Source organism: Phragmites australis, chromosome 3, assembly GCF_958298935.1.
Source record: "Phragmites australis chromosome 3, lpPhrAust1.1, whole genome shotgun sequence".
In the NCBI taxonomy this organism is placed as follows: domain Eukaryota; kingdom Viridiplantae; phylum Streptophyta; class Magnoliopsida; order Poales; family Poaceae; genus Phragmites; species Phragmites australis.
In genome coordinates, this window is record NC_084923.1 from 31,770,486 (window position 1) to 31,842,574 (window position 72,089).

Here is a 72,089-nt window from a genome sequence, read left to right on the forward strand (position 1 = left end):
CTGAAATTAGTTACAAATTATCTCGTATTGAACTTACATCGGGGGATTTGAGATCCTTCATGCAGAGTGTGAGGAGAATGTTCCACGCAACATAGAATCAGTAGGCGTTGCCCGGTGGTGGTTGATGGTACTACTGAACAGAAAATTTAGTGTTAGACCAAAAGGAAAAAACATCAACAGGGAGCATTTGCCAATCTATTAGGTAGCACTTACCGCAAACCCGGTCTTGTGTGTCAGTCTGCGGTTGTATTTCTCGTTGTATTCAGGTTGAGCTCGAAGGTACTTATTAAAAGCCTTGCATAAAGAGGGATCAATTAGGGAGCATTTGAATGTTAGAAAAGTTAAATATGTAAACTAGGCAAAACTTACGCATTGAGGAGTTCTTTTACATCACTATAATCACGCTCTCCAAGTTTGGCTTTTCATCCTACTAGTCTTGACAAGTGGAGGTACCACACCAAGTTCCACTTGAGGCAAATAACCAGTAAGATCCAATGGCCACCGGTGTTGTGGGCATCCAACAGGTAGTACATTTTGGAATATTGTTGTATTGCTCTGGCCACTTGGTCCACAGCGAAGTTGGGGTGAAGTTGGATGACCGATTGTAATGGCCTCAGTGTCAAGAAATGCGATGAGTCCTTGTCTTCTTTGTTTCTTTCATCAAGTGTCTACAGATAAGAACACAGTTATATTCAAGACTTAGTGGTATTAATTAATGAATATCTTGTTTCAAGGGACTTACAATGTGAAGACCCATAATAATGATATGTCCAGGCCATCAATGTTGAAGAGGTCATATAAGTCATTGAAACCCACAAGGAAGTAGCCGTCGTCTTTACTTAAGAAGTGTTGTCATTTATACTGTATGACTATGGATGTGGCATTGCTATCTCTACAAGTCTGCATATAGTAATTATGTAGGTTGATACATGCTTGTCCTGCCCTTGGTAGTCCATCTATCGTCATCATGGACTTACCATATTTGAATTTCATGTTGGCATTGGTCCACGCTGCTCCAATGTTCGTGGCCTTCTTCGCTGGTACAACGACCTTCGACATATCCTACACGTGCTTCTTAGAGCCCTTCTTCTCGACATTCTTTTTTTTCTTCTTTGGGCTCCCTAGGTGAGATGGAATTGGATCTGGAAGCGAGGTTGCTAGATGTGGAGGAGAACGCAGCGAAGCCGGCTTCTCTAGAGGAGGAGAAGGCAGTGAAGCTGCCTTCTCTGGAAGTGAGGGGAGTGATGGTGATACACTTGGAGCTCGTCCAGACTAGGATGCATTGGAGACCACAATGTCATCCCTCTTTCACTAGATCCTTTGACGAAGAGCTTCACCCAGAGTTGTGACTTAATCATTGGTGGGGAGCTCCAACACGTGATCGGTTGCATTGCTATGTACCATGTCCACCATAACCACGGCATGCCAGCACATATCAGGACCGTATGTAAGATACGGATGCCTAGAAGCACCTGGCCCCTTGCAACCTCGATGTGATACCCGCCAGGCCTAATTACAAGGCTGCAGGGCATGAGCCCTTCTAGCAAGTCAATCATATCTGGCTCAGTCATGGCAGTAGCTACTTGTTGCTCAACCTCCTTTGAGGTGTAGCTACTCTTCCCTGCAGCTCCGATGCTAGCTTCCTGTGGTATGGAAATCTGTATTCCCTGTGATGCAAGCTGCCCCATGCGTAAACTTTTTGGGTGATGTCTCGTGTAATTGTATCCACATCCACTGTAGACCTCTTCCTCTTCTTGTACATCCTGATGTCTTCGGAAAAGCCGTATTTCCAGCCTTGGGAACTTGATACATCTCACATTCGACCTGGGTGCTTTGGGTTTCCCAGCGCTGTTGTGAGAACATCATGTTCCCTGACCCCGGTGAAAGAACCTTGGCTAGCTGCTGCTGCCTTTTCATTGATTCTTTCTACGACTGCTTGGGTTTCGCTATTTCTGAATGTGATTTCACCGCTTTCGAACAGCTCACCCCTTGCACGCAAATATGACCGCGATCGTCCTGGAAATTGGAACCAAGGATTCGCGTGGCCTTCTCTGGCTAATTTTTTGTCCTCTGCCTGCCATTTCGCTCTTTTCCCAATGTACTCGGTTGCGTCGGCCTTATACTTATGCTTGTTCTTAGCCCAAAGCTGTTTCTTCTCCTCACTCTCCATTTTGAACTGCTCAGAGTTCTTCATCTACAAATAAGCATCCCAATATTCCTCTTTCAAGTGCTTGTAGCTCCCGAAGGGTGCCACCCCTTTAGCCAAGTACCGATTCACAAGCTTGCTCTTAAAGCTTCGGTGAAGTTTCGTGATCACTTTCATTGCTGCGTTGGTCGTGGCAATCGTTTGACGCTCGTTCATATTTCCAAGGTACTCTAGATACTCCTTCATGACATTATCGAACAAGTCCCTCTTTGCTTCATCACCGAGGTCATTGAACTTAGTCGTTATCACCACCCTCTCCCGAGCAATGAGCCATGCGACCCTCCGAAATCTATTCAGGGCCTTTTCATGCGTAGGCAGCCCGTCAGATCAATTCCCATGACAGTAACCTTGTCCATCGGCCACTGTTTTTATGTCCTTGGCTTTCGACCTCCTGCACCACTACCAACAGTCTGGATTGGAGACTATGCTTCCACCATCTAGAGGGAAAACAAGGGGAGTTGACATAAACAAAAAATATTCCTTCACTCAACAATTATAAACTACATTGACTCATATCAATACCTCTTTGACGGGATTGTATTCTTCGTCACATGTCCAATGTCAGCTCTCTCGCTCAATAGGGCTCGGGCTGTGATACGGGCTTTTGCTGCTGCTGGAGGAGGATGACAAGTGCGGGCTTGGGATCCTATTTGTCCCATCCTGTACCGGGGCGGCCTCTAATGCTAGCATCCTCTGTGCTTTTGGTTTCTCAGGGGTGACAGTCCTCTTCTGCCCCATGGAAATGAAGTGTAGTATATTCTTTTCTCAATAGAGGAAAGAAAATGAATCAAGGTTACTACAAACTACTCATATTACTATAAACTTGCACCTTAAGATGTCATCGCTCAAAAGAGGTGATGGAAAAACACAAACAGATAAGCCGCATCAAGAAGTTGTGGTCTTTAAAATCTTGCTATCCTAAGAATCATCGTGATTGGGCCATTCCATGGTAATTCAGAGATTAACTATTATAGGTAGCCGAATCAGAGTTCATATATATATATATATATATATATATATATATATAAGCATGAATATTAAAAATCCAAAAATAACAAAACAAGAGCAAAACTGAACATATATCATATACATGATCATGAAAATCTAAGCTATCCTCACAAAAATTAGATAGAGAAGCAATCATGTATAGATCATTGTAGAACTGAACAGTAGGATGTGAAGTTAACATTTTTTTGCTCTCAGAAAATCCTATCAGCTGGCTCCAAAACTATAAAAGTTTGCTCCCAAGCTGATATCTAATCAAATCACAAATTGAACAAGCAAATGAGGTCACACCTAGATAAAGATCCCGAGCACAAATTCTCTAAAAATGCTACTGCTTCCTAGACATGGCTACTAAGCAGGTGTGTGAGCATTAGAAAAAGAATCAAGCACCTGTATACCACAAGACTAGCATCACAACAGACTAGCAGGGCTAAAACCTCTATTACTGAATCAATAATATAAACTACTCTTCCATAACTCAATCAACTAGATCTAACTCGAGTTATGGATAACAATAGCACATATCCAAGAGATCAACATAGCCAGGCAGTAAACTAATTGACTATAAAGCCTCAAAAATTAGTATGTAAGAACTGACCAACAGGAATCAAAGTGCAAAAACAGCTATTGCCTAGATCATCCAATAATCAAAGAACTACTCAAGATCTCATCTATTGTACTCAACTTGCTAGTTAAACTTTCAATGTATTTGATCATCATTGAGCTAAAGAATGTACAACCATGCTGTTCAGATAACTGAGATGGGCAACATAACAGGGCAAAACAACAATGCAGCACATGGCCACAACATCAAATAACTGAGATGCTAACTATCATCCACCGCAAGAAAACAATGCAGGGACCAACCATCTAGCAGCAGTACACTCAAATTCATTAACAGCCAGCCAACAAACATCAAGATTTGCCATCAACCACACAATGGATCCAGTACGAGATGGGGGAGGAGATGGAGGGGGAGGAGCGAGGGCGACAAAGACGGTGGTGGGCAGACACCGGGTTCAACGGAGATGGGAGGTGGACACTGAGCTCGACGGAGATGGGTGGCGGGCCCGGGGCAATGGTGCTGCTCCGAGTGCAGTGGGGCTCCAACGAGGGCGGAGAGGGCTTGACGGCGGAGTGGGCTCGGGGGCAACGACGGTAACAGGCTCGACAAGGCTCTGACGGGGCGGAGAGGGCTCGAGGGGGATGGCAACCGGCTCGATGGAGGAAGATGAAGACAGCGAACCCTAGCCCGTAGGCAAAAAGACTTCGGCGAAATGAGAGTGCATGCGCGCGGGAACTAGCTAGGGTTATATACATACAAGTCATAGATGACAGGTGATAAATGTCACCCGTCACCTATGAGTATCACCCATCACTTATTGTAAGTAAAAGGTGATGGGTTAAAAATATCACCCGTCACCTTTTACTTCGACTCAACCTATACATATAAGTCATAGGTGACGGGTTATGTTATTTACCCATCACCCTATTAGTTATAAAAGTGACAGGTTAATAATATCACCCATCACATTTTAGAAATTCAAATAACTTGAAACCTAAAATTCAAATTTGACATTAATATTACAAATTCAAATAACTTGACATTAATATTTGACAATCAAATTCAAATTCACCATTTTTGTGCTTTTTGAAATGGATCCCTTCCTTATGGTCGAAGCGCAGGTACAGATCTTCCTCAGTTGACGAAAGGCGTGGCATGATTACAGTAGCAAAAGGGGGGATTTCATTGAATTGATTGAACTCCTACTCATCAACGATGTTTGCAACTCCGATGATGCATCTTTTCCCAGCGAGAACCACATGGTGTTTCTTCTTTGTTGTGTCAATCACCTAAAAAACTTGGTGAATGTCTTTAGCGAGTACGAAGGGTTCATACTTGTATCCAACATGTTTGAGATCAATGCTAGTGAATCCATACTTATAATTAGTAACGCCCTTTACCCTATTTATCCAACGGCACCGAAACAGGGCTACATTGAATCCCAAGTAGTTCAGCTCCCAAATCTCCTCTATTTGACCGTCGTATGTACCCCTCTACATGTTGTTGTCATAAGCATCTATACGGATACCACTATTCTGGTATATGCTCTTCTCATCTTGGGCAACCGTGTAAAATATAGATCTGTTTATATCGTACCCTTGATATATCATAATTGTGTATATAGGACCCAATGCCAGTTTTTTTTATTAGAGCACTTGTAGGAGTACTCGATTGTCTTATTCGATCTCGGAACCAAGTCGTAAACCTTCGCATATGTTGCCTCCCAACCCAAGCTTCGATCTGCCCCAGATTCTCTTCAAGTAGCATCTGCTTGTGCTCATTGAAATATGGGAACACTTCACTCAATTGTTGCAGCACGAGGAAATGAGCTTGGTCGTAAGCCTTCAGATTAGGAGTTATTGCCATCTTCATCAGAACTCCCACACCTGCGAACCTCCCCTCATGGAAAGACTTAGGCATGCTAATTGGGTTATTTGGGTCAATGTAATTAATGGACCACTCCAATCCCTCCTCTTTCGCGTAACCCTACACAATGCATCCCTCAGGAAAGGCTCGATTCCTTATGTACAATTTGAGAACTACCATATATCTCTCATATGGAAATATGTGATGCAGGAACACAGGCCAAGGTAGTGTATCTCCTTCACAAGGTGAGCAGTGAGATGTACCATGATATCAAAAAAGGATGGTGGTAAATACACCTCAAGAATACATAGAGTCTCAAAGTGTCTTCTTTCTAGCTCCTCCAATGAGTCTAGATCAAGTACCTTTTATTCAATTGCATTGAAGAAAAAGTACAGGCTCATGATAGCCTCGTGAACCTTTATTGGGAGGATGTTCCTAATAGCTATCGCAAGCAGTGACATCATCATCACATGGCAATCATGGGACTCCATCATGGCAAAATTCGTTTTTAGCTCTTTCACCGAAACAAGTCTTGTGATGTTGGACGAGTAACCGGAGGGAACTTTCACACTGTGAAAGAACTCGCAGAATTCTTTTTTCTCCTTCTTGGAGAGAGTGATAGCTGATGGGGTAGGTGCTTTCCTTTGTCTGTATCTTGTGCACAGAGCTCCAGCCTTAAGCCCATTTCTTCAAGGTCAGGTCATGCATTCTCATGATCCTTTCTTTTTTCCTTCATTTGGAGCAATGTACCGATCAGACTATCGCAGATATTCTTCTTTACATGCATGTTGCTGATAGAGTGGCAAACATCGAATTTTTCCCAATACTATAGCTCTAATAGTATTGATTTATTGTTCCACATTCCTAACTGTTCATCATCCTTAGAGGATTGTTTTCGCTTGCCATGGACAACATTGATATTCTTAACCTAATTGTGGACATCTTCCCAGTTGAAATATTTGTCCATGTTACGATACGGGTGCTTCCTGGGAAGCAAACGTCGATGTCGCATGTACACTATTTTCTCTGAGTTGTTCAACCTCAAAGTGGATGTGTCATTTAAGCAATGGGAGCAAGCTTCACTTTTTCTTTTGCTCTGACCTGACAAGTTACAAAGTGCTGATAGATCATTGATGGTGACAAACAACATGGCATACAAGGTAAAGTACTCTTGCTTGTATTGATCCCAAACCTTGACGCCTTCTGACCAGAATTTCTTAAGATCATTGACTAAAGGCTTGAGATACACATCGATATCGTTGCCAAGTTGTTTCGGTCATGATATCAAGATCGACAACATAATGTATTTCCTCTTGTTACAAAGCTAAGGTGGAAGGTTGTAGATCGACAATACAACAATCCAGGTGCTATGTGAGGTACTCATATTAGCAAATGGATTCATGCCATATGTGCTCATAGGAAACCAAATATCTCTCAATTCTTCGGTGAACCAACCAAATGTGGAATTAATGATTCACCACTGAGCAAAATCCATCGAGTGTCGTATCATTGCATTGTTCTTATGACCTTCCTTATGCTAATGCACAAATTGGGCCTCCTTTTTGTTGGCAAACAGATGCTTCAGATAGGGAATTATAGGAAAAAATCACACCACCTTTCATCACCACCATCATTTCTACACTTATATCGATGGGTTCCATACATAGGGCATGGATCCAGCTCTGCATACTCTCCATAAAACAAGATACAATCCTGCTTACATGCATGTATTTTTTCTATTTTCAGTCCTAAAGGACGAATTGTCTTCTTCGCATCGTAGACGCCCTCAGGCACCAAGTTCCTCTCTGGTAGCATGTTGCTTAGCAGATCCAGCAATGCATCAAAACTCTTATCAGTCCAACCATGGGTTGCCTTCACCTGTAGAAGATTTAGGTTCTCAAATATCTGCGTGTACCTCTCCTTACAATTGGGATAAAATGGTGTCTTGGAATCCCGCACAAATTTCTGGAATTTAGCAAACTCACCATTGTAATACTTGTCGTGCCACTCGACATCCCGCACCATCTGGTCCATATTTTCCACAAAATCTTCGAGATCACTATCATTCAAACCTAATATATCCTCATCCCTGAGATCATGATCCATTTCACCAGGTGTAAGTCCTTGATCCACACTGTCGGCATGGAGGGCCCGATCCATCTCTCTCTCGTTAAGGCCTTCCTTGCCATGTTTGTTCCAACATATATAGTTCTCTTTGAATCCACGTATGCACAAGTGTGCATGGATATTGTCTGGTTTTGGAAACTTCTTTTAATTCCTGCAGTTGTGACATGGACAATACATTATCGTTTTAGCATGATCATTCATATCCGCCAAGGTAGGACTCACGAAATGCTTTACCCCGCTCAAGTACTCCAGACAAGTTCGGGTCTCGGTGTACATCCAACTTATGTCCATCATCTACAATTAATATAAAAATATTAATTCTTCATTAACAACAGATATGTAGTATTATTCATTCTTCATTAATGTAAAAATCTTAATTTCGTGGTTAAGCATGCGCTCAAAAATTCCTTACAAATACACTAGATTTGTGGCATCTTGCGGCAGATTAGGCAAACCAGTATCAAATCTAACATAAATACAACACACTTGTACTAAGATTTTGGATAAAGATGCAAAATGGCCAATTACAACTCAAAGTACAATAAATTTACCAAATAGGGATTAAAGGAGAAGGAAAATAGGAGGAAAAGGGGAGATGCAAACCTTGAAAGACCTAGCAACAATTCAAATTTCAAATCAACAATATATTAGAAAATCTCTAGTGGATCCGATGAAAAACACCAGCACTGTTGAGTAATTGTTCGCCCACATAGTGGCTGACCAAATCTTAAAACAAATGTAAGTAATAAACGACGGGTGATAATAATACCTGTCACTTATGACTGACCTAGAGAGACCCATCACCTTTGCCAAGTCATAAGTGATGAGTCGTAACATGATCCGTCACTTATAACTGGGTGCAGGGAGACCTGTCACTTATGACATATCACTTATTACCTGTTATCTGTGATGAGTAAATACTCGATCTCGACCTGAGATGATATAAATGACAGGTCGTGTAATAACCCGTCACTTATGTGTTCTTTTGTTGGGTTTTTCACGTAGTGAACAAAACAATCTTTGGTTTTTTCATTGGGTTAATTGTTGGAGCTGTTGCCGCGCGTGCCTAGGCCTACAATTATGTCCATTTTGTTATTATAGTTGAGATGCATGCCAACGTGTAAAAGGCAAAATAACTTTTCATTTTCGGTATCTTCACTGTGTGATTACTTGATGAATCCCTTGAACTTTATTCATTTCAATGCAAGGTTAAAAATTTGAACTTCTCATCCATCGACAGCACCAACTGAACAGTAATATATGTTCTTCACCAACATATGTGGAACTGCAACGATTTTATACGAGACAGTATGACCAGCATGCGTGGCAAAATCAAACTCACGGTCGTATCCATATACGCGGTCTAGGATCACGTCCAGTTGAGCTGTTGAGGTTCAGGCCGCCTGATGCATTCCGTCGACGCGTGGAGGCGGCGCAAGACTACCTCCTGGCACGGTGGCGTACACGTCGAGCTCCAGTACCATGTGGTCTCTCGACTCGATCCTCGACGTCCGCCACAGCACGTGCCCCGTGGCCCTTCGGAACGCACCGGTGCCGCCGATCACCGACAGCTCCCTCACGCCCGCCGAGACGTCGTCCCGGCCCACCACGGCGATGGTGCTGCCGTTGTAGGCTCCGCCCGTGAGCGCCACGGTCATAGTGACCATCAGCACGGGTTCTTTGAGGGACGCTAGCATGTACGTCCCCTGTGCGCGCCCGATGAGCCTTGACGCCGCACTGGGCCCCTCCGTCAGGGCGTCGTCGATCACCGTCGTGTCGCCAAAGTGGGAGCCGGGCATGAGCGGATGTACCGCGCCGGGACCCTTCACGACCTGCACCGCCGTCTGGTCGGGCCCACCCGTGATGTCGTGCATGTAGAAGTGCAGGTGGATCAGGCGCCCCCCGCGCGCCGCCACCGGCCACGGCCCGGCTGCCATTGCGAGGGCCAGAGAGACGAGGAAGAGGACGCGGGGAATTGATGCGGTCATGGAGAACAAAGCCATTGTGGGAGATGATCGATGGACGAGTAGCTCATGGTGTACAAGTGTTATTTATAGATACCATCAGGTCCATGGACAATTCAATTAGCTATTCCTTTGTGCAGAGAACGAAAAGGTTTCATCTAGAACAGCAGCGATGTCGAGCACTAGAGGAAGCTAGCGGACGACTGTCTCCTGTGCTTTTGCTTGCCTGCCACTCATGCATGGCCTGCTGCAGGTATGAGGCAGCTACGCTACGCTACTTACACGACGACCATGTTCTTCTCTCGATCTCTCGTTCAGAAAGGCTGTGAGCTACCTACGGGACACGGTGTGAAAACTAGCAAACGCGCATATAGTATAAAACTAAGTTGGTGCATGCTTGGCGTGTAAGGAATCTATGGGATTGCACGGACGTCAAAGCGCTTCTCTTGTTCGGTTGCTCTCAAAACGAGCAAATAATATTACTGAGAGATGCAATATTACATGGAACTTTGTCTATTTATATCACGCTCACATGTTTTTTTCTCTGAAATCCGCTGCACTCTAGGCCATTGGATCTAGGTCCATACGATCCCCTTCTTCCTACTCTACCCAGAGGCCTTTGTTGTGCCACACTGCCACCTCGTCTCTCTAGCTAGCTGAAGAATAGATCAGTTTGGTTCCCTGAACAATGGATTGTATGACTTGTTTGTGTAGATTTTCTACGATTTTGACATTTTAGATTTGTTATACGTTGTCCAACTCTTTAGGACCAGTTTAGGTCTGCCGAAATCCTAACCTAGCAACGAAGATGCCGCAAATTTGAATTGAAAACCCGACTCATCCACGTGAACGGACCGAGGATCAGGTCCATCCAAATAAGGAAAGGGCATGTTCGGATTCTAGTTGCCTCACTCACAGAGCAACGATATGGGAGAGCTCCAGCTCCATGATTCTTGCTGAATATGGAGTTTGTAGGCTAAAAATAAAGTGGTTTAACCTTTTGTTTTTAGTCTAAATATGAAGAAGCTGACTCGCCTACACACCCTAAGTCTACTTCTGGCTCCAGCTATCCCAAACAGGCTCTAGATGTGTGGACTGTCTTTGGATCCCTAGCAAGGCTTCTCCTATATTGTGCTGGCAAGCTTTTTGCCTTGCTATCCCAAGCTAGTAAAATTGGCGCATCCACCGTGGCAAGGCAAGACTAGGTCGTGTTGGCAAGGAAAGACGAGGCTCGCTAGGGAACCAAACCAGCCCTAATACTTCAACCCTTTCTCCACACAAAGCTACGATGTGCCAAACTTTACTGACGCCACCATCACCTGAGATCCCTTCAACCTTCCCCTGCCTTCTGTTGACGTAAATTGTAATAGAGACAATAGAACAGTAGATAGACTGAATTCTTGTTATGCCGATAACATGTTGAAGTATATTGTAATGGAGACGATAGAACAGTAGATAGAATGAATTCTTGTTAATTCTTTCATTGCACTTACGTTGATTTATACAAAATAAAGGCATAAGTTTATGTCTCTTTGGGGAGACATCCCTCCCCAATAGATACCTAATTGATCATTAACATTTGTGTCATAATACCTTCCAACAATGCTGCCACCTCTGCTGCCGATGAAGATTGGGCCAAGCTGGTGGTAAGCCTCACACAATCACAGAACGTAATGAGCCTCGACAGAGATTGATTTTTTTTTTCTTTACGAAAGCGATGAGATATATTAAATCAGAGAACAGTACGCCCCTGGTTTTTCACAAATGCTCTTGAAGAACAGAAAAAATGCAATAAAGGAAGCACAAGTTATTCGTCCGCTCCGTCTCTGCATCGGTCGTCGGAGATCCGCGAAAGGTGCCGGAGGCGACGGCAGCCAACACCGAGAACCACAAGGTCCACAAAAGCCCAACGAAGGACCTCAACGCTAGAGTAGCCGCAAGAGAAGCATGCGAACGTGCTCAACTGGAGAGAGCTCAACAGGATGGCTGACCGACTCCCAAACGCGAAAGATCCTCTGAACGAACATCAATTGTCTCCTTCATCTTCATGGTCGCGCTGCCGAGGATGCCGACGACCCGATCCAAAAATCCAGCGTCCCCGATGAAACCATTGACGATCCAGAAGCAACATCCCAACCAGGGAACAATAATCCATCCAGCCCTTCTGCGAAGACTAACCTCTCGTGTTCTTCGCTGGAGACCACGTCGCAGGCCACGATACTGTCAGAGAAGACGTAGAGGAGCCAAAAGATCCTCGACCACCGCATCGCCAAAGGAAGACCTAAGCCTATACAAGGAAGAAGATGCACGCCTGCCGACAGGAGGACGGTTGGCCTCTCAATCCGGTGTCAGGGAGGCCTCTGGTCTCTGGAGGAGAGGGGAACCAAAATATCTGACGCCAGAGAGGTGCTCAAAGGAGTCGCTCGCCGTTGGCCCAGGCGTTTGGATCACATGAGTTGCCAAATATTGAATAATGAGTTAGTTGATATACAAACGGTCACAATACGCACAGATAGTGCAAGCTACAACGTTTTGCTACGATCCTTAACCTATAAACTCACCTTAAAAAAGCTATAAATGCTTCCGCTATAGTTTCTGAATTTCATCCTTCCACTTCGATCTTGCGGAGCTCAGATGCATAAGACCCAGTCGCTATAGGATTATTTTCTAACCAATAGTACCATGGAACGGTTAATATACTTGTTTCACTCCTTTAACAGATACATTGAGGAAGTGATTAAAAAATAGAGGGATGGAGCCGTTAAGGGGCTCTCGCGACTCCCATGGTGACTCCGCGCACCTTGCGCCAACCCAATCGCCACCCACAGATACATCCCATTTTCCCAGTTCGATCCCCAGGTCGTCCCCAGGAGCGCCACTGTTCTTCCTCCTCCATCCCTCTATCCCTGTTCCGAGAAGCTTCGCGGCCATCTCCTGCAGCAATCATCCACCAACCAGCAGATCTTGGTGGCGTCTCCTTTCGGCGCACGTCCCCGTCTCCAAGAGCTGTTGTGCAGGGCAGCATCAACCCAGCTCGCTGTTGGGTCTCGACGACCCACAGGACCGCGCACACAACCACCTCGTATCCAACCACTACCGGTATAAGACCGGCCAGTACGTGTCCGAGCATGACCAGTCCGGAGATTCGTGACTGCAAGCGAGCAACCAGTCCTCCAACCACACAAGCAACCAGTAGTACCTGAGTGATTACACGAGTGACCAGTCATGCTGTGCTCGACCACGCGTCCGCCGCGTACGAACGCGATCACGCGATCATGTAGCTATACGTGAGTCTCGAACTTCCCAGCGTGGATACAAGGACGAATACTCGACGAGAACTGAGAAGCAAGATTAAAAAAAAAACTCTCTGTAGGAATTTTTACTCTATTCAACTTTTCTCAACTTGCGAATTTTTTTGACTTATCTGGCATACAATCCAGGGATTATAACTCTATATTATAGCGGCCTGCTAACTTTGAATCCTGACATGAATTGTGCTATCCCACGATCTGATTCTGGACTCTAATTCCGACTCGAACTAGACCTGTGCACACCGCACGTTACGAAGTCCTAAACACATTCGAACTAAGACTCTGACTTGAATACAGCTCCGAGCTGCATAAAACGAGTCCCCAAGGCCCACGACTAGAATTAAGTCCAACATACTCCCCCTTCGTCCTGATGTGGGCCAAGATCACGAACTCCAAATAGATGTTGCATGACCGCCAGCTTCACAGCCGGCAATGCCTTCGTCAGAGCATCAGCTCGCTGCTCCTCCATGGAGATGAAATCCACCTCAATCTGGTCTCTTTCAACGCACTCATGAATGAAATGAAACTTGGTGCCAATGTATTTACTGCGGCCATGAAACACTTGATTTTTTATCAAAGCAATCGATGATTTGTTATCAACAAACAATTTGACTGCTTTGGGCTCTTCTCATGTTAGCTCCCCCAACAGACTTCTTAGCCACAGTGCTTAGCATGCCACCGTCGTTGCTGCCATGAACTCAGCCTTGCAGGAAGACAAAGCCATTGTTTTCTGCTTTTGCGAGTTCCATGACACCAAGCTATTTTCTGCTTCTGCGAGTTCCATGACACCAAGCTATCATTGATATAAAAAGCCATACCTCCGGTATTCTTCTTGTCATCCATGTCACCAGCCAGGTCACTATCAGTATACCCGGTGATTCATTCTTCTGTTTCTCCTCTTGTATACACAAGCCCATAATGAACGGTGCCCTTCAAATACAGAAGAATCTACTTCACTGCCTTACGATGCATCACCGTGGGCTTCTCCATAAATCTGCTTACCACCCCGACAACAAATGAAAGGTCAGGTCTTGTATGGAGCAAATACCTTAGACAACCAATGATGCGTCAATACTCGATTGCATCCACCGACTGTCCATCTGGATCCTTATGCAACTGCACCCTATGTTCTATGGGGAATTTTATGGGATTGCACTCCAGCATACCGAATTGACCAAGGACCTTCTTTGCATACGCTGTTTGCTCGATTGTAATTTGCCCATCTTCTTGCGCTACCTCAATCCCGAGATAGTAATTAAGCAATCCAAGATCAGTCATCTCAAACTCACTCATCATCTGCTGCTTAAATCTCATGATCTCTTCTGGACTTTCTCCTATCACAATGAGATCATCAATATATATTCCGACAATGATTCCAGCCCGACCTGTTCCTCTTGTGTATATGGCATGATCTTGTGTACATTTGCTGAAACCAATCCATTTCAAGCTCCTGTCAAGTCGTATGTTCCATGCCCGTGGCGCCTGCTAGAGTCCATACAACGCCTTGCTGAGTTTGAGCACAAGAATCTCTTTATTCATCACTACAAATCCCTCCAGCTGGGCCACGTATACTTCCTCTTTGAGCTCACCATTTAAGAATGCCGATTTGACATCTAGATGATGAACTTGCCAACCTCGGTTGGCTGCAATAGCAAGGATGACACGCACGATGTCCAGCCTAGCCACGCACGATGTCCAGCCTAGCCACTGGTGCAAACACTTCTTCAAAATTGATTCCTTACCACTGCACATATCCTTTCGCGACCAACCTTGCCTTGTGTTTGATCACATATCCTTATGTGTTCTTCTTTAATTTGCAAACCCGTTTGAGTCCAATCGGCTTGTGACCAGCTAGCAACGCTATGAGAGTCCATGTGTCATTCTTCTCTATGGACTCGATCTCCTTGGCCATAGCGTCCTCCCAGACCTACTGTCCAGCAGCCTCAAGGTAGCAAGATGACTCCTCCGTCTCCATGATCATGGCCTCTTCTTCCACGTCTTCATCAAGATCCACCCTTGGAGCATCTCTCATGATGTCGTCGATGTGCCTGTAACGAACACGTCCTTCATCTATGATGTTGCTGCTGTTGCTCGGCAGCGGTGTGGCCAGATCATCCACCGGCAATTCAGGTGCCGGCATCACCATTGGAGTGGTGGGGGTTGTTGGAGAGGTGGCTGTCATGCATGCCGCAGCATGTGTCTTGGTTGTTGGCCCTTCCAACGTCACCTCACCGACTAGCGGAGTCAATGGAAGAGCTAGATCACCATCTGTCACTGGCGCAGGCACTCTTGCCAGACCTACGAGTGGCATAGAGCTGGCTCAGTGCTAATCATCTCCTCGACATCAAAATCAGATGGCTCCCCGCTGCCTGTACTTGTACACCAGCTCCACTCCACGTTTTCATTGAATTTAACATCATGACTTACATGAATTTTCCTGCGCCTTGGATCAAAGAGACGATGCACCTTGCAACCATCCTCGACACCAAGATAGACCATCGGCTGGCTTCGGTCATCGAGCTTCTTCAAGTGTGGCATTGTCACTTTGCATGTATCGTGCAGCCGAACACACGAAGGTGTGCCAAATGCGGCTCCCTTCCATTCCATGCCTCGAACGGAGTGCGTTCATCCAACACCTTCGTTAGCAAGCGGTTCAGCAGATACATCGTGTGCCTCACCGCCTCCCCCCAAAATCTTTCAGGCACATTCATGCTCTTGAGGAGGGATCTCGCCATTGCCATTACAGTCCTGTTCCTCCTCTTCACCATGCCATTTTGTTGTGGCGTGTATGGCGCGGTGAGGTGCCGTTCGATCCTGGCCTCCTTGCATAGCCGGGTGAACTTGGCAGAGAGGAATTCCCTGCCATGATTAGTCATCAACATCTTGATACGCTGCTCGCTCGTGTTCTCGGCCTGCAACTTGAACTTCCTGAACACGGAGCAGGCTTGGTCCTTCATCTTGATCACGTACAACCACATCCACCGAGTAAAGTCATCAACAATTAACATGAAATAACTGTTACGGTGAGAGTCGAGGGTGTGATCGACCCGCAAAGGTCAGCATGTAGCAACTCGAGTGCCTTCTCTGCCCTGTAATTTGCTGCTGCCAGGAATGGCTGCCTCCCCTGCTTTGCCACCAAACAACTTTGACATAGCTAATTCGGGTGTCTGATCGGCGGCACTCCCACTGCCAACTTTTTGTCAACAAGTAGCTTCATAGCTATGAAGTTGACATGTCCAAGTCTCACATTCCAGAGCCACACCGGGTCTTGAAGACTAGCTAAGAGACAGACCAATGTCGCTTGATGCAGCTCGATCTTGTAGAGGCGATTTAGAGTTCGCCTCATTTTCATCAGCAATCGCGCAGGACTACTATCATATACGCGTAGATGTTCAGGATCCATGATCACCTTGTGTCCAACTTTGGTAAGTTGTCCTAGGCTGATGATACTACTACAAAGTCTTGGAATGTAGTAGACATCCTTCAATAGCCATTGATCGCCGTTCTTGCAACTGAACACGACCGACCCTAAGCCCATGATCTATACCGTGGAGCCATCCCCGAACTTCACCTTGCCAGTGACACCTTCGTCCAGCACACTGAACTTCTCTATGTCACCAGTCATGTGATTACTAGCCCCATTATCCAGGTACCATACCTCAGAATGGGAGCCTCCCTCTGATGTGTCACGCAGTTCCAGCTTCAACTTCTCTTCATTCAGGAACACGACATCCCGCCTTTGCTGCAATCCCAGTACCATCTCCTCTGACACTGTGAGCAATAAGGCCAACTCGGTGTCATCGGTACGTGTGAGATGAGACTCGCCTTTCTCTTCCTCCATCTTCTTAGGTGCCCTACACTCGTTTGCGTAGTGCCCCATCTTGTAGCAGTTATAGCACTTGATGTGGCTCTTGTTGCAGTGATCGCCGCCCAAGCCACTCTCCTCATCATTGCGTGACGTCCCACCACGACCACCTTTGCCACGGCCTTTGCCGCGTCCACGACCACCCCGGCCGCGGTTGCTGTCTGCAGGAGGGTGGTATTTGCTCTTGTTGCTTAACGAGGAGTCACTACCATCCTTCTTCTGTTGTGCCTACCACTCGAACTGAGTGAGAAAAAGCTTATCGTCGCCATTATTATTGCTGCCAGATGCACGTGTGCGAGCACGTTCTTCAAATGCCTTCAGCCGCCCCACAGCTTCCTCGAAAGGCAACTTGTCGAGGTTGTAGAACTGCTCGATCCTAGCGATCACACTTAGAATCGATCCAGTACGGTGTCGAACAATTTTTTGACCAGTGCAGCGTCATCAAGCGTCTCCCCAGATTGGCATACGTGACGGAAATGGCGTTGAGCTTTCCAATGTACTGGTCCAACGTCTCTCCCTCCTGCATGTGCATAGCATTGAAGCCTCTCTTCAATGTCTGCAGTCGCGTGTTCTTGACGTGATCCGCACCTACGAACCTTGTCTTGAGACAGTCCTAGACCTCCTTTGCAATTTTCTTCCTTGCCACCTGCTCTAGGAGATCCTCCGGGAGCGCTTGGAAGACATACGACCTCGCCTTCTTGTCCTTCTTCTCGTCGACAGCCACACCAATCGCTGGCTCGACTGCTTCCCAGACGCCTTAATCCTCCATCATCGCTTGCACGTGAATCACCCAGTTCACGTAGTTTTTCACCATCAACTGCGAGTGTAGGAACGGCCCACCGTCGCTCTCCCGCACCGCGTCGCCTTGAGGAACGATCGACATCTTCACGAGTTTGTGCAGCGCCCTACCGGCTCTGATACTAGATGTTGGGTCTCGACGACCCATTGGACCGCGCACATGACCACCTCATATCCAACCATTGTCTCTCCCAACCAGAACGTGTCCGAGCATGACCATTCTAGAGATTCGCGACCGCGAGTGAGCAACAACAAGTCCTCCAACCACACAAGCAACCAGTAGTAAACGAGCAATTACATGAGTGACCAGTCGTGCTGTGCTCGACCACGCGTCTGCCGCGTATGAACACAATCACACGATCACGTAGCTATACATGAGTCTAAAACTTCCCGGCATGGATAGAAGGACGAATATTCGATGAGAACAAAGAAGCAAGATTAAGAAAAACTCTCTAGAGGAAGTTTTACGCTATTCAACTTTTCTCAACTTGCAACTTTTTTTGAATTATCTGACATACAATCCAGGGATTACAACTCTATATTTATAGCGACCTACTAACTTTGAATCCTAACATGAATAGTGCCATCCCACGATCCGATTCTGGACTATAATTCTGACTCGAACTAGACCCGTGCACACCACACATTACGAAGTCCTAAACACATTTGAACTAAGACTCTGACTTGGATACAGCTCCGAGCCACGTAAAATGAGTCCCCGAGGCCCACAACTAGGATTAAGTCCAACACTCGCATTAGATCTGAGATTCATGGTACCTTACACTCCCCCTATACGCTCTTGTGCAGGTCTCATGGAGTGCCTCTTCGAAGGGGATGACCAGGGGCAGCTTGCCATCTCCAAGGCTGTTGTCCAATACTCTGCCAGAGGTGACATGTGGGGAGTCAGTGGGTGCTGCCTTCAATCTGCCACCTTCCGAGCTCGGCTCCGATGAAGAGCTCAGGGCTCCTAACCTCACCTTGATCTATAAGGATGAGAAGGTCTCCCCGGATCCAGGGTTTCTGGTCAGAACAAGACTAGCATAGTGGTTGCAGCGTCTGCAGCCAAGCGGCATCGTCACTCCCCCCCCCCCTCTCTCTCTCTCTTCAAGTTTAGCAATATACAAGAAAGATCCTGCCGCGATGCCTCCCCTGGCACTTCCGCCGTGGCCACCTCCAAGCCGATCTGCTCATGGCCACTGGTTGTTTCAAAATTTGGGACTCAAGAGGCGCAAGACTCTCCAAAGGATGTTGGGTGGTGTAAAGTCAGGGAACGTTTTTGGTGGAGGATAAGCAGAGTTCTTCCAAGAAGGGCGGCTGACGATCACTAGGTATGCAGATCCATTGCTTCAAAGGAGCTCTTTTTAAGAAGAACAAGAGGGAGGTGCTTCAATTGTCTACTTGTGGATCATCAAGTTACAACCTGCAAAGACCCCACAAAGTGCTAGAAATGCAAAGGTTTAGGACACAGAGCGGCTTTGCGTTCATCCTCATTCGCTATTCACCTGCAAAAAATCCAACCCTCCGCCCTGCCCAACCCTTCCCAGCAGGAGCCATAGATAGAGAAACGCCCATATCTGCAAGTCCTCGGATCAAATCTCCCTCCAACATCAAAAATGCACCATCGGCTTCCTGTGTCCACTATGGGGTTGTTCCCAGGTTCCCCTACTGCGAAGCCCCTAGTTGAGCATGCATGTGTTTCACCGATGAATGTCTTTGGGAGGAAAAAGGAGTACCCGCACCGGTGCTGGGAGTGCACCTTGGACAGGCGCTAGGAGTGCGCCTTGGATTGGCGCTATGGAGGGTCGGTTGGTGGTGCTGAAGCACATCATGTGTCTCCTTCATGACTGTGCAGGTCGCCCATCTCGTCTTGTTGGGACTGGGATGCTGGTGATGCAAGACCAGGAGTCATGAATCTAGGCAACACCGAGGGGCTCCATAGGTATCCCGCGCGCTTTCCGTGACACCCGGGAGTATGAGGGACCGTGGTCAGGACGATCGCAACAGTTGTGGTGGCGGCTACTCTAGTCACTGTGCTCGGCTCTCTCCTTGTCGGTTACATGCCCAAAGGCCAGGCACCTCTCTGTGGAGACAATCCCACCTGTCGACCCGCAAGTTGTTGCTAAGGCATAGCAAGACCAAGAAGGCAGCCTCGAGGGTCTGTTTCGCCTCACTATTTGCATGTTGGGTAATAGGTAGGCTACGCTAGCCTAAAACAAAAATTTTCTACCGCATTCAACTAGGAAACCATGCTAGTAGAAGATCATAGATCGTTACCGCTCAACGTGCAGTGCAATGGAAGAAGAGTTGGAGTAGACCGATCTATCGTCGTGTGTGTCAAACTCCTCGAGCAGCTTCTCGATCAGATCCGTGACCAGCCCTACGCAGGTGGTAATGCTCCCCAACCAACTCCGAGCACATGGTCGTGCTCCTCGACCAGTTCCTCGACTAGCTCCCGATCAGGTCTGTCGCATCCTGGACTAGTTTTGAGTGGTCGTATCGTGCTATCCGACCAGATCCGAGTGGTCCCAAACACATCGAGATCAACTCACTGAGAAGATCAGTGCCGCAATAGCAGCAGCGCCTCTACGGTATCAACACGTACTAGGCAGAAACACCGAGCGCCGATGTGCTAGCACCGCACGCGCAGCTAGGGTTTTGGGAGATAGTGTGGAAGGCCGCAACTAGGTTTTCGGAGTGGCTCAACCTTAGCATGCCCTACCCATGCCTCTCCTTATATAGAGCTTACCAATGGGCTCCCATGTTGGAAGCCCTTTAGGACTCTAACTTCTCATGGATCACAATCCAATCAAAACCCATATACAAAACTAATTTGCATGTTTTGTTCCAACCCTTTAAGTGTGTGACCTGTTAGGTTCATGTACAAACAACTACAACTCAAAAATCATTTCCAAACCGAAATCAATAGCGGTCCATAACAGAATATGTTGACTCCCGAGTATACACAAAAGATCATATCGGCTGAACCTTGATATACACATGCACCGATCCCTTCGCCTCACGATACCAGAAAAACTCAAGGCGAGATATGTGTCACCCTTGTGATAGCTCGACCATTTACTCATCAAGTAGTGGATTCATCATGACTAACTCTTTAATCTTATTGGCATGGCCATGCACTTTCTTGATCCAACTACCTCGAGGGGGCCAGAGATATCTCTCCCATTATCAAGGAGGAGCAAATTCCATCTTGATCGCTCACACCCCACGACATATTTCATGACAAGCCTGAAAATTACCTTTATGACTACCCAGTTACGGAATAGTGTTTGACAGCCTCAAAGTATGCCACTAGAAATTCTAGAAATCAATGATGATCTTAGGTCTAAGGATCCTGTAGGTATACCATTTTAGATAACAAATAACAGCACATCATAAATAACAATCCCAGCAGTATCTCAAGGTAGGTCTATGCAACATCATGTTCTCTAACATAAATGTCTACATTATTGACTTGGTATCTCTATACCTAAGATCCATGATCATCAATCAATACATATGCTGGTCTTATGTATCATCACAATGATATGCGATCGGAGATCGACTAAGAATAACATCATGACATAAACAAAGAGTTTTATGAACAAGTCACATACTTACCAATCAATGTAAAACATAGTCATTCTTTTAATAACATATTATTCAAAAGTACATTAACATAGACATGTGATATAACCATCTTTATGATTGCCTCTGGGGCATATCACCTTCACTTCCTGCTCGCCAGGTCCTTCTTATGTGCGGTAGCGTTTCTGTGTGTTGGAGTATGCCAGGCGTCGAGGTGGCAAACAGGTCCCCTGGTCCATGCCGCAAGAGGCTCAGCCAAGCCTTCCTCTGCCAGCTTCTCAGGCCCATGCCTTGTTCTTGAGTTTGGCCATCCCGACATCTGAGCTCTTGCCGAGACCCCAAACTCAAAAAAGGCGCAAGAAGATGCTCCCGTCGGGCAACTCAATGAGGCGCAGCAAACAGATTGCTGCACCTAAGCGTCAAGCCTCCTCTGTGATGGAATAGGTTCATCCTTGGTCATTCGTCAACTGGGCTTCATGCCGAACCATGCTGTGATTGACCAAGCGGCTCAGGATGAGTACGCCAAGATTTTCTCAAAGCCCCTGTCATGAGCGCACATCACAGCACTGGCTGCAATCGTTAGATGGGTTGTTCCTGAGGACAACCGTGTAGATGAGGCAGTGTGTGCCTCTGTTCAAACCTGATTGGTGTGGACAATTTTTGGTCAATCTTACATTATTCCCCAATGTCTTTTTCTTACATTTTGGTGTGGAATGTCCCTGGACTTAATAGGCCTGGAAGACGTGATTTGGTACATGACGTTGTTTCTTTGGTCAAACCCGATGTGGTGTGCCTGCAAGAGACCAAGACTTCTAATCTATCTCATCGAAGGCTTTGCTCCACTTTGGGGCCCACGTTCGATAAGTGGCACCTCCTCCCGGTCCAGGGCACAAGAGGAGGGATTCTCATTGCTTGGAGGGGTGCTGTGTCAGATGGTGGCATCCTGCTCGGATTCTTATTCCATCTTCGTCCAGTTCAGTGAGCAAGATGGTCAATGCTAGTGGTTCACAGGGGTATATGGACCTCAACCCGATGCCGAGAAGGTCCTTTTTCTTGATGAGCTCAAGACCATCCATTTGCAATGTGCTGTTCCTTCGACCATTGCGGGCGACTTCAACCTTATTTACAGGTTAGAGGACAAGAACAATGCAAATGTGGACTGTGCAATGATGGGTCGATTTCGCAGGTTGCTGAATGAGCTTGAGTTAGATGAACTTGCTCTTGCTGGTCATAAGTTGACATAGTCTAATGAAAGGGCATCACCAACATTGGTCGGATTGGATCAGGTGTTTCACATGGCAGATAGGGAAACATCTTCCCAGATTGTCTCTTACAAAGTTTGTCTACAGGAATCTCTGACCATTGCCCTTTATTACTTGGCCTGAAGGACAACTCAAGGGGCAAACACCGTTTCCACTTTGAGAGTTTTTGGACCCACCTCGAGGGCATCCATGAAGCTGTCCTGCAGGCTTGGTCAGCACCAGTTGCAACACATTGCCCGCTGGAGCAGTTAGCCACCAAATTGGGACGTCTCAGCAAGGCATTGCAAGGTTGGGGGCACCGTAGGATTGGTAACGTCAAGCAGCAGCTCATTTTGGCCTAAGAGATCATCTTTCAGTTGGATGTCGCCCAAGAGGTCCGGTCTCTCTTTGACGGTGAACTTTGGCTACGCCGAAACCTCAAAAAGAAATATCTCAGCCTAGCTTCTCAAGAGTGTACTATTGCTCATCTCAAATCGAGGATTGATTGGCTCAAAGAGGGAGACGCTAACACCTCATTTTTCCATCAGCAAGCAAGATATAGGAAGAGAAAAAATTTCATTGGGTAGCTACGTGTGAATGAGAATGTGTTCACAACGCAAGGTGACAAGCAGCATGTGGCCTACGATTCTTATTCTCAGTTGCTCGGTAGTACAGAGGAATGTATACACACTTTGGACCTCCATGCTTTGGAAATTCCTGAGCATGATCTTATTGCACTAGATGCTCCATTTTCTGATGAAGTGTGGGTTACCATAGAGAAATTACCACCTGATAAGGCCCCTGGGCCCGATGGTTTCACAGGACATTTTTATCGCAGCTGCTGGCATATCATTAAACATGACCTAATGGAGGCAATGACAGCAATATGTCATGGTGACAGCAGGATGCTAGGGATGCTAAACTCGGCCTTTCTAACACTCCTTCCCAAGAAGGCAGATGCAGTTCAAGTACGGGACTTCCGACCCATCAGTTTGATACATAGATTTGTGAAGCTTGTGGCCAAGATTCTTACTAATCGTCTAGCGCCTTTACTGCCATCTATGGTCTCGCTCAATCAAGTGCTTTGTTTCGTGGACGCTACATTCGAGATAATTTCTTATTGGTGCAGAAAACGGCACACTCACTACACCATCAAGGTGAGTCACGGGTGTTACTCAAACTTGACATTTCGAAAGCTTTTAATTTGGTGGACTGGCCGTTCTTGTTGGAGCTTCTCACTCACATGGGGTTTGGACCGAGGTGGCGCACCCTCCTATGCGACTTGTTGTCCACTGCATCTACACAGGTGTTACTCAACGAGGAGCCGGGTGAGGTGATCTCACATCTACGTGGGTTGCGCCAAGGGGACCCACTATCCCTGATGTTGTTTATTCTTGTGATGCACGTGCTAAACGTGCTGATTAATCGGGCAAGCGAGGTTGGCTTGCTACAACCTTTATCTCGTCGGCCTATAAATCACCGGGTCTCCCTCTACACCGATGATGTTGTTTTATTCTTAAAACCAGAGGCAACTGATCTGGTCTTGATTAACAATTTGTTGAGATTGTTTGGTGATGTCTCTGGTTTGAGGACTAACATTCTCATGTCCTTTGTCTCCCCTATAAAATGTCTGGAGGGGGATCTCACCGCAATTCAGGAGATTCTACCATGTGACTTGAAGTAGTTTCCCTGTTCTTATTTGGGGTTGCTTTTATCTTTGGGAAAATTGACAAAGGACCAGTTCATGCCTCTCTTGGATAAATTGATGGATAAACTACCCAGGTGGAAGGCGGCGCTTATGCATCCCGCTGGTAGGCTGTAGCTAGTGCGCGCGGTTTTGACCGCCATTATGATTTATCACTTTATGGCCCTGGAAATACCCAAATGGGTTATCAAGGCCATCGACAAAATCAGACGTGCCTTCTTGTGGAAAGGGAAGGCTAATGTCAATGGCGGCCATTGTGTCGTGGATTGGAGCAAGGTCTATCGACCTTTGGAGTTGGGCAGACTTGGCATTCATAACCTCAAATTGTTGTCATGGCCAAGCCCATGTTCTCAGTATCAATCACCTCTATGGTCGGTGATGGGCAGCACACTTTGTTTTGGACTGATTTATGGCTTCATGGTCAGGCGATAGTTGATCTTGTGCCCACTTTGTTAGCTGCAGTCGGCAAGAGGGCCATCAAATAGCACACAGTGGCTGAGGGTCTAGTAGACCAAAGGTGGATTTGAGACATCAAGGAGGCCCCCTCAGTTCAGGCTATTGTTGAGTACTTACAAACCTGGGATTTGTTCGAGGGGATAGTGTCACGCCTGATTTTTAGAAGAATCACCAGTTGCAATCCACATGTATACCGGGATCAGTTTCATCATACATGCGGTAACATATAAGTGATATACAGTGCTATATCGAACAAAACAACTTTATTGAAATAAATAAGAGTTTCTAAATAGCAGTGAAAGAACAAGAGGAAACTCCAACGAAAGCTTTAGGGCACACCACAGGCAATCGACTGGGGGCAACGCAACCTTGGACACTCTGTATTCATTGTAGTCTTCAGCTTTCTTGATCTCCACATAGTCTTCTCCAGCTGAGCAACATTTATTATTGGAAACAGCAAGTGTGAGTACATATCGTACTCCGCAAGTGTAGGAAAGTATGACATGAGGGATTAAGTCGAGAAAAGGTTAGACCCTGGTTTACTGCACTAAGCAACCTTAACTTATAACTCCAAGAAACATGCATCCTATTTACTAAGTGTGAAGACACAACTTAAACAAGAGGAATAGCTCATCGGATTCCATCTGACTACCAAACTCACTAGATATTCCATATCCGGCTACCAAACTCACCAGGTAATCCCATTACCAGGCTACCCGACCATCCATACCAATCACCCTGATCCCAACTAATCAAGAAGTTCAAGCCCGCTCTTGACTGTGAGCACGGCTGATTGATTAGTTTGATACTTTGCAGAATTTGCACACTTTACCCACGAGTCATGATTTCATCACCCGCATTACCAGGTGACAGTCTCCATGTTGCCGTGCTGATCAAGCACTTGCACACTTCTTATGGTGTGCTGCCAGGAGATCACTAAAAGGCTTTTACAAAGCTCCCGCTGATCCGTAGGCACCCACTGAGGTTTCACCGTTAACAGACGATTTCATCGCTGCAGAAGCCCCCTCTTGTGCCACTCAACCTTCCACTGGTGCCCACAGAATTAGAGGGGTGGCTAATTAATTGGCCAGGCCGTACCCATATAGGCCTCGTGGTTGCGTTGTTTAGCCAGGTTACATACTTCAAGAACCAGTCCTTAGGACCCCACACATGAACATATACATTCTCACTGTGCAGCACAACACATGCGTCTTCTTGCACCATCCTCAAACAAACCATCCTATTAGGATCCCTATACCATGTTGCTATAAAAGATACCACACCTAATTCATGTTGCATAAACATTAGTCAAGTTTAACTCATAACCCTACCATGACAGCAACTAGCATCTCTACCTTTTATTTCCAATGATTTGATCAATGACGATAAGGATAATCAGACAATTGCTAGTAAACCACATCATGGGATTCCATATTAGACAAGCAAGCAATGGAGGATAAACAACTATCATAAAACCCTAAGTTAGGTGCAAAATGAGCAAGGACACTTGCCTGGCTGATGCTCAGTTATCTTCGTAAACTCGATTCTAGCATGTCTTGAAGTCTCGACCTTGTAGCTCATCTAATCTCTAGAAATGCTATATTCTGCTCACAAGATCTACCAATAAAAGAGAAAGAACAAAATAACTAAGAAACAGTACACAAAACAAAGATAACACATCATAAAAGCACTATGGCTGGATAGGGTATGGTTTTAGAAGAATTTGGGCGCAAGAACCGCTCATATCAGAGTTCAGACGGAGGAAAACAGGTTCTCGAAAGATTAAATTAGGGTTAAAAGGAAAAAGGAGATAAAATATTCCTTGAAAATATTCTCGACAGATTTATGACATTATTTACTGAAGAAAAACCCTAACTATGGTGATGGCATGATATCGGCAGGGAAAGGAATAAAAGACTGGATACATGCGACAGCGTGACGATGGCACAAGGAAATATGGGGTTTGCTAAAAAAAGGTGTGAATGGACGTCCAAGAATATTGGCGCGCGATATCCAATATAATTCTAGCATATTGTTTTAACACCTCGAATCCATAACATATGTGTAACGACATGTGGGCCCTACATGTCGAAGCATTCTAATATGGATTCCATATTAAAACAATACTTAGAGACTATATAGTCCGACGTGACCAATTTTGATAGACTGGCATGAACAAGTATGAGCTATTGGAACTTGTTGAATTGGATGACAGTATAAAGTGGTATTTGAATTTAGAAGAAACTTGTTGAATAAGATTTGAGATGATAAACTCTAGTTGAATTATGAGAGCTCGAACAGGATTGACTAAGGCAGGAGCTAACATGTAAACATCCTAAGCAGGAGATAATAAGTATATAAATAAAGGATCTTTGGAGGGGTTATTTGGATTCTCACCAAGAGAGAGAGAGAGAGAGAGAGAGAGAGAGAGAGATCAGAGAGCAGAGCAGGAGAGTTTGGCATGGAGGAGTCAGCTGGCAGTGGGCTCTCGGCGTCGCCGGTGGGGGAAAAGGCCCAGGGTTGATAGAGATGATGCAGACAGGGTTGCATCATAGCCATGAACTCATGGAGGGTTTAGCTTGAACCAGGGTACAGAAGGACAGGCACACCGGCGAGCTGAAGGCGGGGAGGTGCACGATTGGATAGAGACGACGGCGGTTATCACTGACGTCGATGTTGGGAAGCAATGGTGTTTCACAAATCAAGGAGTGCACAATGTAGAATGCGAGAAGACAAGCTCGTTTTTATAGTTGGTTTTGGTAGAGAGGTTCTGAGATAGCAGCAAAACACCAACGAACACCGCTAGGTTTGGTGGTGACTGCGAACAGACGCAACAATGAAGACGCTCGTGTTCCCGGAGATAGGTTATGAATTCAACAAAAGTACTTGAACACACAGCTTCATATTGATGAGGAACGCAATGCTAGGGTGGAGGCTTGGATAACAATTCACCTGAAAAGGAGATCAAACAACAGAGATGAGAATGGTGAAGAGCTCTTTGGGGTCACGTAGAAGACTCTATGGAGCACATGGTGACACAGTCGGTGCACCCATACGGTCGCTAGATCAACTGGGAATGCGGACTACACCTGTAGTGCATGCGCGGAATTCATCCAGACTAGGGGAGCAGCAACACCGATGCGGATTCCTGTGGTGTCGGAGCTCTAATAGCTGATCGGAATGGTGAGGGTGTGGGGAACATCTAGGGGCACGTTCTAGTTAAAGGGCATGGCGATCTGACCTCTGATCAGCTGGGGAACGCCAATGCCATCCGCGATGGTGCACCTATCCACGACAGTGATGAGTGTGGCAGTCTGATGATGGATTTGAGGGGATGGGGGTTTTTCTAGGGATCCCATGGGACAAAAATATAGGTAAAGGAGGAGGGGAAAGGGCTAGTTCGGGGTCCTCACCTTGCTGCGATGATCGGAGAAGAAGGATTTGCGGAGACGGCGGCGGCGCTAGAATTGAGGCTCGCGTTCCTACTGTGTCGACAAAGATCTGGACGATCCCTTCTGGGATCTAGAGGTTCCCTTGATGTTCTACATGGTGACACGGGTGGCGCGGCTGGATCTTCAATAAATCATCGGGAACTCCGATGGAGTCTTCGATTCGTGCCCTGGACGCGGCCAGAAACGGAGTAGCGCACACGGCGACGTAGATCCCGGTGGCTTCTGTTCTCCTCTTGCCATGCTGCTTTGTGGAGTTGTATGCACTGACTAGGGAGACATCTCGACAAAACATGAAGGTATTTGGCTGGACGGATCGCTGGGAACGCGGATGCCAACCAGCGATGACATGGCTGTCTGCGACAGCGAACGGTGCCTAGCAGGTTGGAGGCGGAGGCTAGGGTTTGGGGGAGCATGTAAAAGGTTAGGGGATGTTGTTTTGGTCCCTTTTTATGGGGCTAGGAACATCGGGCTGGTGAGCCAAGGTGGGATCCAAGCCGGCCATGGCCCAGGGCCAAGTTGTGATCCGGTTGCGTGACACAAATTCGCAGGCCTGTGTTCCGAGAATGATAACTCCACTTTCTGGATACCAAATTGGACGTTTCTAGACTTTATCTTGTAGTATTCGAAAAGATCTACAACTTTGGTACTCATTGGAATTTCTGGAAATGCCATTTTAATGTCCAAAAATGTGTCACAAGAAAAACTGTTTGAACTCAGACCAATCTGTGCAGCACTGATTTCGGGAGCCATAACTCCTAGATCCATTACCAAATGGGGACTTTCACATGTGAAAATTGAAGCTCTCAACGAGACCTATAACTTTGGTATTTTCAAGATTTACATTTGAGACTGTATTGAACTCTGAAACTGCTTGAGAAGACGAGACTGGCGATGAGGAGTAACTGGCAGCCAGCTTCAATTGCCATTATGGCCATTAAAGCGGCGGTTTCCACTCTGAATTGCTAGGAATTGAAAGAGGATAAATGGATGTCAATGCATTTTTATTGAGCACTTACTCGAGCTTAGTTGACCAGGCATGGCTGCTATGCGAAGGGACGATGTCATTTGGAGGTGGATGGAAATGATCTGATACATATACATACAAGAGAGCTGGTATGGGCTAGCTTTAGCACACATGTGGGCCATCATGCTAGCAATCCAACGTGATGCAAGGTTGATGGCTTGATGCTGGTTTGGAGTCACAGACTGGAGAGAAAAATATTGAGGAAAAGCAGTGCACCTTGGGTTGGATCAAAAGGATACGAGATGAGATTATCCACGGAGAATTTTTAGATAATGTGGGAAAAATGGAACAACGATTTATCCAACCTTGAAATTTCTTAACCTGTTCTAATATTTTATAAATATATTTTTCATCACAAAACAAATTCTTTTTGAACTCTAAACAAAATTTTGGAAAAGCTTTCAAATTTCAGGAAAAATGTTATTTCATTATTTTAAAATGCTCACAATCCAAAATAGGAATTTTGGGGTGTGATAGATAGTGCTCCATGAAGGTGTGCAAGATGTTCATACATGGGTGCACACGTCATCAAGACAGTACAGCACAGTCGGCTTATTAGAGGTTCCTGCTGGGCAGTGTTGGCTTTGATCCATGGCAATAGCTGTGGAAGTCCTGGGCACCAGCAAGATGCAAGTTTTTTCTATGGTTAGCCATCCGGAACCACTGTTGGACAGTCGATCGCTTGGCTCATCGGGGACTGCCACATCCTTCTCGCTATCTGCTATGTGATCAGGCTGATAAAACAGCGCAACACTTGCTCACCTCTTGTGTATTCTCGCGGCAAGTGTGGTTCAGCATTCTCGGCAGGGTCGTGCTCGCTAATACATCCCCTCAACCTTTTGATGAGTGCTTTAGCGAGTGGTGGAGGTGGGCTTAATCCAAAGTGAATCAGCAATAGCGTCGAGGTCTCAATTTGTTGCTCATCTTTGTGGCTTGGCTCCTTTGAAAACATCGGAATAAATGTGTGTTTGATTGAGCTTCTCCAGATGACAACAGGCTAGTGCGTGCCATTTGGGATGAGGCTACGCTTTGGCAGGTGGCCAGAGCAAAGGGGTTGTCTAACCTTGCAGTTTAAGGCGCTGGTTCGAGTCATACTCCTCATTTCAGTGACGTGCTGTAGTGCTATTTTTTTCATGTAGTTTTTCTTCTCTATGACCTTGTTGGTCAAGGGTTTTGTTGTCTTGCATTTTCGTTTGGTTTTATACCCTCCTTTATTCCTTTTTAATATAATAACAAGTAGCTCTTCTACCTGTTCGATAAAAAAAAACAGATACTTGACACTCATTTTGACTTTTTGACAAAGAATACAATTCAACTTCAAAGCAAAGCAGCTATATATGTTTGGTCAAAGCATAATTATTCAGTTGTATCCTTTCCTAATGTTTATTCAGAAAAAAAAAACAAAAAACACGAAACGTCAGCTGCCCAATTGGATGCCAAATTCAGGAACATTGGTATCAGATAAACCGAGCCCAACACAGATAGTCATAAGGCATAGCATTTAGGCCACACCACAGCTGCCCAACCAGATGGCAGGGGCGGGCACACGTGAGGTCATAGGTGTACAGATATACACCCAAATATTTGTCCCATTCTTTTCCGGTTCAACCATTTTGTTCAGCTGTTGCAAGATTACTCAAAAATTCATATTTTTAATCTCTTTTCCCTATAACTTTAAACTTTCTAAAAGGCTCCAAAAAATCTACCAATTTTTGTGTAGGTTGTATAATCTATAAGCAACCCATTTTAACTGGTTGCATTTAAAAAGCTAGAACAGAATTCAAATTAAAATTCATTAAAATTGATTGTTTTTGCACATTTCATGAATTTTTAGAGCTTTAAAAGAATTCCCAAAAATAAGGAAAAAATCGCCAATATTCATCTTAATTAATGGGCTAATTTCTAAAATTATCCCCAGATCTAAGTTATATAGTGAAATTTTAAGCTTCTTCATATGACCTCACTTTTCATGAATTTGATCAATTCCAATTAAATGCAAATGCATGCAACAATTGTTCAAAAATGATCAAAGATGATGCTCATGTTGTATATGTATGTCAATTGTTGTTACTGAAAAAAAAATATTTTCAGAGAGAATCTAAAACCAAAATATTTCTGAGAGAATCCAAACGCTAGGCGGGGCGCGGGCATGAGCGAGGCGCGGCGCACACGGCTACACACGGGCACGATCACGATAAGTATGTACACCCAAATTGAAAATGCTAGACCCGCCACTGCCAGATGGCCAAAAAAAATTTAAGCACAACCAACCATGCAACGAAGCACAAGTTGAGAAAGTATGGATGATAAAAACATCAGACCCACAAGTTCAGTGAAGCAAAAGAACCACCCGATTTTAACATGTAAAGCAACCAAATGGGAACCACCACTGCTGGCATATCTATATAGCTAGCGAGTGCCTCGCTAAACTACACGAAATTGGGGGCACCTGGATAATCATAGAACTAACATTGTCCATTAGCATGGACTCCAGTCACAGTTATGCATCCATGAAACAGTTATGATGCTACTACCTATACAAAAGAGGGCCATACATTGTAGTAGGCGGACCACAATCAGATATTTTCAGCCTCATAGGTAATAGTCAGGAGAAGCCCAAAGTGGTCACTAGGTAAGACAGGTAGTTTCAATTGGCAGGTCTCCTGGCGGACCTTCTTCTCCTTTATGTATGTGATACCTGGTATCGCCTCTTTCCCAATCATCTCAATGCTGTCCACCTTGAAATCTGACAACTTGCACACAAACCGGTCCAGTCTCTTCTGCAGCTTACGGTTACCTGAAAGCATGGCATTAGCTTTCGTATCATAAGTCCAGCCATTTTCACCTGGCTTCAACTCAGCCCAAGCATCAATCCAGCCATCTGGTACCGGGAAGGGTCCATCTCCTTTATCATCCCAGTTCATGTCCCCACAAAATACAATATTGCAGAAGTCTCCCAAAATACTCAAAGATTCATTTGCCTGAGCTACACGTTCCTTGCTGAACATCTGATCCCACGTGGGAGGTGCAGGGCATGGACTCTCAAGGTGGCTTGTAGCCAACACCAACTTGATCACACCTCCGATGTTGACATCAGCTATGCATAGCTCCCTTCCCATTACTGAGTTAGAGAATGGGGTGCAGTCAAATGACTTCACAGGCAATTTGCTCATCTGAATTTGTTTGCAATCAAAGTAACATTAGAAAAAATGTAAATAAACTACAGAAAACAGGATACACTATCCTTAACTGAAAGGGAACAGCAAAAATGTATAAGTAGCATTTGTGGATGTGCAAGTTAAGGCACCAAAACTAAATATAAAAAAAATCGTGAGAAACAATCTTAAGTCCAAATGTCTTGATATATAAAGACACCGTATGAATGGGTGTTGCTGTTAATGGTATGCAGAGGAGTAGCAAGCCAATCAGCGTCTATGTGTGCATGTGTATCCTTTATTGTGTGCCTGAACAGTAGTAAGCCGTATAATAGCACTAGGTTGTCTGTGCTAAGTACAGATGGGCATGAGCCCATGACAGGAGAGGGCATGAGCCCATGACAGGAGAGCTAACACCTAACACTTTCTAACATCCTGAATAGAGGAGTAGTGATTTAGCTCACATAGTTAAAACCCAGCTATGTCTACTATTTTTAATATCGTGCAATATAGGACAGTAATTTAGCTCAAATTATTGAAAAACCTTGAGATAGCAACTAAACCCAGTATTAAACCATGACATGAATTCTATGTCTCCAACAAAACATAAACCCGTCCCCATGTTATACAAAGAGTGCAGTCATGCATGCGAAATGCAAAATATACATAAATGCATCAACACTGACCACATGAGAAATTGTATTAGAATATCACATTACAATTTTGCATGTCAGTCTCCTTAGAAGAGAATCAGCTAACACAATCTTTCTAGTTTCTAGACACTTGGACTCATGCCATATATTAAGTTTGAGAAATGTTTATACCTGCATGCAGTAATATGGTCTTTCCATAGCCTTCTCATGAGATAGTGAGCATTTGTATCCTTTCCACCATTCAGATTTTTCAAAAAGCAGATATATGTCTGGAGTAACCTCCTGCAGTTCCACATATAAATATCCAAAACCCATGTAGAAGAGGAAAAGAAATAATGCATAGTTTGAATTCAGGACCTGGAAGCATATAAGGTCTGGACTGTGATGCTGAATAAGATGTCCAAGAGCATTCATCCGTCTAATCAGTTCCAAATCTTCACGGAACCAGACATTGTATGTCATTATTTTGACAGCCTTCTTATTCAAATGAGTATTGGAATTTCCTGTGGAAGTCATTCATTTATTAATGTGACCATAGCAGACAGTAAGGATATTATATTTAAACACATTTGAAAGATGAAATCAGCTCCTAGCATGCATAAATCTGTTTGCTATATTGTTTTCACAAAGATTTGATAAACATATGTTTTATAAGATCAGTTCCACAAACAACAAAAACAGTGCAATCACTTCAAAATATTCACAAAATATCTACCATAGTCCTGTTAGAAAAACATATTAGCATCCAGCTCAATTATAGCCATGAATAACAGGACAAGAACTGTATCGGATTTTCAGTCAGTAGAACATTGTAACATCATTTCTCATCAACGAACATATGTACCATTGTCACCAACATGTTAGTGGATAAGAAATGCTAAAATTAATGGCCTCTGAAAGAACATAAATGAATTCCGAATAGCAACTTTTAAAATGAAACGGATAAAATAGAATGTATAATCAAGAATATATGTTATGATTTTGCAAGTGTCATGTCAAAAGCTAGCAAGAATATAAGATGGACTTTTCGCTGCTAATTAGCAGAGGGATATGAGATGAGTGCAAGACCGTTGTAATTTTTTTAAAAAAATAGAACAAGACAAAATGTATATGTAACTTGGAAAATATAAGAAAAATAACTTGTAATCAAAGAAAAAACAGCATATTGAGACAAAATAGATAATATATTAGTTTTCAAATATTAAGTAGAATGGAGTGTGGAAGGAAGAAAATTATTAAACTAGCAAGCTAGCACGTAAACAAACCAAACAGACACCCTGAATTAGATCAAACAAAATCGATCCTCATGCATCCATATCCATGCTGGCTCACGAAGTCACCATGTACCGCAATTCGACATATTGGTCACATCAGATGCAGAATAACTACCCATTTGCAGATGTCTATTCGACATTAACACTTCTACACATCCCCACTTGCTCTCAATTGTATTTTCTATTACAATGACTAGTTTATTGCATTCATCAGCAAGACATTTTGAGGGGAATCAGAATCATTAAAATATCACATTGCAATTATCTCATTAATTCTTGCCAACATGTAGTGATATTTGTCTGGCATCTTCACATCCCCCCACCCCCAAACAAAAGCAAAATCATAAGTACAACAAAATCTTATGTTGCAAAAGAAATAGCATAACCTAATCCTCTTGATATTAGATCATACTAAACGAAACAATATATAGGTATTGGCCCAGGTGAAGAACAAAATACGACCCCTGGAAACGAAATGGAGAAGCAAATCTTGGCGCATTCACTGAAGGAGACAGGAAAATCCGAGTCTTTCGACCCGCAAAAATTAGAAAACCCTAGATAAACCTTTCGTGGCAGCGCGCGGCTTCTCCTCTCCCTCGGCGCCGCCGCTCCCGTCGGCGGCGCGCACCTCGGCGAACTCCGGCGACGCCGCACGCTCCCGCTTCCTAGAGCACCGCCGGAGGGGGAGGAACGAGGCGCCGGCGACCGCGCCGAAATCCAAAGGGTCGTCATCTTCGACCCAGGTCGAGGAATGGGGAGGGGGAGGGGAGGACATGGCTGGGGAGGGCGATGTGAGGGTTGTTCTTCTTGGGAGGGAGAGTTGGAGGAGGGGTTCGTGGTTGACGCGGCGGAGAAGGGGACGAAGACGAGGCGACAGGGCGAAGGAAAAGAAGAGCGTGGCCATCCGAATTTTGAATTGGGTGCGTTGCTGGTTGGGTACGGCCCGGCGGTCGGGCCCGGTCGAGTTTCGTCGACCGTGTAGGATTTTGCGGGATCCTTCTCCTTCTGACGGAGTACTACTTTCCAACGGGAAAAGGTGCAGTGAGAAGTGATCTAAACCGTTCGATGACCCGATTGGATGCATTCGTTTTTTCCTGACCGTAGGAATTGCTTTTTCTATGTACTAGTTAAATGCTCGTTCCAAAATTGCATGAGATTATATTGTTGACTGGGTAAAACACGTGTAAAACAACTAACCTTGGAACAACCTCTACACAGCTAACCTTGGAACAACCTCACACAACTGCACATACAACACGACACTAATCTGAGTCTAAACATCTAAATATCTAGAACTCCAAAGAGGTAGAACACTTTGTGCTTAAATACCTAGAACACTGCATGAGGATTTAAGTTGTAGTGTGGGCACCCATTCTAAAATGATAAAGGAAATTTGAAGGGATAAAAATATAATTGAATAGGAAATACAGTAGATTACTTAAAATCATAGCTTATCAAAAATGACGCAAGTGCACAGAAGCAACATATCCAGATCAATCAGGAAAAACAATTTAACATGCCCAAAGATACATGCTAGACTTTTGAAAAATGCTATGCATTAGAGATGGACAGGATTGCATAGTGACTACAATCCTTCTCCATTCGATGATCTGTATGTCGATAGCAAATACAATTGAGGAGACTACAATGCAACTCGCCAACAAACAATATACATTCGAAAATTGCATATTTTGTTTCATTCAGCATTGTATCCATGGATGCTCTGCTCTCGTCCTGTTCTCCACTGGCCATGCATACACCCGCATCCTTGCCGCCATGATGGATGATAAATAAACCTCAATTCCAGACAGCAACTACAACTCTACAAAACATTGATAGGTGAAAAAGGCAAAGACTGGATTAGCCGTATATTGCTCTTGTTTTCATTCATTATGCAATCTTGCAATGCATTTGTCATAAAACTGACCTTCATTCTCAAGCGCATCCAGCTCGGTAATACTACCTCGGTTCTAAATTATGTTTCCTTTTTGCTTCAAAGTGCTCTAGATTCCAAGATGAAACATAGCTATAAATCCCTACCTCATTTAGTGCTTGATACATTTTCCAACACTTTTGGTGAGTTTTATGACAAATTAACTTAATGAGCACACTTTTGGTAGAGGAATATGGACAAATGCTACTATTTTTTAATACCCATGCACAACACTAAAATGACGAATAAAAAAGAACAGAGTGAGTATAAGACACCCCTTATTTCCATACCGTAGGAAATTTCTCATCGTGCAGAGCCCTTGCAGATACATCCAAGTACCACGCCTCATTGTTTGCCTGCAAAAGTACACCACGAGATGGAGAGGAAAAAGTTCAGTCTATCGTATCCATACATCCCATGTTCTAAAGAGTGCAAAGCTAGCTAGATTTGGTGTGATTGGAGGGAGCACCTCTGCTGAAAATGTTAGATTGCTTATAAATGAGGGCCAATATCAATTATAACAAAACAAAAATACAAACACATGAAAGGTATGCATAAATGTAAAACAAAACATGAAAAATGCACAATCATATATATATATATAGAAAAGAAATGGTTGAAGTTTTCTCCATCAATCAATTCATCATCAAATGTAGTCTATTACCATATATGAAATTAACTGCAGCATGACCTCCCAACTATATGCATAATCAGTGAATGACATCCATTAAACAAAAACAAAGTCACAAAATCACAAGACCAGCCTGACAGAAGATCTAGACTCCGTGCTAAAGAAAAAAATAATATATCAATCAGTGCAGTTTCGAGAACTAAAATGTGGCCACATGCAAGGCAATATAAATAACTATGACTGCATTCATGTATTCAAGTGGGCCAAAATACTGAGAACAGTTGTGTAACAAATTTTATGAACTGAATATCAACAATGAGAGAGCAATGCAGATAATTGGAATGAATTTCATTGGGGAATAATACAATGCAGTAACAACAATGTCTAGGATTGGATAGATACATACCTTATCATAGTTCAGAGGAAAACCCATAGTCCCGGATTTCCCATAGTCACCAGAAATCGGGGACGACTAGGTCGAGAAACGGGGTCGCAGGACACGGGTCGCCACCTATCAAAAATGTGGTACAAAGGAGGTATACTTCTTCAGGACGACAATTCGCGATGCGGTACGTGACCCCAAGGATTTCGGGTCAGTGATCCCATGACGAAACTTGAGATCAATGGTTACATCCCTAAGATGAACGCTCAAAATATGACCTTTTACCCTCAAAATATGAACACTCTGCAGCAAGATTGAAATGTTTTCAGAACTGTACTTTATAGCCAGGGGCTATGACAACTCAGAAAAATAAGAACAATCTGCAAACTTTAACTACAAACACTCAAGAAGCAGGACAACAGAAAAAGGAAAAAGAAATAGAAGATTCTCATCTCACCATGTTATTTCTGAAACTTTGGACCAACTATATCAGATATCGTTTAACTTAATTAATAGGGAAACTAACTGGATGCAGTTGTAGATTTGTGGCTTTCAAATATTAGTCTTACAAAATAAATCAAGTCATATATGTTTGTGGTTATGGAAAGCAAGAGAAAGGTTGGTTCTTACTGCAACACAAGACAACCTCTTTTTCCTCCTCGCATTGCAGTTCAGCAACAACTCGCAACAGAGGAAAAATGATTATAGATGAATCTCACTGCATGTATGAGGGCATCAGTATTGGTACATATGAAATGCATTGGTTTTGCAAAATGGAATTGCAAAGAGATATATCCAAAGAAGCTAAAAGAGAAAATATATTATCGCCACCTCAAAAGAGTGGTATTGTAATGATAAAAATGATATGTTTCAGCAAGGGTATATTACAGACATGTACACATATTTTAGACAGGTAGGGCATGCTATAAGCAAACTAACAAAATTGGTCTCATGTCAATTGGACCTCTAATTGGTCTTAACCAAGATCGGTTGGCAGAAGACTCACCTTGCTGCTGATGAATCAGATCTCCTAACACTGTTCACTCCTTCACAAGATTAACTGCACTCCATTACAGTCTGCCATGAGAAAACTGAACTGCAAGCGAAGGATCATATGATATCTATATGATAAACTAATCTCACCATGCAAAAGAGGAGGTAGCAAGGATTAGACCATCCTGTGTAACATTACTAAAAATCAGCCTCACTGTCGATGTAATGGCACACAAAGATAGAATTGTAGTATTCTTTTGTTCACAACATGGTGAGAAATGACAAGCTGCTGCTATACTGTGAGGCACCAGAGTCACCAAATCTCTCAGTTTCTTCTACCATAGGATTCTGAAGCCGTGAGCCCTTCATAAGAACACGCCCCTCTCTGCTTCCTGAACCAGATCAACTTTCAACTTGCTGCTCCACTTGCTCAGCTGGTTCACTGGAGTTTGAGGCAATGTGAGCCTGCTTCTGCCTCATGTAAAGGAAGGCCAGAGCAGCAGGAACAATAATGGCAGCAAGAGCAGCACCAATTGCAGCAGGATTTGAGATTTTGTCCAAGTAACCTGGCCACATATTCGATCCCAATTTCAGACCGTATGCACTTCCTGATCTTCCTTGCCATAACCATGATAACCCTCGGACTCATCAGTCTGAACATTTTGCTGCAAGGAAGAGTCGTCCATGTCCTCTACATGTTCTGGCTCTAGCACAGATTGAGAAGGGATGTCCAAATTCTGACTAAGTGATTCCATCTCTTCTCCACTGCTGCCTGGTACTTCTGACATCTCAGCGTCAACTTCCTCCTCTACTTATGCATCAACATCATACTCAGTTGCCTCCTCTATGACATTTGATATTGCAAATATGGCTTCCTCATCCATTTTAGCATCATCAATGGGTTCTTCTCCCACTGCAGTATCACCAAAGTTTGCCATTTCTTCTACATCAGACTGCAATCACTATCTGAAACAACCTCCTGAATCTCCAACCCTTGCTCCAAGACATTGGCACTAATGGGTTCTTGTTCGCTTGGCATTGGCCTTGTCTGAGCAGCACTGTAGTATAAACCAACACCATGGTCTGCATCTACAGCTCAGGTGTCGGTACGCGAGTTCGTGGTGTAGTCACCGTAGGTTCCTCTGGCTCCGGTGGTGTCAGCACCTGATCCAGTGGAGAAATCGGTGTGGGCTGCAGCTATAGGACGCAAGCCATGGTCGGAGCAGCTGGCTCAGCTCTGGCCTCAGACGTGGCGTCCAGAGCCGACGACTCCTCCGGAAAATCATTTGGCACCGACGTGGGCAGCTGTTCCTGCTCTTCCTCGATTGGCTCATCCTCCTCTGTGGTGGTGACGGTTCCGGATTCCTCGCTGCTCGCGGAGGCGAAGCCGTACTCGAGCCGCCTCACGCTGGCGTGTCGGTACTGCTCGACGCGGGGGTTGGGACTGTAGCGCAGGAACCGAGGCCTTGACGAGAGATAGTTCGTCTTGGGTTGTACGGAGCTGTCACGTCCGTCGAGGCATCGGCCCCGTGGTGGTTGTGGTGGATATCGCACACGGGATTCTCCACCCTCTCCTCTTCCTCCGCCTCGACACCCAAAGAGTGCCAGGCGCCGTGCGAGACCGAGGGAGGAGCAGGAGCCCCGTCGAGCGAGACCCGCACGCGTAAGCGGCGCGCCAAGAGCCGCCTTGGGCGACGGCGGCGGCGCACCCCTGGGCTTGTTGGGCGCGAGCTCGCCTAGCGACGAGGGGACGGGGTGGTGCTGCTGCTGCTGATTTTACGGCAGGTCGTTGTTTCGCTCCCTGAGGACCTTCTTCCTCGGCGAGGCGGACGCCGCGACGGCCATGGAGGCAGCCGAGATGGTCGGCGCCATGAAGCTCTTTGCGACGCCGCTGCCTCAACCGATGGATCGGGCCTTGGGCCGAGGGACAGGGACCTTGCCGCCGCTATCGACATCGCGAGAAGCCCTTCTCACGACGCAGAATTGTTCGGCGGAGCGGCGCGGCGGCGTTTGATTTGGGAACGAAACATGCGTTCTGGAATTGTTGGCGGAGATTTGTGGGAAGGGGAGGGAGCGGATTTGTTTCCCGATGGAGGCGGCGGGGCTGGCGTCGTGTGTGTGAGAGGGGTAGGGTTTGGATGCGGGGATGGAGCAGCGGAACGGGAGAAGCAGAATAAAGTTGAGATATATAGATTAGAGAAGTTTTAAGTAGGAGATATTTTTTTTAAATCATTTTTATAGTTAATCAGCACGAGGTTGTTTTTTCCTCCGTAATGGAGCACGAGGTTGTTGCTAAAAAGAAGGTTAAAAGAGTGGCATTTGCCAGATGCTCTCTCTATTTCATAATACTTTGCACTTTTGACTAATATATATTATGAAGAGTCGGCCAAATTGTACTTATTTTAATTAATCCGTTGGTTATTCATAAAAATAAGAGCTAGCTCATCACGTGCTAACACACATTTAAATGATAGCTTAAGAGGCACCGAATCAACTAAAATGAATACAATTTTGGTATTCCCCAAGATACATCTCAAGTCAGTGCCCAAGATCAATATGCACATTGTATACAACACAACTTCATCACAAGATATACAAGAGAGCAAATTTTATGGAGCTCTTAAATTGATTGACATGATCTAGCGATTACATATCACTTAACTAAGTCTTCTCCAAAATACTTGGACATCACGTACGTAGCAGAAATTAAATACAAAAATTAAATACAAAAGTATATAAAATACCGGTGATGCTCAGTCCACAAGCACCAACGAGGTTAGCAACTAGAGGGCACCCGCTACTCTTGCTCAGCGCTAACATCGGCGATATAAAAGTAGCTAAAGATAACCTCATCCTCACATGCAAAAACTTAAATGTAGCACCAAAGTACAAAGACACTTACAAGGCTTACTCATATGAATATATATAGCTCCGAATACAAGTCTTTTGCGTTTTAAAATGATTAGAAAGGAAAAGGCTACAAATTAACATTTGCATAAATGCGATTGAACATGAATCATGTATAGCAGCTAGACTTGATAAGCAATTTAATAGACATAGGACATCCCTATACATACCCAATTTATCTCAATTTATTGTTGTAAATGCCATAACAAAGTCTTACATAATGGTCATCTCCATCATTCCCATCCATACAATTAACACGTGACTCTATGATTGATTCCTGACATACAAAAGCATGCTCATAACTCAGAGCACGATTGTTCAAACATTTTCTTACACCCTATATGAGGTACATATTTACCCACACGACTCGGATCCATCCACTTTGCCCTCGAGATAACCTTTATCAAACCTGAAACTATCCACTTGTACTTACCCCATGGCACTAAGGGTGCCACGGGCATGTCCTGTACATCCCTAGATTCTTGTCACCTTGCTTCTCCTTAATTATTTTTCTATTACGTGTCATCGGACCACAAGATAAGTGTTAGCATAACATAGGATAATCGGCTTATTTATACCATAGTTGAACATGTGGTAGTACAAAATGTGCTCAGGATAATAGTATCAATGGCCGGTCCTTAATCAACTCAAGCAAAGCTATGGCGCCTAGGTCATCTTTTGCGAACACTCATACCCTTCGCTCAAGTCTCACAAACCATGCCCAACAACATCTCAAAACTGAACACAGACTTCTACCATTAAGCTAATCATAGCTAAGCATACACCGATAAATAAACTCTACAACTTCTACTCCTTATCTTAGGTTACAAGGAGTAGATAAAAAGCAATTAAACAAAGATGGATCATGCAACAATTTGGAGCTACCCATCAGATGCACATTTGCCCGATCTTTCGAATGTAATATGATAAGTCGATTGGTGGAGTTTCGACGTTGATGATCCAAAGGCTCTAACCAAGACAGGTTGAGAACCCTCGCAACCACTACACCACTACACCACTACTCCGTAGTTATCAACCATACCAAGATGCGATTGACCTCACCAAGATGGCTTTTCCTACAAGTGAATCGAGAACACAAGCAAGAACAGATGTATGTAATCTAAATATTACTAATTACCAATGAAGTGCTCGAGTTGGGATTTCACAAACCGAACAAGCAGTGAAACTGTATAAAACAGAATAATCTAAGCAAAACTCGAGCCTACACTACGACGGCTACTGTGTATATATAGGGGGGTGAGGAGGTCGACCTAGGGTTGTGCAGCCATGAAAAGAGGCATACACAACCTGGACTCTGACCTCGACACGATTACAAAACCCAACTAGGTCCAAAACGGTATGCAAGGTGGGGAGCCTTGTATGCTGGGTGTTGAACTGTATAGGTTACATTCACTTAATAATTGTTTAATGCTTTTTGAGTCCAAATATGTTTTCATTACTCGTATTTACGTAAATATACCTTGTGTTAACCTATTCTTGATATAAACCTGCATATCATTATCTTTCCCACACTTACTGGGCGCGTTATGTGCTCACACTTGCTATTTTCTCTATGCCACGCGACATGTGTGTTGCTGCTCAGTGAGTGAAGATGTTGAAGACTATCAAGATGAGATTGTGACGTTATAGACGCGTGTCTCCCGATCAGTTGCATGCAGTGTTGTTGGGCACCAGTACGCCTGTTCTACTATAGATATCTTCATAGAAGACAATATATGTCAATTGCTGTAAGAGTTTAACGTTTATTCTATAAAAGTATTGCTTTTTGTTACTTCACCTGTGACGTCCTTATATGTGTTGAACATCTTGGGCACACATAAGCCGCATATGGTTTGGCCATTAAAACCGAGTGTGATAATAATACCTGCGAAACTTCGGAAATCAGGATGGGGGCGGCAAAGTCCCTCCGGCCCTTTGTCACCGAATTCTGGGATGGTCCAGTCCCGGCTAAGGGGCCATACCCCGGAGGCCACGAACTCTTCTACGAGATCGCGCATGGTCAGATGCTTCGCGCACTTGGCGAATGCCACAAATGCTGCCCTTTGAGAGGCCTTCAGCTGTACATAGGGGGCGCGGTTCCCTTTCACCTCTTTGCACTTGGACACGAGAAACTCCTCTTGGTCTAGTCCTTCAGCCATTTGTTTTTTACACCACGACTGCCGTGGCCAGGCCAGTATGATAAGTGAAGTTCAGGAAGCCATAGTGGGCTTTGCTTTGCACGCTTCATGCGAAGACCGGTTTCGACTGGTGATGGAGCCTGTGGGCTGAGGCGAAGGCCCTGGCTGATGCCTTCGCCCCTTCAGAATGAGCCGCCTAGGCAAAAAGGTCGAGTCGAACAATGGCGTTCGGTGTTAGCTAGTGGAGGTAGACTTCATATAGTTTCAGAACCTTCGGTACCATCTTGTCACAAGGAAAACAAAGCCCCACTTGGAAGTAGTCGACGAAGACAATGGCTTCATCATCTTTGGGCTCCGGAGTCTCTTACCCCCCCCCCCCCGGGAGTCTAACCTTCAAAACATCGCTGATCAAACCCTCTTTCACTAGTCCAACCAGGACTTCATCGTCAACCTTAGATTTTCCAATCCAATAGGTCTTCGGGCGGTTTGCCTTGCCTCTCGGACCCATTCCCACTGGGCTTCGGAAAAGAAAGATGACTGCGAGAGTCTTCGTACGAGAGCTACGGCTTCAGCGAATTCAAGTGGTAAAAATCGAGCCGCCGCATGGAGCATATTTATAGCGGTAAAAAAACAGGAGTAACGGCGGTTAAAACAAGACGTGTTAGAAATTGAACTGTAACCATAAAAGATGGTTCAGCATGAAGTGAAGACATTTAACGTCATCGAGCCGACTGTTGTGTGGGGGCAGTATGTTCATACCAACCCTAAAAAAAAATTAATAAAGACGAACAACATGAGGGGGCTGTCTGCTAAAAGGTAAAACAACCCCCTGGGGGCCTTCGACGGGCCCAAGGGGACGGCGTTAAGCTGTATCATCCGGTTCACAGGCTCGGCCATTCGTAGATGAACCTTACCTATAGAGGACTACTGTTGAGGGATGATTTCCCGTACCCCTTCGGATGGCGAGTCAAAGTCCAGTGGTGGCTGTACATTGATGAATATTGCAGTGGTGTTTCAGGAAGTGTAGGCGAAGGCTCTCGCGGGCCTTCGGACGGGAGCCAAAGGTCAACCCGCAGCGCCAAGAATCAGCGTAGGTGAAGACTCTGACGGGCCTTCAGACGAATGGATTAAGATTACTCCACCCTACGAATACGTGTCACACTACAAAGCCTTCGGCTTTCCCTCCCAAGCGAAGGACTTCTCTATGGTTTGGTGACTTAGATTCCAACAGACTAGCTAGGATGATCCGACACTGATGAGTTATTAATTGGTGACGGGTTAAGTTGTGACCCGTCACTAATGACTGGCTAGGATAACCTGTCACTTATGAGTCATAATAGGTGACGGGCCACAACTATGACCCGTCACCTATGATTGACCTAGAATGACTTGTCAGTTATGATAAGTTATAAATGACAGGTCATAACTATGATCCATCATTTTTATCATCAGTGATGGGTTATTTTATGAGCTCTCACTCATTTCGTGACTGCGTTATCTGTCTTTCACGTACTGAATGGAGAAATTAGTAGAAGATTATTGATTGATGTGCTGTGCGAGGAGTGGAAACCGGAAAGAGAGGTTATGTTGATGAATCGGAGTAGAGCTATTTGTAGTAAGGGATAAAATGTGATTTCTTACTAATGGTCTATTTGTTTAGGTTGGTTTCTGACTTCTACTTCTTAGAAGTCAGAAGGCAAGGGGCTAAGCAAACGGGTTTGCTGAAAAATGATTTGTAGAAATGTCAGAAATCTGTTTCTAAAAAAATAAATTAGAAACTAAGAAGCTAGCTGAGACTTTTCTAACTTTTGATGAGCTACAAAGCTAAAAATTTATTGTAAAAACTAACAGCTAAAATTTAAATCAGCTTTTTAGAAAAACTAAAAATAGCTTTTCAGCTAGAAGCCAAAAACATAAAAACAAACAAACTCTAACTCTAAGAAACATCGATTAGTAATCGTTGTTACTCGACGTGACGCAATCAAAATAGTCTGTAAACCAGCACCAACAGACTAACAACATAAAACTGGTTTTCCTAAACTGTTCAGAAAACGCGACCAGTGTTTTATTAAAGCTGATATATAATATAATAGCCACTAAAGGTAGCCTGACATAAGTTACGTTAACCAAGGTAATGCACCTAGATATATATGTATATTCTCTGTGATATTTGCCTACTATGCTTTCCATGTTGAAAAACTGTGGAGCTCTATCACATCTTTTGTCAATGTTAGATGATTTGTAACAGTCTGTTCAGAAAACTTTGGCCGCGTCTACAAATTTGGCACACCACATTGCGCCCCATTTTCTAGTACAAAGAAACATTCTGGAGTACGTAATTGCGAATGACGGTAGTCATAACAAAAAAAAAAAAAACAATTAAAAATATTGTAGGTGGCCACTCCAAATATTATTTCTCAATTGGAATCAATTTGGCGTCCAAGGGAACAAAACAAAGCCTCAAACTTGACCAAGCTATGTAATGTATTCTTCGAACAGCTTCAATCTGATACATCTTGATCTTAAGATAACTCCAAATTCTCGGGAAACTCTCCCATCCAGCAAGGTGTGTATGGGAAAACATCTTCTACAAAACCACAATAATTGATGACAAAACTGCAGTCTTTTGGGTATAGGTTACCCAAGTCCTCAAGTTTAGAGCTTTCAAATGATATGCCAAGCATCTGCGAAATGAACCGTGCAAGAAGATAATCTCTTTGTAAGGATGAAATCCAAGGATCCCCTCACACACATCGTAGTGATTTTGTACCCTATATTCAGTGCAGAGAATATCTTCATCATCAGATTTCCATTCAAATTCTTGTTCCACTAGTGACTCGTTGTAGTCACCTTCGTCGCATTTAGCACTTTCTAAGATCCAGGGTCCGTAAACTTCTTGGTCACAGTTTAGACTTGGCAAAGCTAAGTGACAGCCGCTATGATATTTCAATATCCACTCCATTTCATCACACGAGTCGTCAAGGATCCAAACCCAAATGTGGCATTTGTCATCAAGTAATGCAGAGTAAACCCCCTTCTCAGACCTTCCTAGATGAAGCGTTCGACCTTCGAATATTTCAATCCCTCTCGGTGGCTTGATTACTCGGTACGTATGGTTTGACAATGATATTCTGTAAAAGAAAACATACCGTTATGCAAAAGCATTTATGAGTCATACTTGTATGGAGAGAAACTTCGAAGTAAAAAGACGATTATTAAGGAAGTATTATGTTACCTCATAACAAAATCATTTTGGCGATGAACATAGAGTGCACCCCGCCAGCATACTGCGTGGTGAGGTGGCAAGCACAGCCGCCGATCCAATTGCGTGTCGGCGACTGTTCCTGCAGCCTCACCTTGACGGACGAAGGACCTGTCCTCCCACTGTCCAGTCCGCGACGAGAAGACGCTCATGATGAACAGTGACGGTGGCCATTCTGATTGCAATATCGCGGGCTCCACCTTGCGAGCGAACCGGCGTGGTACAGTTGGGATCAAGAACACCTCGTAATGCGATGACACGGTAGGATCAAAGGCAAGATATTCAAATTCGATGAAATACTCCATCCCCACGCGTGGAGGCCGGCGTTGAGGCAAGGGCGCCCACCCACCCGTGGCGGGGTTGAGCACGCAGTCGTATTGCAGGATGAGGCCATTGCAGTGGTCCTCGACGCAGCTGTAGGGCAGGTAGTATTTGGCGAAATCCACGGAGGGGCGGGCAAAGAATTCTGGGTCATTCACGTCGTGGTAGCAGAGGAAGAGGCCAGCCAGCGAGTGCGGGAGGAGTTCCGCACGCAGCAGGCGCCGGTCATCGATGAGCGCGCGCCACGCCCTGCTGACGCAGCGAGGCCGCGAGGCGCGACGCGGTGGAGCACGTCCGCGAGCACGTCGTCAGGGAGCAGCCGCGTCAAGTCCTCCTTGCGTTCCATGTTTGGCGCTGCACACGGCGATCGCTCTGCTCTGATCTGCTCTTGTTCCACCGTTGCTGGGCCCTATTTAAGGACGGGATACGGGGTCCCTGACCTCTCGGGATCCGATTCGGCTGTCTAACTCGGACTCCCACTCCGTGGGGGCCTCGATTGCATCGGAGTCGGTCTGCCAGCCAAATCGTGGAGATCGAGTGAGTCAGACTGCGCGCGCTCGCGCGGTAACGTGAGGTTGCCGGACTGGCCAGATCATGTAAAGCTGCTTCCAGTATGGGGCTGCGACAGCAAAACTGCCATATAAAGAGTTTTTTAATATTATTATTTTATACATAAATTCCAAAAATAATACGCAAATAACAAAAATTACAAAAATAATACATCTTCCCGTCTTGGTCCCACGAGAAAGGGTTTTTTCGTGTCCTCATGACACGAAAAAGGGTTTTTTATCCAGAGGGCTTGAAAAAAATATTTTTCAAGTTCTGATTGTGCAAAAAATATATTTTCGCGTACCCAAAGCTCGAAAATAGATTTTTTGCGACCTCATTGTACGACAAAAGTTTTTTGCATCCTGAGCATACGAAAACATTCTTTTCAAGTCCGGACCACACAAAAATATGATTTACATGGCAGAAAATATATTTAGCGCAAAAAAATTATTTTGCTTTTGCATTCTGCTAATTAACTTATTTGTTGCACGGAAAATCAGAAAATGTATTTAAATTTTATTGTATGCATGCAAAAAATATGCAGTGAAAATTTTATTTCTATCGCCAGAAAAGATATTTAGCGTGGAAATATTTTGTCACTTTTTTATTTTGCGATTAAACTTATTTCTTATACAAAATGGAAAGATGGGAAAAAAAAAAATCATAGAATCACTTGTCGGACAATGGGACATAGCTCATAAACATTAGTATAACAATCCAAATTCTCAAAACCAAAAAAATTAAAAACTTTTTAAAAGAAATAAAAGAGATTCCAAAAACTAAATAATCCTAAGTGTGTGTATCTGTTTATTTGTTCGTTTGATTGGTTGGTTGATTTTGTGAGCTAATATAAGTATATATAAATGTGGTATATGCACAGCATATATATAAATATACATGTGTATATACATGAGAGAAAACAGAAAAGAAAAAGAAAAGCTTTTTGAGTTAACAGGCCGAAGCCCATCTCCTTTCCATCTCTTCTCTTTGTTTAGGCCTAGCCCAGCTCGACCACTAGGCCCGCTTGACCGTCCCCTACCTCCAGCTCCATCTCCCTCTCTCTCTCACGTGCCGCCGAGTTTTGCCATCATGGGAAATCCAAGCTGGCCATGGGCCAAGGATCAAGTCCGACGCACATACGAAGGAGGACGACTTCTAGAGGCTCGCTAGCTACAGATAAGCAAGAATCGTGGCTGAAGATCACCTTATCTCCAACGGAATCGAGTTCAAATCTAATTCGGATCGACGCCATCGCCATTCAAATCGAGTCCGAGCTGCCCACGAGTTCTATCTCCTCTAGGTATATAAGGCACCTGAGTCCCCTCCCCTAGAGCATCCCAAATCCGCTGCCAGGTTTATAGCTTGAGAGCCGCCACATAGCTTTGCCACCGCCGCGCCGGTGAAGAATGTTGCCGCCTTCGATCTCGGTCACCGAAACTTGATTTCCACCACCGAAGGGTTTGCTAGCATCACAGGAGCGCAAGGAAGCTTCCCGAAGCAAGTTTGATCATTGTTCATCACTGGAGCTTCGTCCACGATGTCGACCGAGGAGAACCGCCACCGTGCGCCATCGTTGACCTAGCTAGAGGTTTCCCCAAGCTTCAACAAGAGTCTAGGTGAGTTCCCCGTGAGCATGTGTTCCGGTTCCATCGCTTACTATCGAGATTAGGCCACCGAAGCGACGTTCTTGCGAGAATCCGATTGTGCGTCACTGCGATAGCCATCTTCGCCGCCGTGCTGCTAGAGTAGAAGTGAGCCGAGTGTTCTAGGCCATCCGATCCAAAACCAATGACCGAGATTAGATCACTATACCCCTTCGGTTTATTATCCCAGTTAGCGATGATGTGGTAGCCGCGTCAGCGTTTGAGCCCTACGTGTCCGTCTTGTCATCAAGCTACCTCCGCACATAGAGCCGAGTCAACAAGCCCAATCAACATTGTTTTTCATAATTATTTTAATTGTTTTCCTAATATCATAATTAGTAAATATTACGAAATAAATAGATTTCTAGTGTAAAAATAATTCTAAAAATAGTAATAATTAGGGAATTAATTAGTTTTAATTAATTTAGTTTAATAGTTTTATAGTTCAAATAAATGCTTGAAAATTCTAGAAAAATCCAAGAAAATCATATACGGATTTTAAAAAATTATAGAAAACTCCTAGCAACATAATTTCATCTATAGTTAATCCTTTTATCTTTGTTTAATCTTTAGAAAATCATCACCTGTTAACCATAGTTTTGTTTTGACTCGTTCTTTCGTCAGATTGTCCGGAAGAGTGTGATCTTGTTTGTGATGATGTTTGTTGTGTGATATTTGGTTTTTTTAATCTTGGTGTTTATGTGTTATTGTTTTTGCACGTATGTTGCGAATAGACACCAACATACTAGAGGAGCTAGAAGGACTGCAAGATCAGGATTTCGAAGACCCAACTGAGTTCAGTGAAGATAAGTTGTGTTCTTGATCATATTTCTACTGGTTTTTAAAATGTTTTGTTTTGCAAACGTGCATGCTAATAATTTTTTTGGAATCCCAAGAGTTTGGATTTACCGTAGTTTTCCCTTATCATCATTCTCACCATAGTATGGTTTTGGTTTATGGAAGGATAAATGATGCATAGCCTTGCTTTGGGATGGTAATCGTGATAATTGCTATAGAACATGATAATGGTCCTTTGCAACAATGATAGAATATGATGGAATAATTTTTTGTAGCAACATGGTATAGGGATTTGAGCATGGGGTATGAAGAGAACGATATGTGATGTACGGATGGAAAGTGGTATTCTTGCTCAAATCTAAGGACCGCTTCATGGTGTGATCTTTCTGTGTTTACCGTACAACCACAAATATGGTATGGACGAGTCTAGCCAATTAATTTGCTTTAGTCTTAGCATAGTGTAGACCAAAGCATAAGAGCGGGGAATGGAAGGGTGTACTTCCTTATATCTGAAAGACGCAAGAGGGGGCTTCTGTTATTGAGGTGGAATCACGCGGCAGTGAAACCTTAGCGGGTAGACATGTACTAAGAGGGGCATTGTAAAGGATTGTAGTGGATTCCTAGGGCACACCTCGGTAGTGTGAAAGAGTTTTTCATCGGCCAACAAATGCTCAAGGCAATGGAAAGAAACATCTTGTAGGTAAAGTGTAAAACCTCTGCAGAGTCAAAACTGAATATTCAACCCTACTCACAGTCACGAGCGGCATTGAAAACCTACCATGATTAGAACTTGATGTTTTGGTTAGTTGGTCAACTGTGGTGATGGGAACCATTGTTGAGGTGTGGGTTAGTCACGATGGTGGGAATCATGGTTGAGGTTGTTTGTTGAATGTTCAACTTTAGTGGATGTAACTTTGGTTGAGGTGTTGGGAAGTCAGTTAAGTCAAGATGGATGAAATCTTGAGATGGTTTGTATTTCACTTAATTATTATCGCTTTTTTGGAATATTTTTACTTAAATGTTGTTTTATGCAAAAGAGCCATTTAGCCATATTTTTGTTGAAGCCCTCATATGCATACTATTTCCTTCGCAACTTGCTGAGTACGACATGTGCTCACTTTTGCTATCACCAAACAGTCAGTTGGAGAAGGTATCGAGGAGTACGCTGAAGATGGATCGTTCTAAGATACTTTCTACATCAATCATGCATGTGGAAGAGTCGTAAAGGATTAGAGTTATTGTAGTTCGTTTAGTTTCACTGCAGTTTATTTGGTTCTTCAACCCTTGAAAGTCATTTGTGTTAGAAAATTTATTAGATTAAGGTATGGATACTGTAATGATTAGCATCGATGAAGTCGCTATGTGTTGGAATTGATTCCTGGGCTTAGCTCATAGATGAGATTGATTTGTTCCTTAATTTGGTCTCGATAATTACATATGCTTATAAGCATGACATGAGAGGCTACAATTTTTTTTAATAATAGTAGATGTAGAGCATAAGTATCATAGAACCCGGTATGGATGTTACATACGCTGATGAACATTACATGGGATATGAGGTTTTTCATTGTAGCACGAATGGACCATAACCATAAAGAGATGATGACAACAAACATTAGCTTGTACGGTACGCCTAACGACTAACCTAATAGCGTGCCGTTGCTAAACCTAACATGCCTTAGGGAATGAAAATAGACCGGGTTACAATAGATGCTCTGTACTGAGTGCACCTAGGATATTTGCCCTTTCTCAGGGCATCGGGGCCCTCCACCTTAGCGCGACAGGCCCTCTCCGGCTTCCTTTCCATCTCTGCTTCCCGTGCTTCCGCTGCCTTTCTCATGTGCTCCTCATCTTGTCGCTTAATAGTAGTTCCACCTGCTATTGCTCTTACTCCCGACGTTTGTAAGCTTGCCTCCTCTACTCCATGCTCAGCCATTCCATGAAGTTACAGATAGGTGAAGGAGACTAGACAAATGAAACAAGTGGAGAGATTAGTAGGCAGTGCATGAAATCGTATGGAAAGTGGCACATGAGTGATCTATGTCACTATACCGGATGGTACTCATATGCTCGATGCCGTGGCGGGTTGTACTAATAGTTGACACACATGAAGAAGCATATGCCATACAGTACGTGAAAAACAGACAAATGAGATACTACATAAGTGACGGGTCGTAATATGACCCGTCACTTATGATAAAAGTGGCGGGTCGTAGTTGTGACCCGTCACTAATGCCAGTCATTGATGACGGGTGAAAACTTGACCCGTCACCAATGATGACTCATCACTCACAAGCCATCGATAGGTCAAGTTTTGACTTGTCACCAATGACTAACTCATCGATGAAGGATCTCATAGGCCTGTCATAAGTGACAAGTCAAGTTATGACCCATCACTAATGATGTTATTCAGAAATACAGAAAATGATCCAAACATTGCAAAAAAAAATTATTTTTATTTTATTTTTCTCTTATTTTTTTCTCACTTCAGAAGCACTAGAATATGAACCATTGTACATTTTGCTCAAGTTTGATGTAAGGGGTAACGGCTATGGACACAAATGCTCCTTCCGAAAATGGTGCAGAAACTTACGGAGGCGAGAACTTAATCTTCCAAGCCATTTTAGGCATCGAAAAATTCGCTGAATCCAACAAAGTGGGGGGAGAAATGGATGCAACTTTTTCTGTAGATGTATGTAGAGTCAAAAAACGTCAATATCGGAGTCCGTATGCAAAAGTTATGACCATTTAATTGAAGGCACTCCGAGTCAACTGGTTTTTATGTCTATTCTAAAATTAACATTGGTGACGGATCATAACTATGACCCGTCACTTATGACCCTCGGCAAAATAGTTAAAAGGATCTTTTATCCGAGTCCCTTCAGGACGCACGAGAGGTTGAGGTGGTTAGGCAGCTACGCGCGCGAGGGTCGTCGCGAGTTCGATTCCCATGGAACGCACATTCTAAAAATAGCTTGAAAAATAGTTAGAGACACGTGGCGAGTGGTGATAAGCCTGAGTTGGATTGGCTTGGGTGAAACATTTTTTTTTTGACTTTTTTTCGCGTCCAAAAAGCGCGAAAACCGTATATCAGTCATAAGTGATGGGTCACAAACAAGTCATAAGTGACGGGTCAAGTTTTGAATCGTCACCAATGACCTTATTACATGTCATCAGTGACGCGTTTAGGGTGACGGGTGCGGGATCCGTCACACATGACAGTTATGACCCATCACCCTTGTCCATTTTTCACATAGTGATAGGTGTAGGAGATGTCTTTGGACTCACGAAGCCACAAGGGTCACCACAGAAGCACATCAGTGGTTCACCTTCCTAAAGGATGAAAATCCCCCAATGTTTCTTGTGTGAGCTTTGTGAAGATAAGGAAGACATTGCGGTTGAGAAAGGTGATAAATGAGTGGTCTATCCATGGTTCAGGGTGGGGTTATTTATGGTGGCTATGGACTGGTGCATGGAATGAGTCCATTGGCATGGATGGGGCTAAAGCATGGGTTTCCCTTTAAAAGTTGGAAAAGTTGCGATATTGATGCTCAGCAGAGATTCCCTGTGAAAGCTATTGCAGGATGTGGTCATCTCATTCTGCATAAGTTCAGTAAGGAGTTATTGTTGCCTCTACATTGTGAGGAACCGTCTAAATTGTATTTTAATTAATCATTAGGGTGACAATTTACATAATCATGATCACAATGATTAACCAAAATCCAATCCCACTAGTCCCGGCAAATGTTTTATACTCAAGATTGAAACACCAGCCATTACAACATGCTTCATCAAATCAGGGCATAACAGATACCATCGATCACCGTACATCATGTGCCATGCTAGTGCAGTCTAGTAGCTAAACTCGTCGCCTTCTCGTGAATCTCTCTCCTGACATCAGACTGCTGTAGACGAGAAATCATTACCACCAGTAGTTATGTGAATATAAAAATCGATGAGAATTTGCACATTTCACGTACCGCAAAGTGAAGCGCAACTCTTGTGTGTGCTAGGTAAAGGGCAGCAGTGGTAGCAGAGGGTCGATGTAGCAGGTGCTCGACATGAAGGAGACTTGTGTGAGTCTGCGAAGTGTACCACTGGAGGTACTGCTAGTAACTATAGTCATCGTAAGGTACATCATACTTGATCATGTCCTCAAGGGCATGGACCCACTGCTACAACCAGAACTGCAGCCTGTTGGTCAGGTCTGCTTAGCTTGTTTGTGGCCCCTTTATCGACAACCTAAAATGTAGTTTCGATTAGACAAAATGGAATATATAAAATACTACAAGGTAGGTGACATTGTAACTTACAGGTGTACTGTAGTAGGAACATAGTCTCCCAATGGAACGGGGACCTCCTGGCGCCATCAAAACTGGCACATAAATCAGTGGACTGTCAATGAATATGTCGAACTCTAGCTTCTTCCTCATCATCCAAAACATCAAATCCCTGTAGCACAGGGTAGAGATCCCATGGCCGGCAGATCATAGGAGTACCAAGTCAGAGGTCTACGACTCCCAAATGACCATCTAAGGCCGCAGGTGGTCCAACTGCTCTATGAAAGTCTCATACGCAGAACGAACTTGCACTCCCACCCACTGTGGCTATAAAATTAAGGATCATCTAAGTTAGGGAATGACTATTATACATACGAAATTTGTAGTTATTTTGAAGAACGTACCCATCAGCGTGTCCAAAGGGATCCCATCAGTGGCTTATGGATGTCGTCGCCGCCATACATGTCTGAGGTGTAGTGTATAGGTAGCATAAAGGGTCGTCCAACATGAAACCACTCGAATGACCATAGCTGATGTAGTAGAGGCATACCAGTCAGAAGAGACCCTAGGCGTGTCTTCATGCATGCCTCTCACAAGCCGCAGTATGTGGCACCAAGAACTGCTAAACCCCAGGACACCTGAGGAACATCGTCGACGTCAGCATTAACAATATCTCGGGCATAAGCTATCCAACGTGCATCCACGGTGTTGCCATGGGTGGATGTGAACATCACCAAACTGAAAAACCATAGCAGGTAAGGCTCTAGGTGTTGAGCAACCTGAAAGTCTGTGGGGTCCTCGGCCATTTCCTCCACCTACATAATACCATTGATTGCTAGTATAGATAATAAATGGACAAACCTTTTGCAATATGATATTAAAGAAGCAACTAAAAATTATTACTAGTCCTAAATTGCTCCAGCCACTGCTTCTTCGGCCCATGCTTCTGATTGGCTACAATTGGTAACACATCCCCATCAAATGCCTCATGTAGAACTCCCTAGAACCTTTCGAATAAGTCATGCTGCCAACCAAGTGGAGTGATTAAAGGGCCAATCACTTCACTATAAATCAATAAGCCAGTGAGCATGGATATGTCCTATAGCGTGATTATCATCTCCCCAAACGGCATGTGGAACGTGTGTATCTCTAGCCTCCATCGGTCAACCAAAGCTGAAACCAGGGAACGGTCAAACAGGAACCGCAGTGACCGCTCCTCGTGGGCGCCATCATTGCCCCCCTCTACCCGCTGATGTGGACATGTGACCTCATATGTGGCCTGCACCATCCGTGCAAGAGAAAGAAGTCCCGCGTAGTTCAACCTGTAATACTTGAGTTGAGTAGTTAAGATACAAAATAAAATATTACTGCAGGGAAATTGAACTATTTGTACAACCTGTTGAACCACCAGGGGTAAAGTCACCAAACCCTAAGAGGCACACGCATCATCAACACAGGAATGGACTTAGCGCCATGTGTGGCCTGTAAGAAGCTGCGGTGACGCTGGTCCAAAGAATGGTCCAAAAGCTTGTACAGTGGCTCCATCGCTACAAATAATACACAGACGTTATACCAAGGGTGTTACACAAATAATGCACAATGCGAAAAATGCAATAAAAATTGCAAATAACAAATGCAACTATTACGCACAAATTATAGCATAGTTCTTACATCAGGAACATAAGTAATGCACAAATAATACAACTTAGCTCTCACATCACGAGCCTCAATAGTACACTTAATTCCTATATAACATAGCCCTCGTGGTCTGCCCCAGGCCCGTGCATTGCTTGTCCTCCATGGACACCTCTCCCACGTCGAACACCGGTAGATGGCCCTATCCAGTATTGCCCCGGTTAGACTGTGGGGAATCCTTTGCCTTGTTACCAAACTCACCACACTTTGTACACCTCCTCATAAGCCTACCAACCTCAACTTCATTCATGTCGTTGCGAATATGCCTAGTCTGCGGCCGACCACCTTTCTCTTGCGAATGTCTAAGCAACATCATAGGGGGTAGACATATCGGTATATCTCTCTCATAAACCGTGAAGTCACCATATGCACTGGAAGCGATGTATGTGCCAAGGTTCCTTTCCTTAAAAATTTCAAGGACATGAGGAAGACTACGAAAGAAGCGTAATAAGTACCCCAACGCTTCTCCAAGGCTCTTTGCTTCGCACCCTAAGACTTTTGATAAGTAATCTCATATTTGAACTATCGTAATATTACTCGTTGGATGAACAAGCATCCCATGTCCCACTTCTGAATAATCTCAATGAACAATTCATTTGCAACTAGTGCAGTAGTGAGGTTATGGTTCTTACGACCTACATTTTCTAGCTTACAATAATATTCAAACACTCTAGAGGATACCCAATGGGTTGAATGCTTCAGCTTGTATGCATGAACATAAAAGTTGCATCCAGGAGTTCTGCACTTCCCACTGTACTTTTCTGGGGTAGACATAGCAACCAATACCTCCCTAAGTGATGTCACTATCCACTGTGCTACTGCATCCTTCATTTCAGACCGATTGGGGAAGACCTGATTTAGGTGAACCATACTTGATCCATACTCCCAAGGGGAATCATGGTATTGCATAACCTGCATCTTCACTTTCTCATGCGAGTTCTATTGATCTGGGATGGCAGTTTTAGAGGACTCATTATCATCATCGTCGTCATCGTCATCATCCTCCTCCGCATTTGCAGATTGCAATAAAGACTTCCTTGTGTAACCCATTACGGTCCATGTTCTCAAGATCAACAACAATTTCTTCAATTTCCTCCCTTGCATCAGCCTGACCCTCAACCTCTGTCGCCTTCCTATGCATAACAACCTATGCCTCAGCCGTATGCCGTTGGTCAACTTTTTCCCTCGACAATGCATGCCCCCGCCTATCCTAATCTTTTGCAGGTGTCATTGCACTGCTACCATCATACACTTCTCTTGGACAAGCCTATACCAGTATATTAAACTCAGCCCCATGATGCCTGCATCACTTCAACCATTTCAACCACTTGTTCGCCTGGTACACCAATTTTAACTCCCAAAAAACTAGATCTAACTTATGAGTCCACACGTAATGCACTGTAACGAAATAAATGTCAAGGTCCAACTAAAAATATTGGGTGAACCATATTCTTATCTCCTTCATTCTTTTACCCTCAGGGTTTGGGTGCTTAATGATAGTAAACGAAAAATTGCTCAAATTAGCACCCGATGGACTGTTACATATTTGACCATTACCATAGAAAACTATAAGATTTATATTGTTTGACATAACTGTGACCTAAAATAAATATATCGAATAAACTACCAAGTTCATTTCATGTGACTAACTTCAAATGTAGCAAACAATAACTATATTTATCTAAATTGCTTAATCTAACACTCAATATCGAATTTTGTGAACTCGTAACCTAAAATGTAAATAATTCATTTTACATATCTAATTAAACTTACATAGATCTATAACAACAGCTTCCTAAAATTACGTAAATCTAAAACAATATTACACAGATAAAACTACATGCGAAATATTTACTTTACTCTAAGACCTATAGTGCACAAGACATATCTGTGACATGATACAATTTTCAACAAAATAAAATTATTCTCAGCCTAAATAAAATATTAAATTGGCTAGGATTCTAGCAGTACAAATATTATAAAATTATATAATTTACTATATATTCAAAAACTGTATAAATCCTAACTAAACTTAGAACAAATGTCTCAAATAAAATTGTATGTTACATCTATCTAATATGTATAACATCTATAATACCATTGCTAAATCTATAATTAATTTTCTGACTCGTATATCCTAAAGTAAATATTGCATACGTAAAATATTTACAACATAATTTTTATTATTTCTATGGACATCTACAACTACCAAATACCTCAAATTAAATTGTACACCTATTTTAACATTACAAAATCTATATTTCATTTCCCGACTCGCTTATCCTATAGTAAATATTGCATTTGCCTTATAATTATAACCTAATATTCATTATTTCTACGGGCATCTACAACTACCATATACTTTAAATTGAATTGTACATCTAAGAAAACATTATTAAATCTATAATTTATTTGTGTACCCATTAATTATTTCAACCAATATCTACAACTACCAAATATCTAATTATAAAAAAAAACAATACTAACAAAAATACATAATTTTTTTACCTTATTTCTTCTTGTCCTCCTCCTCATCCGCCTCCTCCTTCCTTTCCCTCCTCCCTCCTCCTCGCTCTCCTTCCTCCTCCCTCCTTCTTTTTCCTCTCCTTCCTCCTCCCCTTCTTGTTCCTCACTTTTTTCTCTCACTCTCTTGAACTGAGCGCTCAGCCGAACTCGCAAATGGCACCAAGTGGAGATGGGGTCATGCGGCCAGGATAAGGCTGGCAGTTTTCAGAATACCAAGACATGAAAACATGCCACATGTCTGGTCATTGCTGCCCCAGTCTACGACTACTGGCATGTCAGAAGTTTTCAAGCGCCCACCCCACGACAACAATTTTTGAGCCCTCAGGCCGCGACAATACCTTTTTTGCACCACCATACCACGAAATATTGCTTATTGTGTACACGTGGGAATTCACAGGTGTTTTCATTTTTCCAGGCCGCGAAAACCTCTTTTTGTGTCATGAGGACGCAAAAACCCCTTTTCCTTGGGGCCAGGACTTGAATAGGTATTATTTTTGTAATTTACATTCTTTGTGTATTATTTTTGAAATTTACATATAAAATAGTAATTTAAAAAATGCCATATAAATGCCGCCATAGGCCCAATTTGCTTTGCAACTATCCAATCAAATTTTGTCGTACCGCCGCCACCGACCATCCATCCAAACCGCCCCACCAAACTTCCTAACCCTAAACCAACCCTATACGTTCAATCCTAACTTGCCAGACGGTGCGACGCCACACAAGGATCAAGACAATAGGAATGAAGGAGAAGGTGTGTACGTCGTAGCCGTCCAGTTTTTTTTTGCACCAAACGATCACAAAGCTAATGAATATGAGGACTCATCATAAGAGTCGGTTCAAAATTGCTATCAGTAGCGGGTTTTAAACCGACACTGATTACTCAGCACTAATAGTCAGTGACTATCAGTGTTGGGTATGGAACTGGCACTGAAAATCACAATCCGTGTTGGTTCATGGATCCAACCGGCACTAATAGGTGTACTATCAATGCCAGTTGGTTTTTACCAACCGGCACTGATAGCTATTTCCTACCCTTTTCAAAATGTGGCATTTGCCGCTAATATTGTGTCATTTTAAAATTTTAGCTGTTGCCGGCAATAGTATACGGTATATTTATAGACACGCACATATAAATTTAAATTATGAGATGTCAAGTTTCATCGCAACATATATACACAAGCACATATAAATTTCATTTATAAAACATCAAATCTTGTCACAGTATATATACACCTCATACATGTCAGGTTTCATTACAACAATGAAAAAGAGTTTAAGGTTTCTTGCTAATCAAAGGTTCTGAACTATGCTTTTTCTTGTTGGATGAAGGTAACGAGAGAGAGGAGCCAATTTCACAAAATTCGACAGTTGGACTAATGACTTGGTCATTGATGAACCCAACAAATTGTTCCTGAAGTGCTATGATTTCAAAAGACAAGAGTCAATCTCTAGATAGCTCGAGGAGCTGCAATTTCAAGAATTGAAGAAATCAATCCTTATGAACACATATCGAACGTGAAAATTAGTCATCAAAATGTATGCCACACACCTCAGCATCAGCCACCTAGTATGACACGTCTCAGTTGAATCCTTGCATGAATTCCATTACATAAAACCACATAAATTATAGCCCAGGCCCTGCTTCCTACAAGGAAAGTCATGTTGGACTATCTATTCTTTCACGAATGGCCAGTGTCTAACACTCTTCTTGATGTATCGTGTGTACATTCTGTATCTGTGTGATTATTACTGTAAGTGGACTTAGATTCAATCAAATCAAATATTACAAGAGCAATATCAAAATGGTTAGGTTTTACCTTTGTAGCAAGGAAATGACTGATTGGTAGGTTTCTTTTGGATTATTTTGTGAGTCGAAGATAACAATCTTGCTAATGTCTGGCTGGATGACAAGGAGGATCTAGTGATAACTACACATAGGTCACCATACGTTAGTTTGTCCTAATTTCTAATGATGTATTGCTCAAAAGGAGTAGAACATTCATGGAGGGAAACACATACCCAAAGTAGTAGGGTAAAAGTATGTATTTATTCCATTGTCGCTCCAGAATGCACTTCAATGCATAGTCCTCGGTTTGTTTTGGATCGAATTGCATCATTGTCGGGTTTATATGATGTGGGTCGATGAATCAAACATGGTCGATGCCCTCTGTCATGCATCTTTGTACCTCCATTCTACACAAGAAATAAGTTAAGACATTCAATCCGATGGTACAAGAATGTATATTGTGAATTATATGTATATCACACTTACAGAGTCCAACAACTAAAGATAGACATATCGAGGCTATTTTGCTGGTACAGTCGATATATTTCCTCAAATAATGTATAAATAGAGCCGTCCCCGTGGAGGAAATCTTGATTCTTGTATTTGGCCTCAAACATTTCTCTACCCTCCCGCGACTCATTCATGTACCACGCATGGAATTTCTGAAGTTGATATGTCAGTTTGTCCCACATGTCTGGTGCGACCAACAGTTCACCCAACTTAAATTGCCGTCTCTCAGCTGCTTTTGGTGCCAGGGACTCATCTAGAAATTACTCTCTACCAGTTTGGATTCTTCAAGAAATCTTTCAAAATTCTCGGCTTCTTCTGGGAATCCCTCTTTCCAAGGAACCACACCCATGCCTCTGGTATTCCCTAGTTTCCAATGCTAAGGTTAGCTGGTATTTTCCCTTTCTAGCCTGAAAGAGCCTTTGGAACACTGGGCGAGGGCATCTGCAATTCTTTGTGTCACTTCCTGTTCTCTGTCACTTTTGAAGATTAGGCTGCCCTCTACCGACAAAGTAACCTCTCTCATGTACAGATAGTGCTTCGCTCATTCAATCCCTTCAGTTGTCTAAGGTGTGGCACCACTGCAGGTTACTTGTTCTTCCATCTCTTCCCACTCGTCAATTTTCCTAACATACCCACATAAGCCCGTTCTGTGGGGATATGAGTTCTTGTAGGAGTTGACCTTGTTTGCCTTACTTAGCCGTGTACTTCCTCTGATTGCCTATGCTCTATGAAATCATTCAAAAATGGTTCCATCGTCGGATAATCCTCCCATTTTGGTGTCCAGCCATTTAAGTAATAATTTGTCCACAACTTTCCCTTGAAATTCCTGAACGTGATGCCTATTATTGATAAGACACGACTCTTCGCTTTGGCCATGTTGCATCCTTCAGGGTATTTAAACTTTGCCACCAACTTGCCCCGCATAAGTTCCTTGATGTTAACGGGAACCACCATATGTTATCTCACCTGCCTCTCCAATTTCTATATGTGACTACAAAATGGTCCCCACAAGATACCCAATTGCTGTCTTGAACTGCCCCATAACAACTTTAGGTCTCGTGGGCTCCCCAACTGAATTGACCTCCTTGGTGACGAAACGTCCCTCGAGCATCCTGTTAGGACCTCGTCCACTCCTCTCTTCTCCGAACATCTCAACTTCCAAAACATCAGCATCAGGATTGACCTAACCCTCTGGAGCATCATCTTTGGCGATGCCCTGAGCAGCATCAACAGCTGTCTCCAATTCAATTTGATCCATGTTTAGGTATGCAACATCGGTTTTATTTAGTTTTGTAAAACTTTTAATTTCTCTTATAAAAGTTTTTTATTTTCCTTGGTTTTTGAATGGCTGTTACAGCAGCGGTAGGAACCTGCATTGATAAGGACTATCACTGCGATTGATGACATAAACCGACAGTGTAGTTGGTGACATAAACTTCTCGCGACAGTCTAACTATCACTACTGGGTTGTAACATGAACTAGTAGTGATAGTTGAATTATCAGTGCTAGGTCCAATCTTAAACCAGCAGTGATATGCACATCTCAAATCACATATCATTCATATACATGCATGTTTCACATGCAGTTCACATCACAGATCATTCACATACATGCACATGTCACATTAAGCAAAATATAATGGGGTAAATATAGTTCATTCACCACATTACATTTTTGCCTGATTCTACTCGTCAAATCAAAATATTATTATCTATTTAAATGTTTGTGACTTGATATATACTGGTAATAATAGTGAAAAGATGATGCAAGATTTCCAAAAGGAATTAATGGGGACACATAAGATAAGTGAACTTGACCTGTTACACTATTATATGGGTATGGAAGTATACCAAAGTGATAAAAGAATTTTTTAAATCACAAAGAAAATATGGAGACAATATTCTAAAGAAATTTAAAATTTGCAAATGTAAATTAGTCACAACCATCATGGGAAAAAGAAAAACAGGTATGGAGCAAAGACTGATCCAATAGTTCATGGAAGTTTTGTTGGATGCTTGTTCTACTTGACTGCAACATGGCTAGATATCTTTGTTACAGCCTTACAAGCATACCATCCAGCCATCATCCACTGCCTAAATATGCACCCAATTGCTTTGTTCCATGCGGCATTGCAAAAGTTTGCCCTAAATTTTCCACTGCATCCATCCATCATCCATTGCCAATGCTCTACTAATCATTCATTTTGTAGCCCTAATCACATACACAGACCGACGGAGGCTCACCTACGGGGATTCGGGTAGTTGATGGAGAGGGGTGGCTCGGGCGGCCAGTCATGAGGAAGACAACGAAGGAGGTTTCCAGAGGGAGTTTGCGTGGAGAAGGTCGTCGGGGAGGAGGCCGTTGGTGTGGGGGTCGCGTTGGCAGGAGGCGGGGGCCGGTTGTGGGGCGGCGTGTCAGGGAGAAGTCGGTGGGGCAGTGCATTAGGAGGAGGAGCGGCGGCCCATCGGGAGGAGGGGCGGCGCATCAGGGCTCGATGGGGCAGCATGACGGGAGGAGTGGCACATTGGCAGAGCGCAGAGGAGCGATAGCGGGCCGTGAAATGCTGAATGGTGCGAATGAGGAGAGCGACTAAGTGCTGGATATATATGTAGCAGAAGTATCAGTGCCAGTTCTAGGTACCAACTGGCACTGATATGTGGAGTATTAGTGTCGCTTGGTATCTAGAACCAGAACTCATAATCATTTTCCCCTGAAAATATTCTTCTATTGTTAAATTTAGCTGAAAATTTGAAAAATTAATAGAAAAATGATTAGAGTTTAGAAAAATATGAAACTAAATTTGTTGAGTTTGTATTACTGTCGCCTACATGATAAAAATACTTGCATACATGAAATGTGCACTGAATTATCTTTATTTCCATGAAATTATGAAATATCCCTATCCAAAGAAACATGTGAAACCAATTATGTTAAACTCAATTTTTCATACTCTTTACATGAAAATTAATGTTAACCACTGATTCTTGGTTAACTTTGTGATTTTTAGCTCTTTATTTGATTTCCTCCTTTTAATCAATTTGAATTGTAACCAATTCAAACATGCACAAACTTAATAACATAGATTTCCAACGAGATAAAAGAGTGGTGTCACATATGTCCGATCGCTGGGTCCGACACTTAGACCAGAACTTTCAAAAAGTTACTCTTCACAATACATGTCCTTGATACAAATTAAATCTTATCCTAACTTTATACAAATTTCAGCAAATACATGAAAGCTACTTTCATTAAATGATTAATGATTCATTATGGTTGCGGCGTATGTATGTAGCTTCTTTTGTGTTATCAGTGAGAGGCACTTTGACATTCTCTCCAAAAGGAGGCAGGTCTTTGAATTTGTCGTAGTCGTCTTCATCGACAACATCCTTAACATCGATAATCTTTCTTTTTCCTTGACGAACCATGTGATGCTCCTCCTTGTTTACTGGGTCCGGATCCTTTACATAGAAGACTTGTGGAACATCCTTGACAAGCATGAATGGTTATTCTCTATATCCGACGAGTTTGAGGTTCACGGTAGTCATACCGTACTTGCTGACCTTGACTCCCCTGGGAGCCTGACCCATTGGCACCAAAATAGAGGGACCATCAACTCACCATCTTCATGCTCCCAAATCTCCTCTATGAATCCATGTAGGTCTTCCTATTGGCAGCGTGGTCATAGGCATCAATATAGAGACCGCTATTTTGGTTAGTACTCTTGTTATCTTGTGCTCTCATATAGAATGTATATCCGTTAATCTCGTATGCTTGGAATATGCGAATCGTAGTTGACGGGCCATTAGCTAGTAGTTCCAATAGAGCATCGTCAGTTTCCTTACCCATCATGTGTTGACGTAACCAATTACCAAAATTATCTCTGTGCTCTGTTGTGATCCAATCATCTAACTTCGTTGGATTTGTGGAGCGTAGCATGCTCATGTGCATATTGACATACAGGCTGATTACAAGTGACTGTTGCAGAACTGTGAAGTGTGCTTGAGTGAGTGAAATACAATCTTTGATATGGACTGAAGTATGACCTATCATCCCTTTCCCCTTTAGCCTCCCCTCATAGCAAGATATAGGCATACCAATCGTGTTCATTTTCATGTAGTTAATGCAAAAATCAATGACCTCCTCCGTACTTCACCCTTGGGCAATGCAACCATCCAAGTGACCTCGGTTACGAACATATTTCTTAAAAACCCCCCATGAACCTTTCGAAAGGATACATGTGATGCAGAAATATGAGGCCTAGGCTCTTTATCTCACCTACAATGTGAACTAGATGGGGTATTATATCAAAAAATATCGGAGGGAAAATAGTCTCAAACTGACATATAGTATGGACTACATCTTCCGCAGCTTTGCCAGTTTGTTTGGATCAATGACCTTCTGTGAAATTACATTAAAGACCGAACACAACTTTATGATTGAGTCCCAGACCTTATCCAACAGAATACCTCTAACTGCAACTAGAAGCATCTACATCATCATCATGTGACAATCATGAGATTTCATTCCAACTAACTTCTTATCTTTCATGTTTACCAAGCTCTTGATGTTGGAGGAGTAACCAGTCGTAACTTTGACATCACGCAAGCAACCACACAGGTGGATATTCTCTTCCCTAGTCATAGTGTAGCAAGCTGTGGGAAGTTTCTTTTTGCCATTGCCTAATTGTATAGGTCCTTCCTAAGGTTCATTTCTTCCAGTTCTAGTCATGCATTTAGTGTATCTTTTGTTTTGCCGGATATGTCTAGTAAGATACCAATCAAGCTATCAAACACATTCTTCTCCACATGCATGACATCGATTGTGTATCAGAATATAAGATACTTCCAGTAAGACAGCAACCAAAATATTGATATCTTTTTTCCACATAGGAGCATATTGCTCAGTCAGGATTTTTGTACTGCCTGGCCCCTTTCTATGTACAACTCTAAGTGTCTTTACCATCTTAAATACCTCTTCTCGGGTGCAAATCTTCAGAGGTTGATGATGCTCCACAGTCTTGTCAAAAGCTCTTTTATTCTTGTGGTATTGGTGATCCGTACGAACGAAGGAACCTACGGTGACCCATGATGATCATTTTCTGACTGTTCATCAACCACCCCCACCCTCGTTTCCTCCAAGCACTGAACACATCCATTGTACCCTATTACAGTCTGCCCTGATAGGTTACCAAGACCAGGCCAAATGAGATCGTTATGAATAGCACTACGCGCAGGGTGAAATTCTCATATCTGTATTCATCCCATACACATACACCATCTTTCCACAATACAAGAAGATCTTCAACCAATGGTTTGAGGTACACAACAATATCGTTGCCTGGTTGGTTCAGCCCACTAATCAGCAAAGGCTTCATACGGTACTTCCGCTTCATGCACATCCAAGGTGGAAGGTTGTAGATAAAGAGAGTCATGGGCCAAGTGCTATGAATCCTTCTCATGTTGCTGAAAGGATTCATCTCATTCATACTCAACCCGAACCTTATATTCCTCACTTCATCTCTGAATTCCTTGTATTTTGAATCGAATCACCTCCGTTGCATTCCATCAGCAGGGTGTCTAAGCATTCCATCTTTCTTGCACTGTTTGGCGTGCAATCACATCAGCTTGGCATTCGCTCTATTAACAAACAATCGCTTCAAACAGAGATTATAGGGAAATACCAAACCACCTTAATGGGGGGTCTTTTCTTCTTTGTCTTCACCCTCACGCTATCTCTCTCGATATCATTAATGTTCTGCTAGTATTGTGGTCCATTGCAAACACGGCACGCTTCCAAGTCTGCATCCTCGCCGTGAAACAACATGCAGTCATTTCCAAATACATGTATTTTCTCTACTTCCAATCCCAACGGGCAGACAACCTGCTTGGCATGGTACGTGTTTTCGGGAAACATGTTGCCCCTTGGAAGCAATTCTCTCAAGAATTCTAACAATTCATTGAAGCCCTTATCGGCCCAACCATTGATATCCTTCATTTGCATCAATGTTAGCACCACATGCAACTTGTTGTGCTCATCTTTATAGTTCGGGTAAACTGGTGTTTTAGAGTCCTCTACCATGCGTTGGAACTTTTGATGTTGTCTTTCATTGGTGAAGTCCCCCTCCCCATCATGCAACATTTCCTCTAAGCCATCATCATTGTTGCCAACTAAAGTGTCCCCTCCATTGTCATCGACAAAAGTATCTTCAAATGCTGAAATATCAAAGTCTTCGTTAACCACCATACCATTGCTTATGTCTTCTTCGATTGTTGGTTACCCTTCACACCCAACATCTTCATGTTCACTGTGCTCAGTCCAACGGGTATAGCCAGTCTTGAAACCCCAGTGAATCAAGTGTGCATGGATCTACTCTATGTTTGTAAACTACTTCTCGTTCTAGTAGTCGACACACAAACAACATATATAGTGATCGGCACGCTTCCATTTTGGCTTTTTGTACGCCACAGCAACCCACAAAAAAGCCTCAACGCCAACAAAGAACTCTGGCCCTCGATCCTTGTACATCCATGACCGATTGATCTATAAATTATTATAATTAAACACATTCAACTTATAATCATTAAACATTTCAAAATCTAGAACAAATTCATTGAATTACCTCACATTCTGATTGGACCCTATTTGAGTGCTCATCTCCTTTTGGTACTTGGGCCGGGTCGGGGAACCCGCCTTTCAAAGGCTGCCATATCTGATTGCGATCTGTGGGTGGACGTGCCATCCCTACAACACATCATTCTATCAATTGTGTTAAATTCACTCCGTTGATTAATAAATAGAGGAAATCCACTAGATTATTATTTAAATTCAAGACTTTTGGTCCAATTTTTGCTCCATCCATCGAACGGCCGTGGCACCTTCACAACATAGCTTTGCTTGGACACAAGCTTCATGATGATGCCATGTGCACTCCATCCTTCCACGATTTTGAGGCCAAACCGCAAAACTGCCTTGCACGATTCTCAAAGCGTGACTCAGTGCCACTTGCATACACCTTACGCAAGCATCCCAATGATGACATGTGTACTTTGTCTTGCGATCTTGACCGCCGCCAAGTCTCTCCTGCTCCTGTTCCATCGGGCCACCTTGTCACTTGTACCGGCACCCCTTTCGCTTGACTCTATCAACAGCCGTCTTCATCCTCCATCTCATGCTTTGCTTGAACTCCATGTCTATAGCTAGAATCACCCTTGACTCCGCTCGGCTCCTTCGATCGTCCGACACCAAGCTCCCTGCTTAGCCCTGATCTTCCCGCTGTTGGCCACCAAGTTGCATCCACCACCTACACATCATGAGACAAGAAAATATGTACTTTCAACACCATTTAACTCCAACATTATTCAAAATCAAAATCCTGCAGAAATAACACGTCTCTAAAAAATCGTGAGTGCCAGATGATCCAGTCATCACTCCCCCTGAGCGCCGAACCATCCGATGTGTTCAACTCAGCAGACCAAGCTGTATGAAATCCTCTCTAGAAGAAATAGTCTGGTGTGTATTCATGCTCATCGCCAGACCATCCGGCATATCCATTCTTACCGAAACCCATTGTGCACCCTCTCTGGAAAAATTACTCTAGCGAAGCATCCAGCATACACCTTGCCCACCAACGAACCATCCTGCGTATTGAAGTCCGCCAAAGCCAGTTTGCAACCTCTCTACAAGAAAAGCTCTGGCGTTCACTGATGTCCAACCCCGGACCATCTGGCGTGTACTTCAATTTTTGCTTCTTCTTTGAAATGCTCTGGCATATACTCCATATGAACGCCTGACCATCCAACACGTTCATTTTCCTCAGCGTTAGATCATCCAACATATACAATTTTCCTGGACTCAGAGACAAACACACCAACTCCATTTTTTCTGTAAATTTGGTTAGTTATGATAATAATTGCAGTACATAATAATGCCTATGGAATCTGAAAATTATCAAACCAAATCAACACCATTTTCAATCACTCATCACATATAACTGACGCACATTTCAACTTGGTTTCTCACAGGACGAACCGCTATCGATGTCGATGTTGGTTCCCCTGGCCACGCCACCGCCGAGGGTGGGTGATCTCAAGGGCCTACTCGCCAGACTAGAGCCTGCCACCATCGAGTTGTCATCCCTGTAGAGGGGGCCACCTCCCATTGCTCCAGCCTGATCTTTGTCCTGAGTGGTTGCTCCTGTTGAGATTGTCAACATCTCCGATGACGAAGAGGAAATAGGCTAGGATCTCCTGAAGAAGGAGATCGACAAGTTGGAGAAGGAAGAGGAGAAGGCAAAGGAGAAGGCTAAGGATGTGTCCCCCAGTTCCTCCTTGTCCTTCGACGATGCTCTCTACTGCATCAGCCTCCGAGGTGGGGCACCGCGTCTGAAGCGCCTGCATCGGCATTAGGGCCTTGTAGTCTGTTGGAGTTTTGTTTTGTTTTTTTGTGTGTTTTGTCCTCTGGGTTTCTTGTGAGCCTAGGAGCTCAGAGGGGTACCCTACGGGTGGAAGCCCCATTCGGATGTAAGACCCGTTGGTTGAATAATTGTAATGAAACTTTGGCTATCTCATAGTAATTATTGCTATATTGTGGCAAGGCTCTGTTGGTTCCCTGCTTACACATAGTATCTACAGAGTGCTTCCGCATTACAAGTGTGCTCGAGGGGGCACCCATCAATGTCTGCCAAGTGATAGAAGCCTAGCCTATTGGATGCGAGGATGAGGTAGGGGCCTTCCTATTTGTTGTTGAAATTCCAAGAGCCAGCATGCGTTGGAGGACTAGATCTTCGGTCCTAAAAGTTCACGGTGCGACCTTAGGATTGTACTAAGCCTTGATCTCGGTGATGTAGTGATCGAGGTTCTAGAAAGCATGAAGCCTTGTGCCGTCCGCAAGGTTGAGGGGTACCTCTCTTTCCCCACTGGTCTCTGGTAAGTGAACCCTGAGGGAGCGCCCTTTATTTCTGTCAGAATCATGGCTTTGTTGCTGAATAGGAGATGGAAGGGAGTAAACTGGGTGGGACGGATGATCGTAGTACGGAAGTATCATAACACCTTTGGGAGCTCTTCAACCTATAGGACTTTTGCAAAGCTAGCGAGATGTTAGTTTAAGTCTGGAGTGGATGTTGCCATTGGCACGCTCGACGCCCCATTGGATTGCAGGTGATGAACCGCGGCAAAGCACATCTTGATGCCGAGGTCAGTGTAAAACTCTCAGAATGGGCTGGAGTCAAACTACATCATGTTGTCAATGGTGAAGTGTCGTGGGATGCCAAAGTAGCATATGACATTTTTCCAAAAAAAATTTCTGGACATTGTTGGCTATGATTGCTGTGAGGGGCTCGACATCGATCCATTTGGAGAAGTATTCCAAGGCCACGACCGCATACCAGAGGTTCCCTTTGGCGCAAGGGAATGGCTTGATTAATTCCATCCCCTAACATGCCAGGGGCCAGACAGGAGCAATTAGCTACAGCAGGGTTGAGGATGGTGGCTCCGTCATCCCATCCACTAGCATCCTTGGTAGGTGCGGACGAGCTCCTCGGAGTCAATCATGATAGTGGGCCAATATAGCCCCTGGTAGAGTGCTTTGCCTACGAGGGCGCAGGGTGCAAGGTGGCTGCCACAGAGCCCCTCGTGAATCTCTCTTAGGAGATCGACCCCTAGCTCTTTGTGACACAGCGGAGGAGGGGACTATAGACTCTGGTCTTGTAAAGGGCTCCATCCAATAGGAGGTATTCCCTGGTGTGTTATTGAATATGATGGAGCTCGACCAGGTCATCAGGCTCCTTTGTTCCCTTTAGGAAGGAAAACAAGGAGGCCATCCAGTCCAAAGGCTGTACGGGCCACGAAATGCACCACGAAGGGTGCAAGTTCCACTGCCCATTTGCCTATGCGTCCCATCACCTCCCAATTGCAGAACTTGTCACTAAGTGGGTATGAGGTTGGTACGATGATGTCGTGGTACGAGGAAGTAGTACTGGAGCTTGTGGGAGGCCATAAAAGTTCATATGCCACCTTCTTGGCCGCGTCTAGGGCCTCCAAACTGTAGTAAACCTCCCTCTGAATAGAGCGGAATTCCTTCTCCTTCGCTCGGAGGAGTATAGCGCTTGCAGCGAAGGCAGAGGTTGATTGGTACATGAGGAGCCCCTCGCCAGGAAGGGGTATAGAAAGCAGCTTAAGATTGGAAAGGTGATCCTTGAGGGCCTCGAAGGCGTCTTGACACTTTGTCATCCACGTGAATGGACTGGAGCTCCTCAACATTTTGAAGAACAGAAGATTATGCTCGGCGGACTTGGCAAGGAAACAACTGAGGGCTGCCAAGTGACTGGCCAGGTGCTAGACCCCCTTTGAGGTGATTGGGGTGCCATCTCCGTGATGGCACAGATATTACCAGGGTTAGCCTCAATGCCTTGTCTAGAGGCGAAGTACCCCAATAATTTTCTAGCTTTGGCACCGAAGACGCACTTCTATGGGTTAAGCCACACGTCGACGACCCAGAGGTTATTGAAGATTTCCTGTAGGTCTGCAACATGATCAGCTTCAAGCTTACTTTTAACGACTATTTCATTGATCTAGGCCTCCATGTTGCGGCCTAACTATTCTTCTAGGATTTCCCATACTAGGTGGGAGAAGGTAGCTCGAGCATTTTAGAGGCCAAAAGGCATTTGAATGTAGCAGTACACTTCGAAGGGGGTAATGAAGCTGGTCTTGCCCTCGTCCTCAGCAACCATTCACACCTAGTAGTATCCAGAGTACGTGTCCAGGAAGCTCATCAACTCACAGCCAGCGGTGGAGTCCATCGGCCGGTCTATGCAAGGGAGCCGGTATGAGTCTCACGGGGCAGTCTTTATTGAGCACCGTGAAGTTGATGCACATGCGCCATTTCCCGTTAGGCTTCTTCACCAAGATGGGATTTGATAGCCACTCCGAATGGATGACTTTCTGGATGATCTGGCCTCCACACTACTGCAGAACTCCCTATCATTGCTGGCTTTAAAACCCCCTTCACTGCTGGTTTGGAGCCAGCAGCGGGTAACAGGCAGTGATAGTCCTGACTATCACTGCTGGTGCGGATGACCGGTAGTGAAAGATGTTTTCACTGTCGGTTGAAGGCTCCAACTGGCAGTGATGCCTAGGAATCTCTGTTGGCTGGTGGTTTCAATTGGCAGTGATTCCCAAGGTATCACTGCCAGCTGGAGCCTTTAGATAGTAGTGTTTTGCCTGTTCAACCTCCCTCTCTTATCCTCCCTGTCCTCCCTCTCCATATCCTCTCTATCCTCCCTCTCTCTCCTTGATCTCTCCGTCTCTCTCCCTCTTAATATATGTATATAATAAGACATATATTTAATGTAAATCAATAATAAAGGCACCTTCATTAATACATAGTAATTCATGTCATACAATGAAGGTGCTGAGCATGAACAAACACACATATATACATAATAGTTCTCATAGGCCACACCCTAAAAAGTCGGTTGAGTTGA

General features: G+C 43.9%; 2 protein-coding genes and 1 pseudogene across 2 annotated transcripts; all 3 read right to left on the reverse strand.

Moving 5' to 3' along the window:
- Window positions 1-8,930: 8,930 nt before the first annotated feature.
- Window positions 8,931-9,799, reverse strand: LOC133911139 (dirigent protein 1-like). The gene has a single exon (XM_062353342.1). It carries the CDS (start codon window positions 9,770-9,772, stop codon window positions 9,164-9,166), a length of 609 nt encoding a protein of 202 aa, XP_062209326.1. The 5' UTR covers window positions 9,773-9,799; the 3' UTR covers window positions 8,931-9,163.
- A 21,650-nt stretch (window positions 9,800-31,449) lies between these two features.
- Window positions 31,450-35,516, reverse strand: LOC133912814 (uncharacterized). Its single transcript, XM_062355732.1, has 4 exons — window positions 34,817-35,516; window positions 33,336-33,481; window positions 33,150-33,260; window positions 31,450-32,343 (listed from the first exon to the last, which is right to left on the reverse strand). Exons 1-4 carry the CDS (start codon window positions 35,334-35,336, stop codon window positions 31,747-31,749), a joined length of 1,374 nt encoding a protein of 457 aa, XP_062211716.1. The 5' UTR covers window positions 35,337-35,516; the 3' UTR covers window positions 31,450-31,746.
- A 10,242-nt stretch (window positions 35,517-45,758) lies between these two features.
- Window positions 45,759-47,165, reverse strand: LOC133910653 (uncharacterized; annotated as a pseudogene).
- Window positions 47,166-72,089: the final 24,924 nt, after the last annotated feature.

What these genes read in the sequence shown, in the direction of transcription:
- LOC133911139 (XM_062353342.1), bottom strand. Translation starts at nt 9,772, where the DNA reads ATGGCTTTGTTCTCCATGACCGCATCAATTCCCCGCGTCCTCTTCCTC.
- LOC133912814 (XM_062355732.1), bottom strand. Translation starts at nt 35,336, where the DNA reads ATGCATCCAATCGGGTCATCGAACGGTTTAGATCACTTCTCACTGCAC. An exon ending in GCCGCGCGCTGCCACGAAAG is followed by an intron (nt 33,482 to 34,816) that starts GTTTATCTAGGG and finishes TGACTTCCACAG; the next exon opens with GAAATTCCAATACTCATTTG. An exon ending in GACCATATTACTGCATGCAG is followed by an intron (nt 32,344 to 33,149) that starts GTATAAACATTT and finishes AAACAAATTCAG; the next exon opens with ATGAGCAAATTGCCTGTGAA.